Source organism: Myxocyprinus asiaticus, chromosome 8 (assembly GCF_019703515.2).
Source record: "Myxocyprinus asiaticus isolate MX2 ecotype Aquarium Trade chromosome 8, UBuf_Myxa_2, whole genome shotgun sequence".
Classification (NCBI taxonomy): Eukaryota; Metazoa; Chordata; class Actinopteri; order Cypriniformes; family Catostomidae; genus Myxocyprinus; species Myxocyprinus asiaticus.
This window is the reverse complement of record NC_059351.1, coordinates 20,325,228-20,397,316: the sequence shown is the minus strand read 5'-3', so window position 1 is coordinate 20,397,316 and position 72,089 is coordinate 20,325,228.

Sequence of the window (72,089 nt, the reverse complement as noted above, 5' to 3'; positions counted from 1 at the left end):
CACAACTAGCCTAAGTTTTAACTTTTGTATAGCTGGTGCAACTGGCCCCATGAAGCTCGGGCAACAGGACTTTCATTTCAATGTGAAATTAACAGTTTTGCTTTGACAACTGGTAATAAAGAGAACTGAGTAAACTTTAAACTTTATTCCTGACGCTGTCGAAGCCTCGCCAATTTCTAAGTTGAATCGATCTGCCATGTTTTTTGCATCCTTTATCCGAACGAATTAAATTTCTGCTTGTTAATTTAAGCTTAGACAATTCGTCCATGTACATTCTTGGTGCTAACTGTGTGAAAAATATAGATAAACGGCTATGGAAAATAGAAGAGCGCTCAAGCTCGCTACACCGCATATCAACTGTGACGCCCGTGCACGCGAAGTGGAGTATATGATTTGTCCGGGGAGTGAGATTTCGGTACAACACCGGGTTTGAACGACGAGGGTGAGTAAATGATGGCAGAAAGGTCCGTTTTTAAAAATTGTGTAAAAATTGAGAACCACTGCATTAAACAGTAACATGATTCTCCAGAACACGGAAGGGGAGCGAGAAAGGTATCAGAGATTATTTAGCAGAGATGGGCCACATCTATTAGAATGAATGGGAGAGATTGGAACGCCCAACAGCAGCAAACTGTCAACGGATGTATAAAGGGATTCCCGCCTTACAGGTAAAAGAGCCAATCACCTTTTAGATACAGACATCACCTGTCAATCAACTGGACATCGCGCATGCGCATTAGCTATACAAGCCGATAAATTTATATATATATATATATATATATATATATATATATATATATATATATATATATATATATATATATTTTTTTTTTTTTTTTAAGCGTTATCTGAGGTAAAGAAGCACAATTTATAATACTAGTGTTGTCAGATTTTACTGCTGATTTGAAATATGGCCCTTGATCGTCATCTTGACCAACCGTTTAGGAGATTTCGGTCTTTTCCCATTCAAGTAGATAGGAGCTGCACTGTCATGGCTGGAAATAGCCTCCCGAGAGCGTTCCAAAGATGGCCGACAGTGGACTGAGTTGCTAGAAAGACTCTAAGGGTATAGACCATTTCAAGAATGTACACCAAAGCAAAAGAATTAACAACGTGCTGGATGAAGTGGAATATTTTCCTACAATCCACTGAATCAAAACCGGCAAATGCCGATTTGCAGTGAAGGTGTTCATAATGTTCAAAACCTGTGTGTGCAGCTTGTGTACGACTCTGAACTGCAGGTGAAGACAGTTTCCAACCAAACAGTACACAAAAGTACTGTTTACAGTTCACAAAAAGTAACAATTGAAGTACGAAAGTTAGACATTTACCATGGTAGTACCATTGTATTCTTTGAAGTATCAGTAAATTCTATTCTTTCATTGTGTGTATGTGCTTGTCATTATGTCTTATGTCTTGAGTTGTAATGTGTTAAAAGTACAATAAAAAAGAAGAAGAAAAAAAAAGAAGTCTCTGTAAATACTATGGTTCATGAATATGATAATAATTCAGCACTTTGGTGGCCTATATATCAAAGTATCATGGTATTACCATCTGATATCATCACTGTACCATGGTATTGTCACAGTAGGCTCTTTTGAAAGGTAATTTTGTGAATCTTCAACTAGTGTTGTGTCATGTGAATACGTTTTGTCTTTGACATTATGCACGTTGTGTGTATTGTCTCAGTGTTTATTGCATTTGTTCCTTCAGCAATAGAATGATTGGTTACTTCTGCTTGTGTGAAATGATGTGTTGCAGTTGGGCTATGCATATACTGTAGCTCCTCTCTTTATAACCCTCCATTTCCAGAATCATTCACTAGGGGACAGTATTGGATATCATTTAGCCATGAGCGTTTGAATTTTTTTTTGTTTTTTTTTTTTGGAAAAGACAACAAGAAACTAATGTTAAATATTTTGCATATAACCTATTTTCAGGAAGTTTCATTAAAATATGGCTCTGTTATACTGTAAATAAACTAGTAATATACACAGGTAAATGTCATATTTTTGATTCACTGTGAAATTATATGAGGTTCGGACAAATGGATATTTCAAAACTGTAAAGTTCTGTCAAACGGAATGCAAAATATCTCTATATTGTCATTTGCATTGATGGTATATGTTAATCCTAACAGACAATATCGATACTAGTGATGCAAATCACTTATCCTTGAGACATGGGACAAATATGTATTTTTTTTTTAACCTGTTTTATGTGTCTTTTCTATTCAATAAATACAGACATCTGAAACTTGCTTGACTCTTCTTTAATTAACTTGTGAGCCCCTACACACATCTCACATGTGGTTACCCTCGGGTGTGTTCCTCTTTCCAGTCCCTACTACAACAAAATATATAACAATTGTTCCTATTGTCACATCCTTTCTTTTTTTTTCTTTTCTTTTTTTATTTATTTATTTATTTATTTTTTTGAATACAGAACTAATGTTCCAAACAAAACTCTTAATTAATTTCTGGTACAGACAAGAACAATATACCATTTCCTTATAACATCTATATAGTAATTTCACATTTCCATCACAACAGTTTTACATTGTTTTTTTTTTTATTTTATTTTTTTTCATGTGACAGTCTTTTAAGTGTTGAGGTTTCTTTACTAAATGTCCTGCTTTTGTGAAAACAGATGCTGGGATGTCTGACCGTACATTGCTTTGCATTTGATTCTCCATATTGGTGGTGTGTTGTGACTAAGCGTCAGCAGTTTCTGCGTTTTTTGAATTGTCAGGATCAACAGTCCATGTTTGGTTAGAGTCTCTAGGGGTCATTCCATGGTCCCTTCGGAGATGTCTCCTGTTTCTCTTTATAACACCTCCAGAATCCAACTGGACACTGTAGGATCTCAAATTGATGGGCTTCACCACTGTGCCCTTTCTCCAGATCTTATGCAGCTCAAATGGTTGTATTCTCACAGAGTCACCTTGTTTTAGTATGTCTAAGTCTTTGGCTGATCTGTTAAAGTATGTTTGTTGCCGTTGTTGGTTTGCTGTCAATTCTCTCAAGGAATTTTGAATCTTTGGTTGCAGGAGGCTAGTTTTTGTGGGTAGTAGTGTCTTAGTGCGATGGCTAAGCAGCCTCTGTGCTGGGCTGGTAGATATTCCATGTGCTGGTGTGTTTCTGTGATCCAGAATAGCTAAATATGGATCCTGTCTGGATATTTGTGCTTTGAGCATCAGTCTCTTGGCAGTTTTGACTGCTGATTCTGCCTGGCCATTGCTCTGAGGATAGCCAGGTGATGAAGTTTTGTGTAGGAATTCCCAGTGATGACTGAACTTCTGGAACTCCTGTGATGAGAACTGCAGGCCATTGTCCGAGATGACTATGTCTGGAATACCCTGACGGGCGAAGTGAGCTTTTAGCTTTCTGATGACAGTAATTCATTTGGTGTCTGGTAGATAATCTATTTCCCAAAAATTGGAATAGTAGTCTATTGTGATTAGATAATCCTTGTTGTCAAAAGTAAACAAATCCATGCCTACCTTGGCCCAAGGTCTGTTCAGCATGTCATGTGGTCGCAGTGTCTCCTTTTGCTGGTTCCAGTCCACTGAGCGGCAGGTGTCACATTGCTGTACATATGCTTTGATCAGCTCGTTCATTCCTTGCCAGTACACACACTCTCTGGCCCTCCTCAGGCATACTTCCACACCTAAATGAGAGGAGTGTATATGTTGAGTTATTTCCCTCCAGAGTTGCTTAGGGATAACAGCTTGTTCACCCCTGAAAACAATTCCATCCTGGTAACTCAGTTCCCCCTGAAACAGGTAATAATGTCCTATTTCTTATGGTATCTCAGCCTTGTTCTTTGGCCAACCCAGTTGTATGGTTTTAATCAGTGTTTGTAAAGTTTTGTCCTCTTTTGTTGCAGAACGGATTAGCTCGAGTCCATCCTCTGAGATTGGTAAGTGTTGCGCCATGTTGATTGTCTCTAGCTCTGCTTCCACAGATCCAGTGGGCGCGCTCTCAGGCAGATATGTTCTGCTTAGAGTGTCTGCTAGCCACATCTCTGGCCCTGGAACACACACAACATTTACATCATATTTTTGAAGTCTCATCATCATTCTTTGAAGTCTTTTAGGCACACTCAATAGTGGCTTACGCAGGATGTTTTTTATAGGTTTGTGATCACTTTGTGCTGTTACTTTCCGTCCGTATGTATAATGGTGAAACTTTTCCATCCCGAAGAGTAGAGCTAATAACTCTTTCTCTATTTCTGATCGCGTTAGTGCTCTGCTTGTGAATGCTACTGGCTTACCTCCTTGCATGAGTGCAGCACCAAGACCTCCGTCAGAGGCATCACACTGGATGGTAAGTTCTTCATCAGGGTTGTAATACTTCAACACTGGAGCATTTGCAATTGTTTCTTTTATTTTACAGAATGCCTCTTCATGCTGTATGGTCCATCTCCATTCACAGTCTTTGTGTGTCAGCTGTCTCAGGGCCTCACACTGGTCTGAAAGATGTGCACAGAATTTTGAGAGGTAATTTACCATCCCTATCAGTCTCTGAACTCCTTTTACATCCATTGGTTTCGGCATGTGTGTTATTGCTCGAACTTTGTCTGGGTCTATTTTCAACCCATCAGACGTCAGGAGGTGTCTGATGTAAGAGACTTCACTTTGTCTCAATTTGAGCTTGTCAGCATTTAGCTTAATACCTTTCTCTCTGTATTGTGCTAGAAACGCTTTCAGCTTTTCATCATGGTCTCTCTCAGCTGCTTCTTGTGTCTCTCCTTGTCCTGTAGTAAGCACATCATCAGCTATAATGTATATTCCAGGCAGGCCCTCTAATGCAAGTGTGAGCTTCCTCTGAAAGTTCTCAGCAGCTGGACTTATGCCCATGGGCATCCACAGCCAACGATACCTTCCGAACGGGGAAGAGAATGTGGTGAGATAGCTGGACTCTTCCTCCAGCTTGACATGCCAAAACCCTTTTTTAATATCGCACTTTGGCTTTAGATAGGTCAGGGAGAATGTCATCAATAGTGGGTAGTGGGAAATGACTTCGCTTTAAAGCTTTGTTTAAGGGTCTTGGATCTATACATACTCTGAGTCTGCCGCTGGGCTTCTGTATGACCACCATACTACTGATGCAATCTGTGCTCCTCTCTACTGGTGCAATGATTCCTCTCCTCTGAAGATCTTGCAGCTCTTCCTTGAAAGGTTTCATCATGGCCACTGGAACCCTTCTTTTTGGGAGTTGTACAGGTTTTACAGTGTCATCAATCTCAATTCTGTATTCTCCCTCCAGGCAGCCATCACCCGTAAATACATCAGTATATTCAGTCTTTACCTGTTGTAGTGACCACTGGCTGGTTGTAGGTTTTTCCATGGTGACTATGCCGTCTATTGCAAGAATGTTCTCGTAATGCACTTTGATTAGCTTCATAGCCTCACTTGCTTTCTTACCTATTAGAGGGATAGTACAGTTGTTATCTACCACCTGAAACTCCAGCCTGTACAGTTTGTGGTTTCTTGGGTTTCTTACTTTCAGTTTGCACTTTCCTAGCAGTCTCACTTTGCTTTGGTTGTACATTACTAGCACAGTCTTTGTATCCTCCAGTTTTATACCTGGGCTCAGTAGATTAATAGGAATTACATTACAGCTTGCCCCACAGTCAATCTGAAATTTCACAGGGTCCTTTCCCAAAAGTATCCCTGCGTACAACTGTGTTTTCTTTTTGTTGTCCTTCTCTGTTTTGTTTACAGTCTCTGAGTTTGAATGTCCTCATACTCATCACTGTCCTGTTCAGTTACCTTGTGTACTGATTTATAGTTCCTTTGTCTCAGCTGGGCTCTTTATTTAACTGCAAAGTGATTTGCCTTTCCACACTTTTTGCATTTCTTACCAAAAGCTGGGCATTTCTGTTTATTCATTTCATGCTCTTTACCACAGAATTTGCATGTGAATATACTGCCATGTTGATGTCGATCTTGACGCGCTCCTTGCCTGACAGCATGCACCTCTTCTACCACTGCTACCGCAGTGGCTTTGCTGTTTTGCCATGACAGCTCCGCTGCTCTGCATATATGTATGCACGTCTGTAGTGTTAAATCTTACTCACGAAGCAGCCTCCCTCTCAGTCCTGCATTGTTAATTCCACATACTATCCAGTCACGTATGAGTGAGTCTTTGATTTCTCCGAAGTTGCATGTTTTAGCGAGCATTCGTAACTCCGTGACATAATTATCAATCGATTGGTCAGCTGCCTGGCTTTTTGAGAAGAATCTATAATGTTTTACCGTCTCGTTTATACTGGGATTACAGTGTTCATCAAACTTTGCAAAAATGTTCGTTACCGTTCTTTCATCCGCAGCTACATCACTCATCAGAGATTCCAGCAGTTCCCGACTGCTCTCGCCGATGAGGTAGTGAAACAATTAGACTTTTCCTAACATTGTTAGCTCCAGGTAGAGATTAAACTGGTCCCTCCAGGATTTCCAGGACTTGGAAATATTGTCAGCATCCACGCATAACGGTGATGGGGGTTTTAGTCCATCTATCGTGCAGCTCCGTTCAGATGCAGCTCTCCGCTGTCTAATTCTAAACTCTTAATCTAGCAATCTAGATGTTCCTATGCTGCCACCATGTTTTATGTGTCTTTTCTATTCAATAAAGACAGACATCTGAAACTAGCTTGACTCTTCTTTAATTAACTTGTGAGCCCCTACACACATCTCACATGTGGTTACCCTCAGGTGTGTTCCTCCTTCCGGTCCCTACTACATAGTGATGGGTCGTTCATGAACGATTCGTTCATTTTGAACGAATCTTTTATGTGACTCAGAAGAACAAGTAGTCTCAGTGACTGATTTGTTCATTTTGTGTGGGCCGTGCATGTGCGTTGCCCAACCTCCATGCGGTTTTCACGTAACAAACGAATAGGCGCTGTACAGGAAACAGAAATTATTAGTTCACCTCTCAAGTCTTCTGGTCCGAGTCGTTCGTTCTTTTGTCATGTGACAGCTGTATACGCTATGCAGTGACAAAAGAATGAATGAGTCCAACAAGAAGATTCCAGAGGTGAACTAATCTTTCTCTTTCTCATAATTTGTTCTTGGCTGCATTATCAATTTTTCCTTATTGTGACTATAATCAAAGTTTGCGTAAGTAGACGTGTTGGGGGGGATCTGGCTATTGAAAATGTAACATTTTAATTGAATTCTGCTCAAATGAACAAAATGAATTAAATAACTTGAATAAAGATTCATTCATTTTGCTGAACGAGACTCAAAGATTCAAGTCAGTAAAATTATCCGATCTTCCCATCACTACTACTACAACAAAATATACAACAATTGTTCCTATTGTCACATAACCTACCATTCATTTTAAACATAGCAATATTACCATTTTGAAATTAATCAGAAATGTTCCTACCACAAATGTTCCATTTTATGTTATTTTCACTTTATGTGAGCACAAGTATGACATTGCATTATCATTAGCAACCCATAAAATCACCTGTCCTCAGACCATAATACAACTTCATAGATATTATATATTTTTTTAAATATACAGTTGAAGTCATAAGTTTACATACACTTAGGTTGAAGTCATTAAAACTCATTTTTTAACCACTCCACAGATTTCAAATTAGCAAACTATAGTTTTGGCAAGTCATTTAGGACATCTACTTTGTGCATGACACAAGTAATTATTCCAACAATTGTTTACAGACAGATTGTTTCACTTTTAATTGACTATATCACAATTCCAGTAGGTCAGAAGTTTACATACACGACGTTAACTGCACCTTTAGGCAGCTTGGAAAATTCCATAAAATGATGTCAAGCCTTTTGGCAATTAGCCAATTAGCTTCCGATAGGAGGTATACTGAATTGGAGGTGTACCTGTGGATGTATTTTAAGGCATACCTTCAAACTCTGTGCCTCTTTGCTTGACATCATGGAAAAATCAAAAGAAATCAGCCAAGACCTCAGAAAAAAAATTGTGGACCTCCACAAGTCTTGTTCATCCTTGGGAGCAATTTCCAAATGCCTGAAGGTGCCACGTTCATTTGTATAAACAATAGTATGCAAGTTTAAACACCATGGGACCACGCAGCCATCATACTGCTCAGGAAGGAGACACATTCTGTCTCCTAGAGATGAATGTAGTTTTGTGCGAAAAGTGCAAATTAATCCCAGAACAACAGCAAAGGACCTTGTGAAGATGCTGGAGGAAACAGGTAGACAAGTATCTATATCCACAGTAAAATGAGTCCTATATCGACATAACCTGAAAGGCTGCTCAGCAAGGAAGAAGCCACTGCTCCAAAACCGCCATAAAAAAGCCAGGCTACAGTTTGCAAGTGCACATGGGGACAAAGATCTTACTTTTTGGAGAAATGTCCTCTGGTCTAATGAAACAAAAATTGAACTGTTTGGCCATAATGACCATCATTATATTTGGAGGAAAAAGGGTGAGGCTTGCAAGCCGAAGAACACCATCCCAACCGTGAAGCATGGTGGTGGCAATATCATGTTGTGGGGGTGCTTTGCTGCAGGAGGGACTGGTGCACTTCACAAAATAGATGACATCATGAGGAAGGAAAATTATGTGGATATATTGAAACAACATCTCAAGACAACAGCCAGGAAGTTAAAGCTCGGTTGCAAATGGGTCTTCCAAATGGTCAATGACCCCAAGCATACCTCCAAAATTGTGGCAAAATGGCTTAAGGACAACAAAGTCAAGGTACTGGAGTGGCCATCACAAAGCCCTGACCTCAATCCGATAGAAAATTTGTGGGCAGAACTGAAAAAGCGTGTGCGAACAAGGAGGCCTACAAACCTGTCTCAGTTACACCAATTCTGTCTGGAGGAATGGGCCAAAATTCCAGCAACTTATTGTGAGAAGCTTGTGGAAGGCTAACCAAAATGTTTGACCCAAGTTAAACAATTTAAAGGCAATGCTACCAAATATTAACAAAGTGTATGTAAACTTCTGGCCCACTGGGAATGTGATGAAAGAAATAAAAGCTGAAATTTCATATTCTTAAAATAAAGTAGTGATCCTAATTGACCTAAGACAGGGAATGTTTTCTACGATTAAATGTCAGGAATTGTGAAAAAACTGAGTTTAAATGTATTTGTCTAAGGTGTATGTAAACTTCTGACTTCAACTGTATATTAAGATGAATTTATTAACGAACAGAAAATATGTATCTTTAAAATACATATTTTTCCTATATCCTGACAGAGGAAAGATAAAAAACAAACAAACAAACAAAAAAAAACTTTACATTGTTACTTTAAACCACCAAGATGCCACTGTTGGGCCCTTGAGCAAGGCCCTTTACCCTATCTGCTCCAGGGGCGCCATATCATGGCTGACCCTGCGCTCTGGCTCTGACACCAGCTTAGCTGGGATATGCGAAAAAAATTATTTCACTGTATATATGCAAAATGTATAATGTGTGACAAAAATAAAGGCTTCTTCTAAAGACTTCTTATTCCGGCCAGTGCTGGGATGCTGTTTGAAATGAACTAACTCTCACTTGATCTGTTGTATGCAAAGCGCACGATTCCGACTTCTCGTGTGAACTCTCCATAACATCACTGTCACTGATGCATCGACTGCTGGCAGGAAGCATTTTTAATTTTATTTTTTTAAAGTTAATAAAGTTTTAATGATCTATTTGTTTCTTACACCACCTATCGATTCGCTTCAGAAGGCATATTAATTGATCAACTGGAGTCGTGTGGATTACCTTTATCCTGCCTAAATGTGCCTTTTGGACCATCAAACAGCCAGCAGCCTGACGGTAGCCATTTACATACATGATAAGGACCTGCAGAGCTTCAACATTTTCGTAAAAATCTTAGACAGTCATACATAACTGGGTTGGCATCAGGGCAGGTGAACTAATCCTAAGTAGAAACAATAATATAAATTTTACTTGCTATTAGTTGCTAAATCTTATTCATGTGTAGGTTTGCAAAATTCTGGGAATTTTCAAAGTTGGAAACTTTCCATGGGAATTAACGGGAATATATGGGAATTAATGGGGATTAATGGGAATAAACTGGAAATTTGCAAAATTGCAAGTTAGCCTATAACAGGGAACTTAAATGTAATTGGAAAAAAAAAAAACATCTTGCAGCATAATCTTGGTTAAAACAACCAGATTTAATGCAAATTCAGTTGAATTTCTACCCTGCCCATTCCTCAATCACACACACACAGCACACTACTTACTGCAGGCTGCTTACTACAGCAGGACTGTTGAAGCCACACTACTGCATTTGAGCCCAAGGACTACATCCAGTCAAGTAAGTTTAGATGATATTACTAGGGTAAATATATTTGATCTATGGTATTAAAGTTTAACTAGCAAATAACACCCTAACCCTAACCCTAAATCAAAATGTGTTTATACAGTAGCTTGCTAGCCAGTAAATCAGATATGCTAAATGTAAGCTAGCTAACACCATTTCATTGACAATTTAAGAGGCTAGCTATCATGGTGCTAGCTAGCTCAACTGTGATGCTGTTTCTTCTGCTAGGCAGTTTTCTGTTATCATACAAGAACATTGGTTATAGTTTGATTTAGCATGCTGATTGAGGAGTGTTCATCTATTCATCTAGCCTATTTCTATTAATTTGTCCAGCATCAATTTTAAAATATTTTTACCATTCCAGAATATTCCAATTGTTTTGCTAACTATTTAAATATCTGTGCATGGCATGGCATTAATGTTTTTTTACAAGCTTTTTTCTAATCTTATTCTACAGAACAATGCCACGTGCGGCATCTGATGTATGGATACATTTCACCTCAGCCAATGTAGAAGGAAAGGCTGTGTACATTTGCAAATACTGTGCAAAGACCTATGTTAAGAATGCCACAAAGATGCAGCAGCATATAGCCAAGTGCCCAAAGTTTTTTCCAATATTTCGAAAATTCCCCAGCTTAACTTCCCATGAAAATTTTCTGGAAAGTTTCCAGAAATTTACTGGAAATTTTCCGCCACTTTGCAACCCTATTCATGTGACATACCTTTTTAAGTTAATAAAGTTGATTAAACTGAGCCTACATTTATGTAAGTTTTTGTAGTTATATAAAATCACTATAAGTTGAATTTACTTAAAATATATACAGTATGCAGCATTTTTGTATCACACTTTTTAAGTAAATCCAACACATCATTTTTTAATTGTATTTTTTGTCAGTGTTCTTAAAGACTTCCATTAATATTAACAAGCATAATATTAATACATTCTGACCATTATTTGCAGAAGAATTTTAAGAGTTCAGCACCTAAAACCCATGATGAAGAGGAAGGAGCCGTGTGAACAGAGAGGAGAGATGGTGTCGAGAGAGAGGGAGAGGAGGGAAGGTCAGGCCGCAGAAAAGAGCGATTTGTTTACAGTGAAACTCGAGCGCACACCCCCACTTACCGCCGGCGCAACCTACAGCGGAATCAATTACCACTTGTCAGGATGAAACCAAAGCCATGCAACACAATAAGGGCACGACCTAAGAATTTTTAGGTATGTGTGTGTGTGTGATTGTTGTGTTATTGTGTGTGTGTGTGGGTGGATGTGTGGGTAGGTGTGTGAGTGAGATTGTGATTTTGTTTGTGCTTTTATTTATTTGTTGGTTTGACAAATCATGGCCCAGGACCAAATGTCAATAAATTCTTAAAAACTTCTGTTTTCTTCTTTGAAGTACTTTAAAGTACATTTTAATGCCATGGTACATGAACATGGTAATCAGTCAATACCATGGTATATATTAAAGTTCCATAGTACTACCATCTGATACTGTAACTGTACTATGGTATCTTTAAAAAAAAGCAGTTCCAGCTGTAAAATCTGATTGGATAAGCCATGGTCTGCACATTAAATGATGTGAAGAATGTACTTTTATATTACAGTTATTGATTATACATTAATGCGCAAACTGTAAACAGCCATGCCTAAGGAACTACATTACTTGGCGGAAGAATTGTTTATTTTGATTATGATTAATAATAATACATTTAATTTATTGAACATTTGTGTTTATCACATTGCTGTCGCTGCTGTTTTAAAAAACAAAAACTAAAGAAAAGGTCACTATCTCTTGCATTCCAGTGATTTTACTATAGTTAAGCTTTCCATCATATCTGACAACACAACTTTACCATGGTAAAATCACTGTAACATACTGCCTCTTGTGTATTGCTCGAAGATGCATAAGAAGACAGCATTTGTCTTATTCTACAGTATACTTCTTTAAAATAAATTATAAATACTGTATATACACCGATCTTCCACAACATTAAAACCACTTGCCTAATATTGTGTAGGTCCCCCTCGTGCCGCCAAAACAGTGCCAACCCGCATCTCATTATAGCATTCTGAGATGCTATTCTTCTTACCACAATTGTACAGAGCAGTTATCTGAGTTACCGTAGACTTTGTCAGTTCGAACTAGTCTGGCCATTCTTCATTGACCTCGCTCATCAACAAGGCATTTCCATCCACAGAACTGGATGTTTTTTTGTTTTTGGCACCATTCAGAGTAAATTCTAGAAACTGTTGTGCGTGAAAATCCCAGGAGATCAGCAGTTACAGAAACACTCAAACTCAGCCCATCTGGCACCAACAATCATGCCACAGTCCAAATCACTGAAATACAGTCACTTTATTTACTTTTGCCAACTTTGTTGGCCAACTTTTTTTACAGACACAGTATTTACAGACACAGAACAAATTTTTTCTGGTAATTTTTTCAATCCGTTTTCTGTCTGTACATGTTAATGAGCAGTGTGAAGCTGATTTGTGTGTGTTTCAGTATATTTCATTCTGGGTGACTGCGGGCCACCTGCCTGCTGTCACTCTACACCTTGCGGACGCTGTGGCTCACCAGAGGCCAGTGTGGTTCAGAAACCTCAAACCACAGGAGCAGCCGGCCACCCACGCCGACACAGTGTGGGCGAGAGCCAATATATGCTGCATTGGTGCCACCCTGCTGCTGTGCCACAGAGGAGAGGTGACACAGAAGGGTTTAAAGACAAAAGTCATTGAGTTACAGCAGGAGAAGACACTAGTGGTGATGAGAAATATTACACAGTTATTAGTATACAGTTTAATGACTTTTAATTTGTGCATTTCAGAATAATTATTATTTGGCTGTATAATACTATATTAATGTTATTAATATTTAATATATAACATTATTTACAATATATTATATTTACAATAATACATTATATGTATTTAAAAATAAATACACATTGCATTTCTTCATATTAAAATAGTTTACACTTATTTACTCTGTTTAACATTGATTTTATTACTTTAGAAATCTTTAAAGAAAAGAGATGAATTCATTTAAAAAAGTAATTAATTAAATTAGCATTACTGACTATTATTACTGGCCAGTACAGCCTGTTATAGGCTTTTCACCTAAATTTAAATTGTAAAACAATTATGAAACACAAAATTCTTGAAACAGCAAATATATTAAAGGTAATTATTGTTAGGGTGTATAATATTGTTATTATTTTAATATATAATTGTATTTAAAATCTAGTATTGTAAATTATATTTAAAATATTCTATATATTTTAAATTATATATTTAATAATTTTAATTAATAAAAAAATATATTATATTAAATAATATACAGTATTTGTGAATAATAAGCAAGCTAACACTTTTCATTTATATTTTATATTTTAAATTTCCATTGAAACAAAACAAGTCATAAAACAGCAAATATATCAAACCATTGTTTTGGCCAAAAGAAATTTGTAATTTAATAAACATGTGACAACTTGCCACAATAAAATGTGATAACTTGCCCCAACCTGAGATTTATAAAAAATATCCTTGCCCTGAAAACATATTTCAGTGTTTCAGTTTTAATCTGCCTTTATGAAGTAGCTGACTTTTGCCTTATGCCAGTGTAGTTCTATTGTGTTGACTTGTTTATCCAACATCTATTACAAATATATAAATTTGGAACTTTAGTTTTGAAGACAAAATTTACAAAAAGTATCCTAATTTACAACTATGTGTTTGAAACCAAACTACAAAACCACTGTTAGAGAAACCATTAGTGCCATTGATTTTTTTTTACTAAAAATCTTATACTTACTGATATATTCACCCTTATGTCAACTAGAAATGCTTTTCACTCTATAACACAGGATGACAGCTTACAGCTCTAGTGATACCACAGTATAAACCTCAAAGAGACCACAATGTGACAGAAAGCTGTCTTTCAACTGAGACTGAAGCTTGACAGTTCAAAGAGTAGACGAGAGGGGAGAGTAACAGAGGAAGAGGAGTGATGAAGATTGAAAGAACAGGATGAGTTAGAAGAGGACAGTGAAGAGCATTTCCATTGGCTGAGAGTGTGAGGACGTGACCTAAAGGAAATTGAAGAAGACGGAGTGTGTGATTGGTTACTAGTATTAGCAGACACTAATGGGTGTGACATTGATAAGGACCGTAAACTGATCTCATGTATTTTAGTGCTAACTTCTGCACTCCCATCCACCCATCAATCATTACTGCACGGCGAGCAAACTCCCTTGGCACACTAAATATTTAATCAGCTTTAAAACAGATTACAGGCACACACACAAAAAGAGAAAATGATCATGCCCTTTCTCTTTTTTTCTCTTCTAGTCTTTTGGCCTCTTTCTCTCTTTTTAGTTCCTGTTTGTTTTATGCAAACAAAAAGTGCCATGGTAAAGCCATGTATTTTGGACATGTACCATAGTACTTAAAGCTGAAGTGTGTAACTGTTAAAAGTGTGTTAAAATACATTCTCCTATCCCAGCTTAAAATGCAGTGACAACTATAAGTAACAGCCTGGTCTCTTGAAATTTACCTGAACATGACAACATTTTTGCAATTCAAAATTTACATGCTGTATAACACGTTTGGCTGCAGTTTTCCAGTGAATTGTGCAGCTGGGGGGCGCCAAAATCTAGTAAAATGGTGTTGTATTCAGACGAGGGTTTAAGGTTAATTTTAGATGGATGTTTTTAAAGCATACCTCCCTAACGTAAAACATTTGCCTGACCCTAACCAATAGTGTTTTAAAATATTAATGAGATGTTTAAAAAAGACATCTATAACAAATCAATGCCTAAACCTAACCATTAGTGTTTTAAAATTCTGGCGGTAGTTTAGTGCTTTGCCAAACATGGATTGCACCTTTTAGGTGAGCATAACGTCTTTTTCAATCAAATGTATTTATAAAAATTGCTTAGTTGTGTGGAGTGCAGTCAAATCTACAGATATAAAAAATGTATCACCGCAGTTGTTACAGAAATGTTGTCAGCGCATATGCACATCTAAGGCAACAAAAGAGAAATCGATTATAAAAACTGAACGTTCAAAGAATATACGCGTAAAAGTTTGCTTTTATTCACTATTCTTGAAGTGTCAAATGGGCATGACACATCTGTTCAGGGTCTGTAGGGCTTTAAAAAAAAAGTGATAACGTGAAACTGAACCTTCAAATATCCTGATTATATTTGGTTCTATACCGCTGTGAGTCAGCCCTCTCAATCATGAACAAAATCAACTCAGTTTGTTCTTCTTTTGCTAATGATTATCTGCCCAAAAATCTGGCTCCTGCACTGACTATTGTGTGCAAATTCACAATATTTGCAGGACAAATTTTTTTCTACACTGAATACTTTATACAGAAAATGGAAGAATAGACATTAATTTTTTTTTATTTTTTTCAAAAGAAAATTCTATTTAAATGCATTATTAAGCAAACATTACATTTTAATATGATTGATGTTTTCATATGTGGGCTGATATTTTGAGAGGGCTTTAGAAGATCTAAATGTTTCTCAATTCTCAATTTGCAAATAGCCCTAAAATGTTAAAATGATTTTTATTTTTATTTATTTATTTATTTATTTATTTATTTTCTCAAAGTAACATTTATTTGTCAGTTAAGAGTACTGTATAAGTCATGTTTGTTCTTCAGCCAAATCTTATGAAGGAATTTATGGCCAGACCTTAAAAAAATTATAATTCAATATAAACAGTATACCCTGTAACTATTTTAATATGAATAAATGCACAGTATTAAGGGTGTTTTTTTAAAGAAACATGTTACTTCAGATGAAAGTGCTAGCTAAGATGAATATGGAAAAACTTTGGTCCCTGCTAAATTTTCATCTGGATAATCTGGCCCCCGCAAGAAAGTAGCTGAAGAGTCCTGCATTAGGGTAAAAGTGTGTCGATATCATAAAATAGCAGGGTCTGAGTAATAGAGAGAAAAATAAGTATTTATTCAGCCATTAAATTCATGATTTGAGTGAAAGTGAATAAAAGTTGTTCTAGTTGTTGTTGTAATGCCACTAGTGTTCATTTCACCTGGAAACTGCAGGGAATTGTACCTGGAGACACATATAACAAGTTTTGCAAAAATGTCCTGTTTTCACCATGAGACCAGATTATCATGGTACATGACTTTGGTAGTTCAATGCACTTTTTCACAAAAAAAAAAAAAAAAAAAAAAGACTTTCTCCAAAATCGATGACTGTAGTTAAGTCTATAATATTTTATCCACACACAAACACTCCTCACAGCTGACATCGGCTCTCTATCTCAGACCACTGACACATTCCCAAAGTCACCAGACACCTGAGCCGCACTGCTTCCACCGAAGCCATAATTAAAGTATACATTACTGCATACAGCGCGGTGTCATGTGACCAGCGCTGAGATCCGATACCTGCAGCTCTGGTTCTACAGCACCGGGCCCCCATTAGCAGGTATGAATTATACATTCAGTACCATGGTACTTATAGCAGAGAGAGAGATAGAGAGAGAGAGAGAGAGAGAGAGAGAGAGAGAGAGAGAGAGAGAGAGAGAGAGTGAGCGAGCATTAATAAAAGAGAGTGAAGTAAGAGAAAGGTGGTCATTGAGAGACATTAACCTTGAGTAAAAGTGGATGATGCCATAATGTTGCGGTTTACTCTTAAATTATTCTAAAACTATTTCAATTCTCCCATCAAAATTGTGAGGTGTTTGGCTGTTATCCAGGGTCCCCCACTGCATTTGGCCAATGAATATCCATCACTTTGTCTTTTCCCCTTTGTGATTACTGGATAAAGTTATATATATATATTTATATATATATATATATATATATATATATATATATATATATATATATATATATATATATACATATATATATAATTTTTTTCTTTTTTTTCTTTTTTTTTTTAAAGAAAGTGCCCTGTAAAAAATATTGTGCTGGTTTTACTCAAAAAAATTGAGGCAACTATTTGCATCAGCTTTTTGAGTGTTTTGAACTTAAATGTATTGTTTGACATAGACTTTATATGCAATGCCAACTCAAATTGATCAATTTACAGCCCATTATAAGTTATAAAGACAATATTTATCTTGTAGGGAACTACCATTATCAAGTAATATTTACTTATTTTTCAGAGGCTACACAGCTAAGTTAGTTACACTTGATTTTCAAATGCATTTAATTTATATTCCAAGTTTCCTGATATAGCCTATTTATTATAAAGTATAGTCAACAAGTGTTTCAAAAATAAATTCTAAATATTTATTCAGATAACAATGTTACAAATTCATTTCAACAGCAAGACATTTGTAAATGTAACCAAGAAAAATACAAAACCACAAAAACAAACCAACTTATATAGACTAAAACACAAATGGGAGTACAAATAAACAGGTTTGGTATCAAAATTTGTACAAGACAGGAACAGTACCTATTATTTCACCAAGAACTACAGTTACACTTGGTCTTAATGTTAAATACTAAATAAAGTTTAGAAAATGGGACCTGTGAAGTTTACAGTGTTACAGCAACATCACATACAAATTTAAAAACAAAAAATGACAGTAGCAAAGACAAATGCATTTCACAAACTTCATAATTAAGCGGAACGTGAAAACATTATTAGCTACTTATTTAATTAGCGATTTTTACATACATTTTTTTGAACTAATATGCCATACTAAAACACATTAAAACATGACTACAAGGATGCACTTGAAGACTGTGAACACAAATGAATTAAAATATATATAATATATATGCAAGAAAACCTAAAAGGTAAATTTGTCTTTACATCTGAAACATCATAAACCTCTGCTCCCCCTTAATGACTATCCCAACTGTTGAACTGTTGTCGTCAGTAACTTTGCTGCAAAGTCATTGCAGCATGCTGGGTAAAAATATTCCCAAATTGGGTTGAAAATGTAAAAACAGAATTCTTGGTCATCAAAATCACTTTACCATAACCACACAGTGAGAGAGAGAGAGAGAGAGAGAGAGAGAGAGAGAGGCAGGAAGACAACAATAACAATTTAAAAGGTAGAAATGTATTGTCTGTTTGGGTAAACAAGTTTCCAGTCTGTAGAAATTCACTCAGATTTGCTGTTTGGGGTAATTCATATTTAAGACATAGAACACTTTGAAGCAAATGTCCACTGTGCCCCGCAATGTATTTTGTTTAAACGCTTTTCAATAAATGACAACAAATGCTTATAAGCACTGATAGTTTTCTCCAAGCATCGATGTGTATGGGAAAATAGCATCTTTTGCACGGCGCAGGAAATCAGCCACTAATACCAACATGTAAAAACAGAAATTACTGTACAACAGTGCAGTAAAACCTTTAAGTACACATCTTTAGCAGCAGTAAAATCATTATGCATCTGACACAGTACTCATGACTTACAAGTGCTTCTTCTAAAGTATTTAGCATTTTCAGTAACATTTTTCAATAACTTTGTATTTGTAAAAGTGCTACTACATTAAAGTAGCAATGAACAATATTTTGGGTTAATGTAAATGTATGAAATGTATTCATTGTTAGTTCATAATGCATTAATGTTAACACACAGTGGTTAAAATCGCTCAACCAAAAAATGATAATTCTCTCATCATTTATACAGCGTGTGTATGTGAGTAGTGCAGATGGGTCAAGGGCAATAAATGCATTTACTAACGTTAACAAATAGGCCTAGAACCTTATTGTAGTGTTACTGGCTTCCATTAAGGCCCTGGCATACTTACTGAGAAGTTTATTTTTTAATCTTCGTTCCGAGCCAAAAAGAAGTTCGAAACAGCTGATCAATGGCATACTGTTTGTGAACATTCAACGCATTTATGCTAGATCTAAGGGCAGTTTTGATGGTGGGGCATCATGCAACGGAGCATGGGTATGTGTACATGCAAATGTGTACATGTAAGTATTTAATCCTATGATTTTAGAAATGTTTGTGATAACTTACAGGCTGCATGTCAATGAAGGCTTTCCTAGTTCCTGTGACGCATGGGCCGAACATTTTCCTTCCAATCGTGTATCAATGTTGAGAGCACAATAGAAACCAGAAAGGCGATGTCAACTTGTTTGTCTAAAATAAAAAGGAGAACGTACAATTGTTCAATGTAGTCTTCAAAGTCTTGTTAATAAAATTTGACTGCTATGATATTTGGATGTATGATTTCTTAAAGGAACAGTTCACCCCAAAATGAAAATTCTATCATAACTTACTCTTTGTATGAATCCTACTCTGATTAGTCAATATATATAAACTTGTATGATGTTATTTTTCCAATGGAATAAAAAATGGAAAATTTTTGAATGTTCTTCAAATTCATTTTTTTCCATACGATGTCAGGACATAGTGACCAGTCTGTCAACCAGCAAAATGGACATAAAAGCAGTTTCTCCTTTGGTGTGTAATGGCATGAGTGTAAGAAATGACACTGACAATTTTGGGGTAAATTATTTCCTTTATGTATTTTAAATAGTTAAGCCTGAATGACAGCACAGTCTTGCTGTTCTCTTAAATACAGATTATTTCTTTATCCCCAAAACATGCTGTCATAGTTTCCACATTGGAAAGCAGATGAAGAGCCACTTCTCTGTTGGCAAAGTACAGGATCTTGTCCTTAAGCACAGGCACCCAGTTCTCTTCAAGCTTTGAGGTGGAGTCAGGATTCAAAACTGAGAAGTCTTATCAAAGTAAAGAAAAAAAAAAAAAAAAAAAAAAGACAAACACTATCATACATTTGCAAAAACTACCCAAGGTTTTAGTAAGCATAATTAAACAATAGTATTTGAGGTAAAAACTAGAACCACAAAATTAACCATGATTACTACAGTCATATTTACTACAATATTATTTTATTAAAACCATGGTTACTATAAGGATACTGCAGTATTACTGTAGTAAAAGAATTGTTGTTACAATTTTACTTACTACAGTAAAAACATTTTTTTCCGAACAAATACACTGATGGTTCTGCAACAGATATGTTTAAAAATAAGATATATTACATATATTAGGCATATAGATCCATGTTTAAAAATAAATAATAATAATAAAAAAAACAAAAAACATCCCCAGCATCGCTCGGTTACAGTTAGACTGAAAGTCATCAACCCAAGATTAAAATATGAAAATGTGTTCAGAAAACAAACAAAAGCAGAAAAACTGAATCAAAACCATCCAAGTTTTGAAAGTCAGTGCACACCTGTGGTGTAATGGTCGCTGCGTTTCGCATCCGGATTATCAACTCCAATGTGCATTAATTTTCAGTAAATCAACAGTCAATTATTCCTTCATATGTTCAAAAATGACTAAATAAATAAAATAACAACTTACAGTTTACATCTTCCAGTTTCCAATCAGTCGATCTCTCTCACGTATGGCAGTCTTGACAAAAATCAAAAGTCGTACATAACGACGACAATGTACACTGTTTCTTTCACGCCTGCATTTCTAAACCTTTGACACAAACACAGACAAGAACATACTGAGCATATTATTAATCCGAATGACAGAGAACAAACAGCTATATCAGTGAGTCCACAACTAAAGCTACTTGGCTGAATTCATATAAAATTCAAACAAAATTATATTGCTTACATAACTCAAGTGGCAGGTAATCATTGATTAATGGCAGGACTAGCATTAACAAAATGTACTTACAATACATGGCTCATCATAAATTTATGAATCAGCTCATTTAAAAAGCATTTTGCCTCAACATACTTTATGTAACAACATTAAATCATTAAGTAAATGTGAACAGAACATCTCCCGCATTTATTTGATGCAGCACGTTGCAACTCGACTGAACTGCCCATAGTGTATCTGGCGTGCATGCATTTACAACCTGCCTATGTCAAACCCAGAGGAAAACACACACAGGTTGGTGCGGCTATCCTTATGAGGACTTTCCATAGACATAATGATTTTTATACTGTACGAACTATAGGTTCTATCCCCTAGCCCTTACCCTACCCCTAAACCTAACCTTTACAAAAAACTTTCTGCATTTTTACATTTACAACTTTGTTTAGTATGTTTTTTTAAGTGATTTGAATTATGGGGACACTAGAAATGTCCTCATAAACCACATTTATAGCATAATAACCTTGTAATTACCAGTTTGTAACCTAAAACCAATGTCCTTGTAAGCCACCCAAACCCGCACACACACACACACACACTTAGTGCTACAACAATATACTCCATCCAAATTAAGTATTTTACAGTAATAAGTGCAGCTTCATATGTTAAAACTTTAAAATTACTTTAAAATTGCATCCATCACATGGCATAGTCTACTGTAGAGACGTGTTTCCTGCTGTTTAAACCAAATTGCATCATTCAAATTCAACAGTCAAGTCTTTTAAGTAAATGTAACTTACTGTAAATACTATATTGAAAATCCACACACCTATAAAGCCTTGTAGAGATTACTCAAGATAATACATACAATATTTAACCATAAAAAAAATATGTGTTTGCAACTAATGACATTAAGTTGGTTATTTAAAATATCAAAGTAAATTAACAAACATAGATTCATGGCCTGGGTAGCTCAGCGAATAAAGACGTTGACTACCACCCCTGGAGTCGCGAGTTCGAATCCAGGGCGTGCTGAGTGACTCCAGCCAGGTCTCCTAAGCAACCAAATTGGTCCGGTTGCTAGGGATGGTAGAGTCACATGGGGTAACCTCCTCATAGTCACTATAATGTGGTTCTCGCTCTCGGTGGGGCGCATGGTAAGTTGTGTGTGGATGTCACAGAGAATAGCATGAAGCCTCCACACGCGCTACATCTCTGTGGTAACGCGCTCAACAAGCCATGTGATAAGATGCACGGATTGATGGTCTCAGATGTGGAGACAACTGAGATTCGTCCTCTGCCTCCTGGATTGAGGCACTATGCCACCACGAGGACTTAGAGCGTATTGGGAATTTTGCATTCCAAATTGGGGAGAAAAAGGGAGAAAAAACAAAACAAAAAACAAACATAGATTTATTAGTTGAAAATATTCTCTTTTTTTTGTTTTTTGTTTTTGTTACAACTACAACCCCACTGATTACATTTTCCCAGTGTGCACTCACAAAGAGCAATTTCTTGCTGATTAAATAACTTGAAGCTTAGCATAACTAGAAATAAATATTCACAAGGTCTAGACATTTCCGTTACTTTTTATAATGTTGCTTCATAATTAATTACTTTTTTAAGCGTTTTATAAGCGTTTTGACTTCATTCACAAAAAGCAATTAATCTAGTTGATGGAATATTTTGAGTTGAGCTTAACTAGTAAAATGTATATTACCTATATAGAAATTTTGTAAAATAAAGGTTTTAAGCATTTGACCGGTTAGCAAGTGCATTTTTTTTTCCTTTTTGCCGGGTGCTAAATACATCCTCTAAAGCCCTGCTGATAGGGAAGTATGATGAGGAGGAGGGCTGGGCCGGGCCATGAGTACACACGGCAAGCCCTGGATCGGGCTAATCAGCCAGGAGGGGGATAAAGACGAGCCGGAGACACTTGTTCAGGAGAGAGAGAGAGACGCACACGGCTGTGTTGCATGTGTGTCTGTGTTTGTTTATGTTTGTTTTATCATTAAACTTTACATTGACTGTTTAGCTGGTACCTGCCTCCTCCTCGCCCACCTTACCTCATTACATTGGTGCTGAAATCCGGAAGGGAGGAGGGATGCGCTGTTGCAGAGTCCTCGCCGCTGCCATCCGCCATGGGAGCAGCCGCGGCCGTCTGCCTGAGGACAGAGGGGTCACTGTCCGCCAAAGAAGGGGAGGAGCAGTTCCATCTGCCAGGGGCCAGAGGACTCACTGCTGTCCGCCGGGGGAGGAGCGAGCTTGCGTCCGCCAGAGGGCAGAGGAGCTTTTGAGGACCAGGGCTCCAAAAGGCGGGGAAGACCCTTCAGGAAGGGAGGGGAGTGCGTTACCCCAGCCTGAGTCAGGCGATGGAGGATTGTGATGAGAAGGAGGGCAGGGCAGGGCTGTCAGGACACACAGACGGCCCTGGATTGGGCTAATCAGCCGGGAGGGGGATAAAGACGAGCTGGAGGCGCCAGTTCGGGAGAGAGAGACGTACATGGCCATGCTGCATGTGTATCTGTGTTTATGTTTTTTTATCATTAAACTTTACGTTGACTGTTTAGCTGGTTCCCGCCTCCTCCTTGCCCACCTTTCCTCATTACAGGAAGCTTACAAGGTTAGTATAGATTAGCGTAACGCGGCTGTTCCATAGACAGGGCCATAACCACAATATACTTATCAGATATGGCCAGATGGTTTTTTATTGCCAGAACAAAGTATACAACTGTATACAAAAAAATACAAGTTTATACACAAAAAATAAACAGCCAGAGTGTACATTCAAATCTCAAATATTCTATATTCATGAAAAACATTACAAGTCTTCTTTGCTTTTTTATTACCAATGTTCTTTAAACAGGTGCTATATTCTTTGGTTTCCTGGAGGAAGTTAATAACTTGGCTTGGAACTTGACCATATCTTTTTGTGTATGTGAAATTTTCCCAAAATAATAAAAAGTTGTACAAGAAAAATGTAATGATATTTTTAACATGTGAGATAAAAAAAAAAAAAAGAGAAGCAGGAGACTTCAGCATTTGAATACATTTACTGTCTTGGAGAAAAAACTGAGATATTATAGTGATTTTTCTTATCAGAGCTTGTCTTGCCTCATTTCTGTCTTTGTATGTGGGTCCAGGGGTCAGCGGGTTGGTCAGTAGGGGCTTTGTGAGTTAAACTCTGGGGTGGACAGTGACAGTGACAGCCGATACATTTCATCCATGATTACAGGACTTTTCCATCTCTGGGATCTGCCTGCAACTCCCACAATATTGATCCTCTAATAAAAGTCAACATGGAGAGCAGAAAGATGCAGAATGAAATTACTGCAATCTCTGTCTTATTTTCTCTCTGCCTTACTTTCTCTCTGCCTTTCAGCTTGTTCCTTGGCTCCTCCTTCATTTCTCTGGTTTGGCATGAGACCCAGTGTGACAGATGAGACAGGCTGGACGGTAATGATGTAGATGAAGACAGATTCTGAAGGGTGAGAGGTAAGAGCTGTGTAGGAACAGCCAAAGCATTGCCGCACATACAGTTCGTTGCACAAATGTGCTGATATATCATGATGGCGCCGCGGATGGCCGCCTCGGTGTGGAGCATTCCTACTCCTGTCCCAACGAAACCAAATATCACAGGACTTAATGACTACAGACCTGTCGCCCTGATGTCTGTGGTCATGAAATCATTTGAGAGACTGGTGCTGGCCCACCTGAAGAACATCACTGGACCCTTTCTAGATCCCCTTCAATTTGCTTATCGAGCAAACAGGTCTGTGGATGATGCAGTCAACATGGGATTGCATCATATCCTGCAACATCTGGACAGACCAGGGACAAGGATCCTTTTTGTGGACTTCAGTTCGGCTTTCAACACCATCATCCCAGCTATACTCCAGAATTAGTTACACCAACTCTCACCAACTGCTGAGAGGATTATTGGTTGCCCCCTGCCCCCCCTTCAAGAACTATACACTTTCAGAGTGAGGAAAAAGGCTGGAAAAATCACTCTGGACCCCACTCACCCTGCCCACTACCTTTTTGAACTGTTGCCTTCTGGCCGACGCTTCAGAGCCCTGAGCACCAGAACCGTCAGGCACAGGAACAGTTTTTTCCCTCAGCTATCCATCTCATGAACAGTTAAATTGCCCCATTGAGAAATAACTAAGCGCAATACACAGTTTATTCTTTTTTTATATTTATCCAACACATCCAACCTCTTCTACCATTTCATTCCTCTGAAAAAACAACAACAACAAAAAAAAACATTTGCACTGTACATAACAGATTTGTATTTGCACTGTACATAACAGATAACAGATTTGCATTAGATTGCACTATGTATGTGTATGTGTGTATGTACGTATGTGTATAACAATTTTTTATTTTTTATTATTATCTATGTCTTGCTGCTGTTTTTGTATTGTTGTTCACTGGAAGCTCCTGTCACCAAGACAAATTCCTTGTAAGTGAAAGCATACTTGGCAATAAAGCTGATTCTGATTCTGATATTATCATAACGCTCTAGATATCAGTGGACAGGCTGCTGACCTAAAACCCTTTTTATGGAACAACAGGTCAAAACAGCACAGTAAAACAGTATTATGTCAACTGTTTCTCCTAGACAACAAGGAGATTAAATAATGGAGACTTGCTGACATATCCTGACCCCAGTAATCTCACGTGTCTCCTCTAGAGTTTCAGAAGAGATCTCGACGATGTGCTTTACCAAAAGTCTGCAATCTCAATATATGAGCTCAAGCACTTCTCATCAAGTTCTTTCAAGACCAAATGATCTGAGAGGTGCCATCTAGATTCACTTATATAACTATAGCTATTTTTAAGTGTATTTTTATTTCTCCTTAATAATGATTTACTGTACTAAAGACAAAGATCCGAGACAAAGTTGATACTCAAGCCTTTGCTCAGAAGTTATATTCTGGATATTGTAGAAATCAGCAGAACCATATTTAGTTACTTCAGAGATGCAAAATGACACCATGGCTCTGATCATCTTCCTGTATGGGATCGGCATTTATACAATACAGATGCAGTAATAAGATCCAGAGTATCTTATCTTACTTTCAGATATTTTTACCCTTTAATGTGCTGAAATTTATTTATAGACTATTGCATTGTTGCAAAGTTCAATTACTTGAAAAGTATGTAATTATTTGAGAGACATATCAAAGATATTGATTGTTAGTCAGTTAACTACTTTTATTTCCTTACATAAATCAAACACACTCTGCAAGTTTTTTTATTTTGTTTTATTTTTTATTGATAGAGAATGAAATTAAAAGTTTGCATGGCTTTTTAGTATAAGTCCAAGGAGTCTTTTATTCAAAAATGGTTTCATTTAGCTAAACATTTTCTCTGTATCGCTCAATAATTCTCTCTTACAATAAGACTGTTGTTTGCTTGTAGGCCTGCTTTCATTTTCTTACAAGAATGCACTCTGAAATCTGTTTAAAGACAACAATGTCGCTGCAGTGATTTATGGCTTGATTTGAAGCAGGAGGGAGGTCAGTGTGAGTGACCTCAGAGAGTACTAACAAGTCCATTTCCAGAAGTAATACACTTTAGTACGCACTCTAGAATATGATGAAGACATTATGCCACTGAAGTAAATTTATAAAAATAAAAAACTATCCATTTGAAGACAATGCAAAAAATAATTTGCATAAATAATTAGGCAAACAAACAATATGCCACATCATACAGATATAAAACTATCCATTTATATATAAATCAAGAAATAATTAGTCTAAATGATGTCCCACACCCTGATAGCACACATATGTTGCTGAGATATCTATTTGCGGCATGCGTTTTCATGTGGAAGATTATTTTTCTGTGCATCGATGTATCGGCCTAACATCGATATCGGGAAAAAAAAGCACTTATCTGCACTTTTGGACATCAGCTGATTGACAGTCGTTGATTAAAGGTTGATTTTTTTCCTGTCAATTAAGCAGAGAAGCGTGCTAGACAATTAGCCTTCAACTCGTGTTGAGTGTGAAAGAAAATGTCTCTTGTCTTGTGTGGAATTACAGAATTAGGTGACAATGACAGCAAAGTTTTGCAAGCTTTACACTGTTAGAATTTCACAAGGTGGAACTACCTTAAAGCTCGACATAGCTAGGAATTTGACAAGTTTGATAAAGTTCAACACATAGGCTGCTTCAGCTTCTTCATTAACAATTAATTTAATATTAGTTAAGAGTTAGGAACATTAAAAAAAGGAAAAATCTTACCCTAATTTAACATGAGCATAATAAGAGGCTTTTCAGAATTTAGTTAATGTGAATTAATTAATGTGCCTTTTGATCCAGTTTCTTCGAAATATGGAAGACATGTAGGGACCATTCTTGTGGACCATTAAAAGCTGCACTCAGAATATTTTTTTCATTATTATAAACACTGTCCATTCTGAAGTTTTGAGATGAAATGTTGAAGTTCAACAATTTAAGACTGGGGTGGAATGGGGTGGTTGGACTGTAAGGAAAACATGTTTGGAAACAGCCATTATTTTTGCAATTCTGTTTTTTTTTTAATGCTGATTAGAATGCAAAAATTACACTCTGTGCCTTTACAAAGAAAATAAGTAAACATGGGCCTCAGATGCTTTATGAGAATAATCTGTGAAATTTCTTCTCTGTACCACCCTTTGGGGAGGAATATTGATCTGCTTCTTCCTCTCCACAGCATAGCACTGGTGTCTCGTGGAGCGCTGGCTGGCCAGCTAATTGAGCGTCTCCTGAGACCTCTGCTGGTATGAGATCCAAACGGATGGGAATTGTTGCCTCACGGAGGAGATCGGAGGATCCCGGGGGAGAATCGTTGAAAAGCACAGGCCAGGCAGGCCGTGACAGGTAACAACTGCGGTCCCCCCTATCTCGGCCTCTCTTGGGCTGATCCTGTCCAGTAACCAATGGTGTGAAGCAAATGGGATGTTTTAAATTTGAAGTTGGGGGAGTTGAGAGGGCACCACAGTGGAACCTGGTAAACAGATTGTGAAGGTTTTCCAGTTCAGTTTTTTCCCAAGTGTTTTTCCTTCTTTAAACCAGACCCTTTAAACAGTTTTTTTTTCTTGTGACCCTCAAGCTAATATAGACAAGAAGAACATTGTAGCACCTTATTATTTGCTTATATTCTCTTACAAATTAATTGGAAAAGTATTTGCTATGATTTAAGGCAGTGATTCTCATGTAGTTTTGCTTCAGGACCCAGATTTCACATTGGACAAGTTGCAACTCAACATAATTCCAAACCCGTAACTCATATTTAATGTAGTTTTGGTCATATACTGTATATAAATATATATACCGATCAGCCACGATATTAAAATCACCTACCTAATATTGTGTAGGTCCTCCTCGTGCTGCCAAAACAACGCCAACCCACATCTCAGAATAGCATTCTGGGATACTACCCTTCTCACCACAATTGTACAGAATGGTTATCTGAGTTACCATAGACTTTGTAAGTTCAAACCAGTCTGGCCATTCTCTGTTGACTTCTCTCATCAACAAGGCATTTCCATCCGCAGAACTTCCACTCACTGGATGTTTTTTTGTTTTTGGCACCATTCTGAGTAAACTCTAGAGACTGTTGTGCGTGAAAATCCCAGGAGATCAGCAGTTACATAAATACTCAAACCAGCCCATCTGACACCAACAATCATCCATGCAATTATCTAATCAGCCAATCATGTGGCAGCAGTGCAGTGCATAAAATCATTCAGATACGGGTCAGGAGCTTCAGTTAATGTTCACATCAACCATCAGAATGGGGAAAATGTGATCTCAGTGATTTGGACCGTGGCATGATTCTTGGTGCTAGATGGACTGGTTTGAGTATTTCTGTAATTAATGATTATCTCTAGATCCCAAGGGGGATCTACACAATATTAGGCAGGTGGTTTTAATGTTGTGGCTGATCTGTGTATATTTTTACCTATTTTGTTTGTGGTATTTGAGGATGAGGGCATGTCACACAACCTGTTCAATTTGGCATCTGCTTTGTTTGGCTAAGTCCAGCAGCCATACCACCCTGCAGCTCTTGCCTGGTTGCCCACTATAGCTAAGCAGAGTTGAGCCTGGCCAACACCTGAATGGGAGACCTCCTGGGGAAAATCTAAGGTTGCTGCTGGAAGAGGTATTAGGGAGGCCAGCAGGGGGTGCTCACCCTGTGGTCTGTGTGGATCCTAATACCCCAGTATAGTGATGAGGACACTATACTGTAAAAAAGGCACCGTCTTTCAGATGAGACGTTAAACCGAGGTCCTGACTGTCTGTGGTCATTAAAAATCCCAGGACACTTCTTGTAAAGAGTAGGGGTGTAACCCCTGTGTCCTGGCCAAATTTCCCCTATAGGCCCTTCTCAGTCATGGCCTCCTAATAATCCCCATCCAGTAATTGGCTGTATCACTCTACTCTCTCCTCTCCACTAATAGCTGGTGTGTGGTGAGCGTACTGGCGCACTATGTCTGCCATTGCATCCTCCAGGTGGATGCTGCACACTGGTGGTGGTTGAGAAGAGTCCCCCTATACTATGTAAAGTGCTTTGAAAAGTGCTATATAAATGTAAGGAATTATTAATTATTATTATTATTAACCAACATGAGCTACCAAGTGAGGAATTACAAAATGTGATTAGCGACAAAATACACTTTTTTGGAGTTTGATTGGGGGCACAGCATTTGACGTATACAACAAAAGATATTGGAAGCATTTCCCCCTTCCCTTTTAAAAGTATTTAAGCCAATACATTTTTTTATTCTTTTTTTTATTCTTTTTTTGTTTTTGTTTTTTTCAGAACAGATCTGCCATTTCTGGGTTGAAAATCACATGTGTAGGCCAGAAGTTCCCAATTTTTTTATTTTCAGCCAAACACAAAGACAATGAATTATATTGAAAAACCCCTTGAGATTTTATGTAGTGTTTTAATACAAAGCTGTAATGAATTTCACAATATCTTCACGTTCATCATATTTTCACACATGGTTAAAAATCTCATTTAGATCTAATGATCAAATAGATCTAACTTAATATCAAGTAAGTGTTCTGTTTTTTTTTTTTTTTTTATGCATTTATATATATATATATATAAAACATTTTACTGATTTTAATTCATCTTTGGCAATTCTATCACAATCTCACAAACCCCATACATTCAAGAAACCTTTTCATTATGTATAAAAATGCGCAGTTTGAGCATACTGGACTCTCTTTGAATAGGAATATGGAATGGATATACAGCACTTTTTATTTTGCAGCTTTCAACGTAGCATAAAATTAGTCTTCATTTTCAAGGTGCCTTTTGCGTCTTCTGACCTCTAGGAAGAGAGATACTGAACATTAACTTTCAGTAACAGAGATTCCCTGTTGTATTTGTGTTTCACAACAGGATGAATCCTTGTTACTGAAAGCAAATGGTCAGGTTTACTTTGGGATCTCTGAGGACCAGCACAAGCCTCCATTCTGAAGACAACACAAACAGATACACATTTTAATTCCCTTAGTAAAATACTCTTATTACAAACAGAATAAAGCACAAGGGTATCTATGCTTCTCTTAGTTATCGTGCCTTATTAAAGTGTATGTGTTGGTATGCAGCAGTTGTTAGCCATCCCATGTTGCACAGTCGATGGCATCTAACAAAGAGAGGTTAAACAGATGGAGTAAAGTGTCTGCCTTTCCACTCCCTGCTTGTTTGACCTTAACTTCTGTTGTTCTCTTTGCCCCTGTGTTTTTGTGTTTAGGGAAGGAAACTTAAATCAGCAATTAACATAAATAATTAACTAGTCACTGGGATTAATTATTAATGTGCCGGTGGAGTGATTGCAGCCACTTAAGAGAAAGATTGCACCTCTAGAGTCAAGAAAAGCCCAAGACACCGTAACTGACTTTAGTTGATTTTTTCACCTAATAGCTTGAGAGAATACTCTCTTTTACCATTGGTATGACTTTTCTGAGTGGTTAACATCTATTTATCTCTGAAAGATTCTTTAATTCATTTTATTTTGGTTTTATTTTTCTACTTTATTGAAAGGACGCTAGAGAAAATGGACAGAAAATTAGGTATAATCGAACCTGCACCTCCCACAAGAGCACCACAGGGGTCAACATGGAGCACATGCATTAACCACTAGATCACAGCTCCAACCTCCCTTTGTGGATACATCTCATGAAACCTGTTAAGAACATATCCAGTTAATATTTTAATCCAAACGAAAGTAATAAAAAATTATGCTTTGCATTTTTAGGACCAATAAGGTTTTGTGCATTATTTTCATGATAATTAAGCACATTTTCCCACCCAATACCCACTCCAATAAAGAATGGGTGAAAAAAATGTATACAGTATATTAATCGTATTCCAATTGTAAATATTTCTACATCATGTTAGTATTTATTGTGCTGCCTTTAATTTATGTGGATTAAAAAAACATTATAGTAAAAATTATTTTAATTTAATTTACAGTAATGACATTCTGATGACAATCAACACTGAGAATAATGAGAAACAATTGAAATGGAAATTTGGGAAGGAAATTTTCTTAATTGTCCAAAAAATATAACAATTAACAAAATCCTAAAAATAGGCATCAATTTCTTAAATACACTTTCTTTTGGGATGAATTAGGACCTGGACAAGTTTTCATGAGATTCACCTCTTTAGTTAGCTTGCTCTCTTTCTAGCCCGAGTCATTCTCACTCTTGAACTCCTCGACTCTGTAATTCTCTCTTTACACCTTCATCTACTCTGAAACCCTTGTCACTGCTGTGTTTCTGTATCATGTTCCTGAGATCTGGCTCGTTAATTGCTCGGTAATTACAGTGCTTCTGTTGATCTGTTCATTTCACAGTGCTGCTACAGACCTTTTAGGCTGTCTGCTCAGAGCTCTGGTTCTATTGGATTTGGCTCATGTGCCGCAGCAAACACTTTCAGAGCTGCACTAATGTGATGTCAGCCGTTCGAAATGCACTTCATCTGTTGTGATGCACTTTTCTGTCTGGCCAATTGTTGCATCTGCCAAATTCGACCAGGACACCCAAACGAGGTGACAACCAATCTAATCGAACATGTATGCTGTAAGTGTTGACAGTAACAGACTGCATTTTTGATCTCAGTAAAGGCTAGGGTGTACTTCATCTTTCCATGTGCCATGGCGTCTCGCGCATAATTGACTGCTCTAGCCTTTTAAAGTATACTCTTTGGACCACAAGGGCATTTGTACACATTTGGTGCATGTGAACAATTGATGCTTTGCGATACTGTTTTAGTACAGTCAACGTGTGACGATGACGAAGTTTGTGGCATACGCTCTGTGTGCAAGATGTAGCGGTATGCAGAAAACATGTATAATTTGGCCTTAAAAAAAGCTCTGATGGAACATTCAATGGATATAAATACTTGAGATGCATTTTAAAGGTGGTGGAAAATGGTTCTTTGAAAGTGAATTCAATTCTGAAATTTTCATTGGTCAAACAATGCATTAGAGCAAAAGTTGAAGTTTTCATAACTTTCGGTCACATGACGGGGCGTCCCTTTCGTAAACACTTGTGTTTTTTCTGTTATGTCTTTGCTACGCACCATCTCCAGTAAAATCAATGTATTTGCAGTGTTCTCTGATGTAGAAAGTTGTGAAAATTGGTGAATGGAAGCTTAGGTCAGAGTCAGTTGCAGCAAAAGTTGGTCTCGTGATGGAGCAACACTTTTGTAAACTATTACGTCTTTGCGATGCACAGTGCCCAGTAAAATCAGTGGATTTGCAGCATTTCTGGCATAAAAAGAAGATAAAAAATGTAACTTCAACAGGCTCTGACATAACCATCCATTGCAGCACAAGTTAAAAAGTAAAAATTTTGCACCTTCTGTTGCGTAAAAGAGCATTAGGCTACTTTTGCAAACTATTGCGCTGTTCCTCTACGTCCTTGCGACACACCATCCCCACTGAAATCAGTGGATACACTGGATTCTCTGATGTTGCCTAAACTCTAGAGTTTCCTATTGTAGGCTGTACGGGAGATCGTTGCTATGTTCAGCAGCTATCAAATGACCTTAAGTCCATTATAACTAAGATTCTACATAGTAGAAAATAGGGGTGGGTAAAAATATTGTTTTTCCGATTAATCACGATCTTCATTTGAATGAACTCGATATCGATTGTTAAATCCCAAGATTGATCTTTCACTCAATGCACAACCCTCTATTACAATGAGAGGAAATCACTCGCATTTGCAACCAAATTTCGGGCTATGCGACTAAAGTGAATATATTTGGCATCTGGATGGTAAATGTTTACATTTCACTCCAGTAATTGTGTAGTTTAGTCGTGAAATGTTCAGCAGTGAGATCCTTTCACAGCGTGTTGAGAGTAAAAGTTGTTCCATGTAATGTGTGTTCAGGGATGAGATCCACACCACCCGTTTGTCATTGAATGATGTCTCTTTTAATACCCTTTCTGTTCTTTACAGTCAGTTTTTGATCAAAAACAACTACAAAAAAACATTTAATTTTAATCATGCATCGCACAGTGGTAAAGCCATTCGAGTCCTCTCCTGTTAACATGCGCTCATTTAAAGGCGCTGTTTACAGAAATGCTGTTTTTTTGTTAAAGAGACGGTTTTAGCACGTGTTCAACAAATCAATGTAATTACTTCTAAATAGTACAAATTATGCAATTTAACAATAAATATGTAACAAAATAACATATGAAATATAATATTTTATTTATTGATTGAATACGTTTATTTGTTCATTTTTAAAAAGCCAAAATGTGACCAAAATGATGAAAAAGTAATAAAAAATAATTAGTAAAATGTATATTTTCCTAATGTACCTAGTTAAAAGTTCCCTGTATAATTAACAGCATTAGCTGGGAGATAATTTATTTTATATGTAAGCAAAAGGGATATTATAACTGAAATAAACCCATATGAATCGATATTGATTCAAATCGAAATCAGAATCTAATCTAATTTAGAGCTTGTGAATCGGAATCGAATTGAATTGGGAAATCTGTATCAATACATAGCCCTAGTAGAAAAGTTTTAAACTGAAAAGTTTTTTAGTCGCATAGCACGCATTTTCTCTTTGCAAGCTGAAATTTGCTCATTGTGATTTCATTAACTAACTGTGAGTACATTTTTGTTTAGTAGTTTATGTAAATAATTACATTAGCATTTGAAACATATATTTTTTAGACAATTGCCACTATAATAGCTTTATTTGAAACCAATTCCTACCTTACAACTTACGACAGATGACTTTCTTCTATGCTCTTGCTGAGAGCTTTGCTTCAACCCAAGTAACTGAGAATCTGATGGTTTCATCCCTGTCTTCAATTGAAGCGCCAACCTCTGGAATCAACTCTGAACACTGCTTATCTTTACAACCACTAAAACTGTCTGAGGAACCCAGTGATGGGACCAGCCCGCGTTAATCATTAACACCCCAACTTTGCACCCTTTTTTAATCTTGGTTAGTTCCAGATGCTGTACCACCTCTGTTTCTACTTGTTTTTAATGTGCCGTAAAACCTTTAAATTCTCTTATTAGAGACATAGCTTGCACATCTCTTTCTTATTCCCCCTGCAATGTAGAAAAAATGGCCTCTTGTTATGCTTCGAAATTCTCACAGTCAACCAATTGTTTTCAAAAACATTTAAGCTACATATAAAGGCAATTCTGCATGTTTGTGGTATGATAATTTGGTTTTATCAAATTTCATGGCACACCTTTTCAACCTCCAACAAGCATTGGCAATTATTAGCATGCAGCAAGAGGGTATCAGTCTCAAATTGTAAACTGCATGTCATTAGGGCAACTGTTCTAACTCATGCACATACTGCAAAGCCTATCATCATGCACAACCTCTGCCTTGGTTTTCTATGTAATCAACACTTGCAAGAAAGTTCAAAAGTCAGATTGATAATCTGTTATATTTTTAAAGATAAAAGATAGCTGTTTTGCTGTAGGACGAGAATGAGCTGTGCTGATTTCGTGACCTCTAGCAAATGACTCGACAAACTACTTGATTGCAAACCTTACCACAAATACTTTGAGTCTCCTATGATTATAAAGGGACAGCATGTTTAGGAAATGCCATTTATTGTAGGACACACTGTAAAACATTTCCGTAATTTTAATGGTAAAAGACTTTAAAAATGCTACAGTAAAAAAACTTAAATTGGTTAACGGATAGTTACCGTAAAATATACATTAGGGTTAGGGTAATTAGGGTAATTGTAATATATTTAAAAAGACAATACATGTAGTTTTACAGTAAAATGTTGTAAAAATATAAAAAAAATTAGGTCTAAAAAGTATGATTTTTAATAATCCGTAATTAACAGTTAAAATGTATATTATGTTTAACAAGAGAGTACATGTACTTTTTACAGTAAATTATTGTTAAAATTACGGTAAAAAACAATAATTGGGCGTTCCTAGAATTCCCTGCATGACCCATTACATTGCATTATATTTTATGGGAATAGTTATTTTTCTTCTTATTTTTAATATCAATTATGTACTTTGGGGTGTTCTGTTATATTAGATGTAGTTTAGTTAATGTTTATTGCATAATTTTAATTTCACATGTGTTAACCTGATGGTGTTAAGTGTTTGTGTGAGTGACACTGAGCACTGTCTCTACATGTTTGTTGGTCATTGCTGCTGGAAGGGCCACTATTGATGAACATCATGTCATCATGTGCCCTTCTGTAATTACTACAGTGATTAATGATACATTATAAAGTGAAAAGCAGATTTTTACAGTTTCAGAAGTTTAATATATTGAGTTTATCATTTAATAATATAAACGACGGTATTGCACCATAAAATATACCATAAAAACAACTGTTTTCAACTGTAAAATTTACAGGTTGTTCTGTAAAGGTGTTTACATTTTTACTGTATTTGTTTACATAATTATTCTGGCAACCACAGCTGCCAGTTATTATTATTATTATTTTATTATTATTATTATTATTATTATTGTTTTTTTTTTTACAGTGCATTTACTAAATGGTGCATTCTTGCTAAGGCAAGCATCATTATTATTATTTTTCATACTAATAAATAATAGGACATACTAATGATTATGAATTTGAGCTAACCTCTAACCCTAAGTTTTAAAGTGCACGGTTTGCGCTTCTAACATAAAGTGATTGGACTTATGATTTTCACCTGGCAGACAATAAAATTGGTATAGAAATGCGCTAACGCCTTAGCATTGTAGTGGTGACTTATTCACGGACAAGCACCACTCATATTTTCTTTCGAAAATTTAAAAATCAAGATAATTCTCTGTATGGTGTGTGTTTTGAAGCACTCTGCCTTCACTGCACCTTGACGTTAGCTTGATATTGCACATCAGTGTAATTTCCCTCAACTAGGTGTAGCTTGATCTTGCTCTGTTACCTGCCTCAATCAAGCTAACAAGCACTGGCCAATCCAAAACTCTTGGCTGCTATAATAAGGCAATTAAAGCAAGCTGGCAGACAGACACTTCCCACAAAGCCGGGGCTCCCAAGACGGGCCCTGCCAATGCCAATCTCTAATAAGGCCCTGAGCACAGGCCTGGGAGATGCAATTGGATTTGAAGCCAATCAATCATCCCCGCTATTGACCTATGATTGGATTTAGAAGACATGTCAGGGCCGCTTTGATTTTAGCTCGGGCCCAATGAAGCTGGATGTGAAGGTTTATTGTTTCAGACGGACTGAGAGTGGTGTGTGGTGTTTGACACGCTGCCAGAAGAGATGGATGCGTTCAGTGACTGCTGTATCCATCCATCAGAGTTAAAATCCTTCATCTCATATTTCACTGGAGAGCTGGAGAACATCATGCATTGCATTTGGGCTCTGCTGTTGTTTGTGTAGCCTAGAAATTTCTCAAATATTTGAGTTTATCTAAGGAAGCTGGCTATACTTTTACGGTGAAGTTGAAACTATACGGTGTAATTTAATGTATCTACATCCATACTGCCTGCAGTATTTAAAGGGGTCATAATGTATAATAAGGAATCATGTTTTCCTTGATCTTTTCAGTTCTTTAAAGAGTATTATGTCCTATGAAAACAGACTCTAAACCTCCTCTCCAGTCCAAAGAGAGCTTCTGAAGTTTAACTGTACAAACGACTTACTCTGAACTTCTTCAACTCTCTGACATCAACACACGATGTTTACATTCGTTTACATGCCAATTATGCCTTTTGGCTGTTCAGAAACTTTGTCCACCAGGTCACGGTGAGGTAATATGGAGAAAGATAGACCGTTTTATTCCCAAACACCAGAATAACTAATTATGTAAGAAAATAAACAGTAAAATGAGGAAAAGTCTGCAAACTTTGCACTTTTTTCTGGCTGTGTGTAGCACCTGCTGCTCTACAGATCTTTCTGAAGGACTTAGTTTATTTTTAGCAAGATCCCTGATCATTTCAGTCTGATTTTAACAGTCTGAGGGGTACATTTCTGTGTGGATTGTTTTATGAATATTTTATAATGTAATGTAACTTTATAAAGAAAGTAAGGGGCAAAGAGTCTGTTTCTTAAAGTAATATTCTGGGTTAAATACAAGTTAAGCTAAATCAAAAGCATTTGTGGTGTAAAGTTAATTACCAAAAAACAAAAACAAAAAAAAAAAAACAAGTTTGCATCTTGTGGCTATACTTTTGAAACAGAAAGTATTTTAGGGTATATGCATTGGCTTCAATTGTAAGTGCCTCCTTGTAATCCAGATTTTTTTTTTTTTTTTTTTTTTAAGTAGGGACAAGTCAAAATTAATTTTTGTGGTAATCAACATTATGCCACAAATGCTGTTGATTGAGCTTAACTTGTATAAAACCCGGAATATTCCTTTCAAGGCACAGCAACAAACATCACAAATCTTAATTTGCCTGAAGACAACAAACTGCTCAAAGCTTTTTTTAGAAAGGTTTTAGAGTACCTGTCTCCAAAACTTTATAAAAATGTATGTCATGTTGGGCGCCAGACTAGAAATCTTACGTTCCACTGATGTCTTACGTTGTTGAGTTTCAGGTGGTCTAGGGTGACCTACTGTAGATGAGCAAAAAGATGGTGAATGAGACATATGGTAATGCAAAGAGACCTTCAGAATCTGTCCTCATCATCTAAATTACAAGACTGAGATTAATTTTTCATTTGCAGAGCCTTGAAGGATAACAGCATCTTCCCACAAACATTCTGCTGATAAATGAAAAGCCGTGCCACTCTAGAAATAATGACGTGAAATACGGCACACTCTTAACTGCGTAGTGCTGCGGTGATCTCGGAGTAGCTATTACAAATAAAGACTGATCAATATGCCCTTTAAGGGCCTGCGGAAGGACAAGTGAGGAAAGACGGTCAGGTGAGTGAAGACGAAACCAGAATCGACATGGACAGGATTTAGGGTCATCTGTTTTTTGACAATAGAATATTAAAAAAATCAGTGTGGGTAGTGTACCATGCAGAAAGAACTGCTTAAACCTGCCTAAAGTGATTGGCTGGTCTTTTTTGATGGTTTAAGCTGGTTTAGCTGTCTCCCAGCCATACCATGCTGTTGTTTAGCTGGTCAGCCAGTGGTCTTCTAGACTGACCAGTTTACAAGTACTTAAAACCCCTCTCAAACCATCAAAACAGACCAGCCTAATTAACCTGACCAGGCTGGTAGACCAGCTAACCACCTTAGGCTGGTTTTAGGCCTAAGGTGTTTTTGTTAGACAGGTAGCATATTGGTGGAAGATCAGCACAAGTGGAAAGTTGCTGGTTCGAGTTGGTTTTGCAAGGAATGAGTAGCAGTCTAAGCTGGTTTGCTGGTCTTAGCTGGTCTCCCTGCCTTGTCTGGTTTGCTTGTTCTATAGGGGTTTTGGTCACTTTTCATCTGACCAGACTGGGGGACCAGTGAGACAATCTTAAACAAGCTAAGACCAGCAAACCAGCTTAGGATGATTTGAGTTGTGTTTTATTTATTTATTTTTTTAAAAACAGGCCATTGTGACTTTTTGTAAAACTGACTTGTCTCTGTAATTAGTTTTCTGTGACTTTGGATGAAAAGCATCTGCTAAACGACTACTTTCTCTTGAGGAGTTTAACCAAGATTGCTTGGTAAACTAAGAACTGAGTCAATATTGTCATTATTATCCAGTGCAGTGATGTTAAATGTCTCCAAGCTTGATGTTGTGGCTTTGCTGACATGCTAGTGACTCTTATTTGATGGAACACTTATCAAAGCGAGTTTGTTGTTGTGTTCCCATTTTTTCACTGACACTCCTTATAAATCATATTCTCAATAACCATTGGTATAATGTGTGGGAATACTCATTTTTGTAAACATCGAAATAAGAGTCATCTTTTAACTTTAGCATTAGCTAGCTAACAAGCACCAAAATTAGCTTGCTATAAATATCCGCATTTTATTAAAGGGCTTTTTTGCTTTAAATTGATAGAAAGTCAGGTGGCAGAAATGGGGCCTGGTCATGATGCAGGCCAGACTTGAATTTGTCATTTTTCAAAGACAAATTATAATTTTTTGTGTGTGTTGATATTACTTTCATGATATTTAAAGAAATAATTCACCCAAAAATAAAAATTATCTTATAATTTACTCACCTTCATAACATCCCAGATGTGTATGATTGTCTTCAGAAGAACACAAATGAAGATTTCTAGAAGAATATTTCAGCTATGTAGGTCCGTAAAATGCAAGCGAATGGGTGGCAACTTTTTGAAGCTCCATAAAGTACATATAGCCATCATAAAAATAATCCATATTATTCTAGTTGTCTAATTAATGCCTTCTGAAGTGAAATGCTAGGTGTTTGTAAGACATAGATCAGTTCCCTATCTGTCACTCACTCAACGTTGTGTCGATGTAGTGACATTAGGGGTCACTCTTGGGAGCCCCAAACACCTCTGCTTTTTTGAAAAAAGGCCAATGAGAATTGGCGAATGGAATTCGCATGCCACTCCCCTGGACATACGGGTATAAAAGGAGTTGGTATGCAACCACTCATTCAGATTTTCTCTTCGGAGCCGAGCGGTTCTATTCATTGAAGCTGAATTCATCTGCGAAGTTCATTCACCTCATCTGCTGGATTCTACGGCGCATTTCAACGGCTTCTCCCCCTCTGCACCCGTGTAGTGCAGAGAACGCCCCTGGGCACTTCGGCAGAAACAACTAAAAGAGTATATTCTAAAAAGAGTATATTTTCTTTCTAAAAGAGTGGCACACATGGAACGTCTTTTTAAAGATGCCTTTGCGTGTGTGTGTTATTCCTGGTTGCGGTCGTTATCTCTCCGCTTCTGACGGCCACGATCGCTGTCTTACATGTCTGGGCGCTGCCCACACGGAGACATCATTCATGGATGGGTCTTGTCCTCATTGCGAGAACATGACCATGGCAACATTGCGGTCGCAGCTTGCATTCGTAAGAAAGCAAGCCACCCCAGCGGCTCCCCGCCTCGGTCCTTCTACCTACGGGTATGAGGCCATGCCGGTTAGCACTGGGGGCAATTTGGGGACCTCAATGGGACTATCTCCGCCGGGTATCCCCCCCACGGACCTCCCATTCCCCAGCACACTCGCTTGAGATCGCCGGGTCCTCTCAGGGCGAGTTCGACCTCTCGATCGGAGCCCGGGAAGAAGACGAGTTATCGAGCGCAGCATCGGAGAGCGGGCTCGTCCAGTCGGACGCAGAGGCTTTGACTGGGCTTCCTCCTTCGGGAATGGTCTCCCAGTCCCAAGCCGACGCGGAAATGATGGACATACTTTCCTGGGCAGCCGCGAGCGTCGGGCTAGAGTGGAACCCTCCGCTCTCCCCTAAACCCTCGCGGCTTGACGATTGGTTCCTGGGCTCGGGGTGCTGCACACGGCCATGTCCCGCCCCGTTCCTTTCTTCCCAGAGGAGCTGACAAGATCGTGGGAGGCACCTTTTACTGCCCGGTCCCGGTCTTTCAGCTCCCCCGCCCTCGCTACCCTCAATGGTGGAGCGGCCAGAGGGTATTCGGTGATCCCCCAGGTGGAGAAGGAGTTCGCGGTGCACTTGTGTCCGCAGAGCGCCGCCACCTGGCATGGGCGCCCGAAACTCCCGTCCAGGGCCTGTAGGTTTATGTCGTCCCTGACAGCTAAGGCCTACGGTGCTGCTGGACAAGTCGCCTCCGCCCTGCACATCATGGCTCTCCTGCAAGTACACCAAGCCAAGGCGCTAAAAGAACTGAACGAGGGTAGTTCTGACCCAGGATTGATGCAAGAACTGCGCTCGGCGACCGACCTCGCTCTCCGTGCGAAGGTCATGGCGCGGCCTCTAGGGCAGGCGATGTCCACCCTATTGGTCCAGGAGCGCCACCTTTGGCTCAACTTGGTTGAGATGCGAGAGGCTGATAAGGCACGGTTCTTTGACGCCCCCATCTCCCAGGTTGGCTTTTTTGGCGACACCGTCGAGGACTTTGCCCAGCAGTTCTTGGCGGTAAAGCAGCAGATGGAGGCCATACAACACATCCTGCCCCGGCATGGCTCAAGACCCCGCATGCTGACGTGGAGCCCAGCGCAGGAAGCAGATGCCACCCGTCTCACGGCCGGCTGCCAAGAACCCGAGGAAGGCTTCGAAGTGCCCCTGAAATGGGCGACCCAGGGGCAAGGAGACCTGCTTCTCTGGAGCTGGTGAGCAGACCACTCCATTCCCCGGTGGAGGGCCGGGAGGAGAATCTTTTGTTTCATTTTCATTTAATTTCGCCGCATGTCCAAGAGGCTGCAGTACCCAAAGATTCAACAGAAGAGCGGTTTTCTTGTTCCCTGGGTCACATGTCCGGTGCGCAAGGCCGTCGTCACGACCACCGTCCACCGTCCCATCTTTGCTGGTATGGCGCTACAGCAGCGGTCCCCCTCCCCTGTGCACCCAGCTGTGGCACAAACACGGACACACGGGATTGGGTCCGGTGGACTACGGGGACGAGACTCCTCCTCCCCCCTCCTCACCCAATCATATGGTGGGTGGCAGGAGCCAGGTAAGTGCTTCGATGTCCCTGGACTCAGCACGGCCACGGGGCTCGAATCCCCTCGACGTGGCACCTCGAACTCCGCCCTGCCGCGAGGCACCACCCACCTCGGTGAAGGGTGAGAACGCTGCTACCTTGCGTGCGGAGATCGCTACCCTTCTGCGCAAGGGCGCGATAGAGCATGTCCCTCCAGCCGAGATGAAGAAAGGGTTCTACAGCCCTTACTTCATCGTACCGAAGAAAGGCGGTGGGTTGCGACCAATCCTGGACCTGTGAGTACTGAACCGGGCATTGCACAGACTCCCGTTCAAGATGCTGACGCAAAAACGCATTCTAGTGAGCGTCCGGCATCAAGATTGGTTTGCAGCGGTAGACCCGAAGGACGTGTACTTCCACGTCTCGGTCTTACCTCGACACAGACCCTTCCTGCGGTTTGCCTTCGAAGGCCAGGTGTACCAGTACAAGGTCCTCGCATCTTCACGAAAGTCGCAGAGGCAGCCCTTGCCCCACTAAGGGAAGTGGGCATCCGCATCCTCAACTATCTCGATGACTGGCTAATCCTAGCTCACTCTTGAGAGTTGCTGTGTGCACACAGGGACCTCGTGCTCCGGCACCTCAGCCGACTGGGGCTTCAGGTCAACTGGGAAAAGAGCAAGCTCTGAGCATTTAGAGCATTTCTTTCTCAGTTTGGAGTTGGACAGTGTGCCTCACGAACAAGCGCGCCCAGTCGGTGCTGAAGGCATTCAGATGGAGGACAGCAGTTCCACTGAAACATTTTCAGAGGCTCCTGGGGCATGTGGCATCCTCAGTGGCAGCCACACCGCTCGTGTTGATGCATATGAGACCGCTTCAGCACTGGCTTTAGACTCGAGTCCCGAGATGGGCATGGCAACGTGGGACATATTGCGTGACCATCACGCCGATCTAGCCTGGCTAGCCTGTCCCTATAGTTGGGCAGTCGACTTGCTCCTGAAGGACCATTCGACCATTGGGGAGGTTACATGACAGCCTGGTGCGCAGGCTACGAGGCACACAACAGTCTGCCCGTCACACACCACCAGTTCACGTAACACAGTTAAGCTAGTTGTGGCATTTTGTATAGGGAACCCTAGTGTCACTACATTGACACATTGTCGAGTGAGTGACAGATATGGAATGTCCTGGTTACTTTTGTAACCTCCGTTCCCTGATGGAGGTAACAAGACTTTGTGTCCTTCTTGCCACAATGCTGAACTACCCGCTGAAATGGCCGGGACCTGGTCTCGGCTCCTCAGCACAAAACTTGAATGAGTGGTTGCATACCAGCTCCTTTTATACCCGTATGTCCGGTGGAGTGGCATGCAAATTCCACTCGCCAATTCTCATTGGCCTTTTTTCAAAAAAGCAGAGGTGTTTGGGGCTCCCAAGAGTAACATTAGTGTCACTACATCGACACAATGTCTCGTTCCCTCCATCAGGGAACGGAGGTTACGAAAGTAACCAGGACGTTTTTTTTAAACTTTTTTTACTTAAAATGTAAAAAAGCCTTCTCTGCATAGAAATTCATATGTGGATACCTTATTAGCAGCTGTTTCTATGGGCTGCAATACTTTTTCCACACAAAAGTAGTTTATGCAGCGGTCTGAGCAAGGAGCTCGATCTGAGACATCTCCTACAATCACTCACTTGCATTCAAACCAATTCAAACAGCTCTTTTGTTCACCGTTCCAAGACGGTGCTGCAGTTGACGTATCCAAACCAGCCGAATGAGGCATCTATGTATGATTATATATGCTACTCTGTTGTAAACAACACTGCGCATCCTCCACACTGGAGTCATATGGAATACTTTTATGATTGCTATATGTGCTTTTTGGAGCTTCAAAAAGTTGGCACCCATTAACTTGCATTTTATGGACCTACATAGTTGAAATATTCTTCTTAATTAAATACTTAATTTTTGTTTTGAAAAAGAAAGAAAGTCATACACGTCTGGGATGGCATGAGGGTGAGTAAATTATGAGAAAATTAAAAATTTTGGGTGAACTAATCCTGTAAGCCTATTTACAGCAAAACAAAAAATCTCATTCTCATTGCCGTTATGTTAAAAAATAATGAAATACTATTGACAGATGCTCTACAATCCTGTATCAGTCTTTACAAAATTATGTGCATTAGCTTTTTGTTGCTTTCATACTAATTTAAGAAGGAGAGTAAGCAGTCAAAGAATGTTGAAATTCTACATTTTCCTTTCTGTTCAAACTTATACTGATTTTCCCACTACATGTTATCAGACATTTTGTTTTATTCCTTCACCTTTTTTTTATTTTTTTAGTTGGCCCATTGTCTCACAGGATTCAATTGAATTGCATCTCCCCTGCCTGTGTGGCGCATCAGGACTGCAGCTGTGCATTATACCATTACAGCCAAATAGTTTTGACACCCACTGACTAACCGATCCCATAGATAATATCATAAAGAGGTTGCTCGATACAAATCAGGTCAGAGTAATTCATTTAACCCCACCATACATATTTCTTATGTGTAACTTGAAACGCTGGAAAAATGAAATCAATAGAAATGTTTCTTGTTAATGAAGATGTACCGAGCTGCTGTTTCTGTGGCCCGTGTGGCTTTCAGAGCTCTCTGTTTGGTCTTAAATAAATCTCCCACCCAACACTGCGGTCAGCCAGGCGGTCAACACGCACGTGGCCCAGATGGACACCTCTCACCCCCCATCCCCCACCCCCAGCATTTGGGTTTTTGTGTAAATGTATGTGTGACAGAGGATATGAGTATACAAAGCATGACTGTTAATCTAATCCGATAACTTTTGGATTACTTCCAACCTAACTTTTATTTGATGTCACTTGCATTTCTTATGGAAGATTCTATAAATATAGACATGTTCCTGGGCGCATTACACAAACATGGTCATGCAATTTTGACATTTTACAAACGCCATCCACGTGTGGTAAGCGATCAGACCAGTTATATTTGGAAATCAACCAGTGGCGGTTCTGGCTTACTTGGTGCCTAGGCGAGATCCGTCATGTCAACCCCTTATAGAATGTTTAATTTTTCAGATTTGTAGGTCCATACAATGCAAGTAAAAGTTGATTAGAACATAAAGGCAGCATAAAAGTAGTCCATAAGACTCCAGTGGTTAAATCCATGTCTTCAGAAGTGATATAATAGGTGTGGGTGAGAAATATATTTAAGTATTTTTTTTTTACTCTATATCTCCAATTTCACATCTTAAATTCACATGATGCCTGTTTAGTTTCACTTTCAGATCTGAAAGTTTAAGTGTAGATTTAGAGTGAAAAGGGATTATCGATCTATTTCTCACCCACACCTATCATATCACTTCTAAAGACACAGATTTAACCACTGGAGTCTTATAGATTACCTTTATGCTGCCTTTATGTGCTTTTTGGAGCTTCAAGGTTCTGGCCAACATTCATTTGCATTGTATTGACCTACAGAGCTGAAATATTTTTCTAAAAATCTACATTTTGCATTCTGCAAAAGAAAGAAAGCCATGTTTCTGGAATGGCATAAGGGTGAGTAAATGATGAGAGAATTTTCATTTTTGGGTATAACTACACAATGAATATAGAAATGAAGTAACTGTATATATATATATATATATATATATATATATATATATATATATATATATATATATCTGGCAAATTATATTAACATGTACAGTACATTATATATACAGAACTTAAATTGCACAATTAAATTATAGAGTCAATAAATAAAGAAAATGGCAGAATACTTACAGATTGCTGCTTGTGCTATTATATATAATTCCTAATTTCAAATTTAACTTTCCCCTCCTAGTTTTCATTGATGCAAAATCATCAGACTTTGTCAAATCTTTCCAGCAATCACATAGTTGATGCTTATTTTCACAAGACCACTGAGTCGATCCTGTGCCACGGTGTACCTATACATTATGGTTACATCACGGGGAACCTATACATTATATTATGGTTATCTTATGTTTGTTCAGAATGTAAGAATGCATTATGAACATCTATAATCCTAACCATTAAGAGCCTTTTAGGCTGAGCAGCCTGTCAGGAACAACTCGGGGCACCTTCCCTCCATCGCGATCTTGCGAGCTCTGTCACATAGCAACACTTGGTTACATTACACACAGAGTAATATTAAAAAATAATAATAATAATTAAAATGTGTTTGTCAGGAGTTAAGATAGTTAGGAAAACATGTAAACATATCTTCAAATGCTTCTTTAAATTTAACGTTGACTCCTTTGCAGTTGTCAGGATATTAAACTTTGGAAGGCAAATTTACATTGCACAGTGATGTTTTTTCCCTGTCGCCTTAAAAGTGAAATTATCATTGTACATCCAGTGGTCAAATGCGGATTTAAACCACTCCATCTCCACCTTACTAATGAAGAGTTTCAGGTCTGTGTGCAATTTGACAACTCTCCCCCTCTCCTCCGAAAACACTAGGAGAGTTACTGAACATATATCATAGGTTAATTGATTTAGAGTAAAAAATGTAAAAGATTAAAAAAAAGAGAGAAATTGCATATAATTAATAATTTACTGCCATTGCCTAATTAACATTTAATCATATAATCCATAATAAAGTAACTGTAGTCCAATTACGAGTACTTTAAAATGTAATCCATGTACAAGTACTTGATTTTCATAATCAGATTACGTAATTCAGATATGTAATACATTACTGCCCAGCACTGTTTATTGATGGAATACATGGAATTTGTGACCAAAATGTGACCAAAGTAATGGAAAACTAATGATAAAATAAAATGTGTAAAATAAAAAATGTCTTAATGTACCTAGTTAGAAGGTACCCTGTTTAATCAACAGCATAAGCTGAGAGAGAAGTTATTTCATATATAAACAAAATGGACATTGTAACTGAAATACACCCAAATTAATCGGAATCAAATCAAAATCATAAACTAATCAAATTGAGTTTGTGAATCTATATCAGAACTGAATCCGGAAATCTGTATCAATTCCCAGCCCTAGTGATTATTTATTATTATTTATTGAAAATTAGCGTCCTTATTATGTTGCTGCCAATGTATAAAAGCGAAAAGCCACGAGAGATTTTAAGTAACAGTGATTTTACCATGGTAAAGTTGAATTAAGGTATTCCACTTCGTGCTATTATTTGGTAAAATCATTCGACCTCAAGTGGCTTTAGTCAACTTTCACTCTTTCATAAATTGGAAATCCATTGATATGAAGACTTTTTCTCATGTGCCTACTTGTTCACACTAACCCCTTTAAAATCAACCCTCCAACCAATAGCAAGAAAATCTTGTACCACATGCTGTGTTGAACCCCCAACAATCAGAGATCACGTCTCAAGGTGAGAAATACATTTCAGGGTGGTAGATAAGGCGGTGTAGAGGATCATCTGTAGTCAAGGGGCCCGCGGAGACACACACACACACACTCACACACACACACACACACACACACACACACACACACACACACACAGAGAGGGTAGTGATAAAGCGAGAGCGGTCACCCTCCCTCTCTCCCTCTCTCACTGCCTCCCGTTTGTATGGTGGTTTGCATTGATCGGCCATCATACTGATCACATTACAAGCCACCCAGATTAGATTTGCATTTTTAATTTCCCTTCCAAAAAAGCAGCATTGACCGGGAGATGATATGAGAGGGGAATTTTTTAGATGTATAAACGCATAGTTAGATGTTTGGTGAGGGAGGACAGGGGCCGTGGAGGTTGGTGGATGGTGGATTTAAGTGACATGTAGTAAAAGAACTAAAGCTCAAACACAGACTCAAGGTGAGACTGCTGAAGGATAACATTTACATGACCTTAAATCTCTAATGCAGTTATTCTTAAATTAAACAATATATAGATAATAGTTATAGATTCAACAATCTACAACCTTGTTTTCAGACCATTTAAATGTTATTAAAGGGTATTTTTTGTGTGTGATTTCTATTTTTTTATTTTTTTGTTGATAACTGAAATGTAATATGGTCACACGTGACAAGTATTGCACGTGTTCTGAATACAAACATTCTTCCTGATAACAAACATTCTTCCTGATAATACAAACCATATCAAGTGAATCACCTTGACCTATTTATGAACTAATGGACTGAAGGGATAACAAGCCATTAGTTCAGGTTATGTTGAAAATTAGGCTACACTACTGAACATATGTAACACACAGAGGCAAAGAATTTTTGCAAAAATTTACCCTTGTGATGCCAAGCGAGGTTCGGACGTGTGAACGGCGAGCTCTGCGCACTTTGCTGGTTTTAACACTTTTAATGATATAAACTGGTGAGATATGATACACTCTGTTCTATAACTGTTGTAGGAGGACAATATGTCAAAGAATTAAAAAACCTCAGGCTCTGGAGACATTAAAAGACACTTACGTGCTCAAGCTGATACCCCTGAGAAGGCCGCAAGCCCAGGAGTCGATTTGGTCAGGGAAGTGCGGGAAATTCGGCAAGAAATGTTGAACTTGTCGGCAATGCTGATGAAAGTCGTTGATCTTACTGTAATATGTCGATCGATCACTGCCATGGAGACAAAATTCAGTGGTCACAAGAGTGGGGGATGTCAAGAAACAGATCGATAATCTGGAGTCATCGGAGAGGGAACTAGCTGCTAATCCGCTAGCAACCAAGGTGGATTTGGAGCGTGTCTGGGAGAAATTGGAGGACATGGAGAATCGTAACCGGCGGAATAACGTCTGAATCATCGGAATTCCTGAAGCCGAAGAGGGCCAGGATATGGTGAAATTCCTGGATGGGCTTTTTCCGAATCTGCTTGACATAACAGGCCATAAGCTGGAAATTGAGCGAGCTCACAGGGTTCCAGCTCGGCAATCTGCTGAGGGAGACAGGCCCCAGTCAATTCTGGCCAAATTTCTGAGATCATCCGTTTTTTGTGTGTGTGTGTGTGTGCTGGTTCCATCTAGCGGCTAGAGTTTGTTTTGTGGAATAAAACACCTTCGGGACAGTTATGTGGATGAATTTACACATTCTTTGTGTTTATTCCGCCTATTGGCTGGAGTTTATTTTATAGATTATCTGTTGTTGGTAACTCTGTCTCTAAAAATTTTTATAGAAATACCGGACTTGAGCAATCCGATGGCAAAGTTGTTGTGGGGGCTCTTGTAAGCGTGCATGGACTGTTTGAGTTTAGAGGGATGGACGTCAGTTGGCGCTGTTGTGCGCGGGGTTAATGCGCACGTTTTTCTTTTTTCTATTTGTTTGGTTCTGGGGGAAGTTCGGAGTTTGATTGTTGCACTAATGTTGGAATGTGGTCTTTTATAATTTAGTTTTTGACACACAATCTATTTTTTCTCATATGTCAAAATGTCAGATGTTAATATGAGTGGATTTTCTCTCTCCACATGGAATGTGAATGGGTTGGGGCACCCCATAAAAAGAAGGAAGGTTATTTCTCTTCTTAAGCGTAAGAAATATGATATAGTGTTTCTTCAGGAAATGCATCTTTCGCCGCAGGGAGCTGAAAAATTTGGGAAGATATGGGGTGGACATGTTTTCTTTAGTGCTGGCTCAAGTAAGAGCAGGGGAGTCATTGCACTGTTAAGTAAACACCTACAATTCAAATGTCTCAAACAGATTAAAGATAAATTAGGAAGAGTCATTATTGTTTTAGTAGAATTTCAGGGGCAAAGTCTTATTTTGGCTAATATTTATGCACCTAACATTGATGATCATGGCTTTTTTATAGATCTGCAAGGGATGTTGCAAGCTGCTGGCACCCCTCATGATATTATACTGGGAGGAGACTTTAATCTTTTGATGGACTCAGTCCTTGATCATAGTGAAGCAAATGTGTGCAAGCCCCCTAGAGCAACATTGACACTTCACAGGATATGCACAAATCTTGGTCTTACAGATATTTGGAGACTTTTGAATCCATCTGGTAGGGACTATTTTATAATCTATTCTAGATCTAAGTCCTTCATTTCATCTGTTGTTGATTGTTCAATTGGAAACATTTTAGTCTCAGATCATGCCCTGGTGAGTTTAGAGGTGCTGCTACATATGGAGAAAAGGAAATCATATAGTTGGTGCTTTAATGCATCCCTTTTGCAAAATCCCGAATTCCAACAAATGTTAAAGGCTGAAATCAATGTTTATATGGATACCAACTGGTCCTCAGTATCCTCTGTGGGTGTGGCTTGGGAGGCACTTAAGGTGGTTCTTAGGGGCCGGATCATACAGTATGCCTCATTCACCAAAAAATCCAAAGCATGAGAACTCATGGAGTTGGAAGGGAATATTAAAAGTGCAGAGGCAGAGCTGCAGTGCCAAATGTTGTCTGATGGCCTCAGAGAATTGACCCGATTGAAATACAGATATAACACTATGTCATCGTGGAAGGTGGAGTTTTGGCTAATCAGGGCAAGACAGTCATACTTTGAGTCGAGTGATAAGGCAGGAAAACGTCTGGCTAGATATATAAAACAGAGAGTCTTTTTCTACCATTCAGTGAAATCTGCTGGTGGTGAAATATTTACCTCGGCCATTCATATTAATAATGCTTTTAAAGAATTCTATCTTGTTCTCTATAGTTCCACGTCTTCATCTACTGATGAGGATATTAGAAACTTTGTGGAACCATTAGAACTTTCTAAACTTACGGCTGGGCAAAAAAAATTCTCTTGATTCTGAGATAACCTTGGAGGAGCTTGGCGAGATAATTAAGGCCTTGCCTACAGGCAAGGCTCCGGGGCCAGATAGCTTTGCCGCTGAGTTTTTTAGATCTTATGCTACAGAATTGGCTCCACTTTTGCTAGAAGTTTATACGGAATCATTAAAGAATGGAATGCTTCCACCAACCATGACGCAAGCCCGGATCAGTCTGATTCTTAAAACAGACAAAGATCCAAGAGAGTGTAAGAGTTACCGTCCAATTTCCCTGATCCAGCTAGACGTTAAAATATTGTCAAAAATTTTGGCTAACTGATTAAGTAAGGGTATGACATCTCTTATACATATAAATCAGGTGGGGTTTATTCGAGGCCATAGCTCTTCTGATAACATTAGGCATTTCATCAATATCATGTGGTCAGTGGCGAATGATCAGACTCCGGTCGCTGCCATCTCACTTGATGCCGAAAAGGCATTTGATATGGTAGAATGGGATTATCTTTTTAAGATTTTGGAAATGTACGGGTTCGGCAATATTTTTGTTGGTTGGATTAAGTTACTTTATAGACACTCGGTAGCGGCGGTACAAACAAATTGATTAATTTCAGATTATTTTACTTTGGATGGGGCACCCGGCAGGGTCGCCCTCTTTCCCCATTATTGTTTTGTCTTGTCCTGGAAACATTAGCAGCTGCGATAAGAAAGGAGGAGGATTTTCCAGGGGTGGTGGCAGGAGGTGTGGTGCATAAGTTTTTGCTATACGCAGATTATATTTTATTATTTGTCTCCGACCCAACTAGATCTATGCCTTGCCTCCACAGAATTATTCATTCCTTTTCTAAGTTCTCAGGATACAGAGTTAATTGGCCTAAATCTGAATCTGAATTCTTACAGCGTACTGCCTGGTAACGGCTTTTCAGCCAGGTGCCTTCCAGTGGCCCAAACAGGGCATTAAGTATTTGGGTCCAGCAAATTTGACCCTTTAATAAAAAGGTTTTTGAGCTATGTGGACAGGTGGGCTTCATTACACTTATCTATGACTGGGAAGGTTAATGTTATTAAAATTAATTTTATTCTAAAATTCAACTACCTGCTACAGTCTCTCCCTATAGATGTCCCACTTTCTTATTTCAAGCAATATGTCCTTCATTTGGAATGGTACACGTCTCAGATTACATATCATTAAGTTGCATAGGCTGACTGACAAAGGTGGGTTAGGCCTACCCAAGATTTTGTTTTAATATTATGCATTTGGTCCCAGACATTTGGCTCATTGGTCGCTTTCACCTGAGAGAGCACCTCCCTGGTTTTGTATTGAACAGGAATTTCTTGACCCTATTTCACCATTGCAAAGCCTTACTATTAAACTAACCGGAGAAGTTAAGTTACACTCTGTTATCTCGCATTTGCACTCGGTATGGACAAAAGTGTCCAGAGTGTTTAATTTGGACATTTATTTAAATGTTGCCTCGAGCATATGGCTGAACCCAAAATTATGTATTAATAAGTCCCCATTCTGTTGGTCAGAGTGGATTGTAAGGGAGGTTAATTCACTCGGTGACCTATATGAGAGTGGAGTGTTGAGATCTTTTGAAAATTTGGTTCAACATCTTGGGATTCCCAGATCTCAGTTTCGTAGGTATTTACAGCTGTGCTACCTGCTCTGTACTATTTCTTGGAGGAGCATACACCTCCCTAAATCGGCAGATACTCTGGGAATGGTGATTACTCTTTTTGGAAAAGGTCATGAGGCATCAGTGTATTACTCCCTGCTAATTCACAGTCTGGGGACGGAGCTTTAACTTCTATCAAGAGATTATGGGAGAAAGATTTAAACTTGGTATTGGAGGAGGGAGTGTTGGCTAGGATTCTAAAAAACTTCAAGTCTGCATCTAGAGATGCAAGGGTGTGCCTTATGCAATTCAAGATTCAACATCAATTCTATTGGACCCCCTCTAGATTGTATAGTCTTGGTCTTAAAGTCACACCCACCTGCTGGCGATGCCAATCAGAAGATGGAGACACAACCCATGTTTTTTGGTGGTGTGTTAAGATTCAAGAAATTAGGTTGAAGGTTCAGAGTTTTATATGTGACATATTGGGCACTCGGATTTCATTTTGCCCCAGACTCTGTGTTTTGGGTGATGGGGCGGTCATCGATGTGGGGAATAAACACATAAAAAATTGGGTTCTGACCAGTGTGATAATCGCCAGACAAATTATTTTAAGGGGATGGAGGTCGGCTAGAGAGCCCCCATTTCAGGAGTGTGCACAGAGATGGGGAGGGTGGCAGCTTTTGAGGAAGTATCATTTAGAAGACTGGGTAACATATTTGTTTGTTGGGAAATGGGGCAACTATTTGGAGTTTTTGGAGGGCTCTTGGGCAGAGGCAGTGGAGAGAGAGGTATAGGTATAAATGTGTGTGATATATATATATATATATATATATATATATATATATATATATATATATATATATATATATATGTGTGTGTTTTTTGTTTTGTATTTTTGCTTTTTTGTGTGTATGTACTCATGTGTGACCACAGGAATGTTTGTTGAGGGTCAGGGCGGGGTTGGGGATTGGGAGGGGGAGGGGTAATAGTGGGAGTTAAATGTTGATTCTATGTATATATGTTTTGCTTTTCTTTATTTACTGTATGAATCAATAGAAAATGTTAATCACAACAACAACAAAAAAAGTGACCCTTATGTAACTATTTTAGGTTTTAAGATAATTCAAAGTGTGTAAAGGGGAATAGAGCGCAACAGTCTGGTTCCAGAAGAAATAGATCCCATTAATTTTTTTTCATAGGGTAATTGATTTTTAATGATAACTTATAAACCTTTTGTGGCGAGCAGGGTGGGGCCGAGCTGCATCTGGGCAGAGCAAGGCCGTGAAGATAAGTGGTGAATGATATACACCTGTGTGCCACACCGGTCTCGCGTTCCAGTGAGGGGCGGTGGGGGTATTTAAGGAGAGGAGACAGCAGCAGATGGGGAGAGAGAGAGATGCCTGAAGCTGTGTGTTTGTCGACGTGTTAGTGTGAAGTGACTGCAGAAAAACAGTGTGTGATATGTGACATTGTAAAGTGTATAATGTTTGTACAATAAATATCTACCTGTTGTCAAGCTGGTCCAAGCTTCCTCCTTTGCCATCCTTGAATAGTTACACCTTTAAAGACAGGCCTACCGTGAGCTCAGAGGTTTTTAATCGATGGTTTTTGCATCTGATGTAGTCATCAGTCCACATTATTTGAACTTCATTTTTTAAAAATCATGTTTGATAGCAGAATTATCAAAAACTACACCACCTATGATCCTGTGAGGAAAAATCCACCAAACAAGAAAATAGTGGCAAACAGAACATGTCAAAAGAGCTATGCAGCGACCACCCCTTGAAGCACTGTGAATGACGCAACTGAGTCACTCTCCCTACACTCTCAAACTACTTATATATTTGTATTAGGCTTGGGATTGATGCCTTTTTCAAGCATCGATAATCAGGAAATTTTCTTGATGATTATTGATCTATGTCTGCCTTTTTTTCAGGTATAAATAGGGCTTCTCATGGCACAATAGTTTTTGTCTCTTCATACATATTTCTCAACACATCTTTGGTAAAGTGTGAGTGGCAGAGTTAAAGTGGCTTGCACACCGGACACATCTGGCAAACTTCATGGTGCATTCTAAAATACGAAACAATTACTGTATTTTCTGTGAAGGTACGCAGACCCCCACCACCACACAGCATCTGTCAGTGGCGCCCAGCTACGACTAAAGAGACTGCTCAAAATGTAAGCAGCACCACTGAGCGCAACTCGCATAGTTTTTTCATTAAATTTGACCCACATCATAATCAAAGGGCATAGATTATTTACTCTAGCCATCATTGGATGATATAGGCTGTGTCCAAAACCAGGAAAATGCTGCCTCAGGAGGCTGTATAAGGAGGTAGGAAGGGATCAAGGCACGTCCAAATCCAATGTTCATGTCACATCCTGTCTACTGAGATACCTTCATCTTATTGATTTTTGAAGGCAGCATAGATGTATCCTTCGCTGCCTATAAAATTCCACAATACTGTACACGTGGATCCACGGCGGTTGAGCTGAAGAAAAAAAATGGCGGCCCGAAGAGGTGGTTAATAGCCAGTTTGTGAATAAATTTACGTTTCCCCCCCCTTTTTCCAACTTTTCCATTTCTAGCAAGAAAATAGAATTGTAGTTACGAAATATACACTTGGTATTCGGCAAAACTCTCTTGATTTTATTCTAGATTATTAGACCATTGTGGTTCGGTTGGATGCATGAAGTAGACGTGTTACCTTTAGTAGACACCAGATGGTGATAATCAGTTGCTGGTATCCTAGCAACGATGTGATATTATGCTGCCTCAGTACCCTGTCCAAAACCAGTTTCTGGAGGCACCTTCATATGCAAACGCTGTCTGTTGAGTCATTGACTGATAGGGCATTGAGGCAACAAGACAGCTATCTTTGGTTTTGGACACAGCCATATTGTGCATATGTATCTTTTATATAGCCCACACAATGTATTTTCATAAGGTCTTTTTGTGGTTTGACAGCTTTAATGAAACCTACATTATGCAAGGCTACATACAGATAAATGCATAATAAACGTCGCCTTTTCTGATCGTTCAGTTTGCGCAGTTACACCAGTTTCATACACTAACCTGAGAACTCATCAATGTCAATTTGTTCATTCTTGAGGTACAAAAACTTTTGTAACTTTTGTGTGTATGGTGACTAGATTCACAAATCTGGACTGTCACCTGCACTGCATCTACGTGTCCTGCATGTGATACTTGAGCCTTGTCCTAAACATGACGCAGTGCTTCTCTTCTGGAGTGCAACCAGCTTTAATGTTAAGAACAGTAAATGTTATAACACCCCCTTGTGGTCTTCCATAGCTATTACAGCAGACTACATTAAATGGAAGGCCAACTGACAGTGAATTAGAAAGCAAATTAGGCTTCTAATTTATATATAGGCAAACATTAATATATCGACACCTCAAAAATGTATCGAGAAAATAATGTGCCGATCAATAATCAATATATTCATATTTTATGACTTTTCTAATTTGTATATGTAACACATCAATGGAAAGGAGGTGGCGAGGACCGGCTTAACAATATAAATAATATTTTAATAATGAACTTAAACCAAAAGACACAAACACACACAGGTGTCGGACAGCTGTCCGTAACTCTCTCTCTGACACACTGCCATCTCCGGTCGGCCTTATCCCTCTCGGGCTTAATCAGTCTTATTAGGGGCCGGGTGTGTGGAATCACGACCCGGCCCCGCCCTCCGCCCTGCCGCATTATATATCTGAAAATTTTGCAATAAATTTAAAATGCATTGTTTCTATACTCATGATCAACATCTTTTTGGTCAAGACAAGGAGTGTTTGAAAACTGAATATAGTTACAATTTGTGCAATTCTGTTTTGTGCCTCTAGTGGCGCAGAAATTACACAATTCACATTTAAGTAAAACTCTTTTTTTGTGGCCTATCTCAGCATTCTTGACACTTTCTTTAAAATTTTTTTGATTGTTTTATAATTTGCATTGGTTTTATAATTCAGTGCAAATGACTGTATGAGACTCGATAACCAAACAGGGCTGCATTTCCCAAAGGCATCACGAGCTTAAGTTGAACGTAGAGACCATTGGCGCCAGTGGTTTCTACGATCTGCTTAGGCTTACAATGCTTTTGGGAAATGCAGCCCAGTACAGTTAAGAAAGAATTGCTGCAGAAACTGAAATTAACCTCTTGCTCTGTCCCTTAAAGCCCACTATCATTAATGTCCCTAAATTAAATTAAACTCAAGGGGGGATGTTTACAGTATATAATTTCTTTGAAGATACAAGTGTTCAGTCTTAATTTCACTTACCTTGAATTACACTTTTGTTGGGACAAGATCACAATCATAGTTGAATGTACAGTATATCATTGATAGAGGCCATGTATGATAATACACATGAAATGAAATTCATGAAATTTATTTGATGTCATCCTGATATCATGATGAATAGGCACATGTTTTTGGTAAGAAACAAACCAAAATTTACGTCATTTTTCAGTGGAAATCTCGCATTGTTAAACAAGTTTTTCCCTTTTTTTGTTACGCATGCGAAAGGAAGTCATACAGGTTTAAAAACAACATCAGAGTGAGCGAATTATGAGGAAATATAAATTTTTGGGTGTATTATTTCTGTTAAAGTACTTTTAGAGATGTTCCTTTCTAAGGAACAGGGCATAGTCATAGTCACTTCTGATTGGAAAATCACTTCTAAAGCACTCAGAATTCTATATTTATTCTTTCTGCAGAAGTTCTGCACAGCTGAATTACCTCAACTTATTGTATACAAACTCTTCAAACTCCTTCCAAACACCCGTCACTACAGTCAAATTAAAGAGAGAGCGAGTGTAAACAGAGCTCTCCACCACCTCCTGTCCTCTTCCTTATTTCCCGATTCATTATGTCGTGACATCTCCATTAACTCATAAATCCAATACAGTGGAGCTCGACAGAATTCGGATTGTGAGTTGACTGGTGAGGGGAGGAGGGGGCAAGAGGAGACCAGAGAGAAGGAGAGGAATGGGAAATGTTGAGAAGATCAGTCAGTCCCTGTGATGTCACTCCGCTCGCTCGTTTTCACATCCATCTCCCCCCTGTCCCTCCGTCCGGTGGAGACTGACACCGCCCCTTTTTTCTTTGGCAGGCCGGGTGGATTCTGCAGGCGTGGCTGTTTCGAGCCCACAATAATCCAATTTAGTGTGGGATCAATGACAAGCTGTGGTCAGCGATCTGTAGTCGCTCTGCGCCTAGCAGTGCACGCTGACCACAGGATCCCCAAACCACTGACCGCCTAACCGGCATGGCCTGACCACTAATTTGGTCCACTATGCCAAGCTTCCTGCCTGAGATGGGCATGTAAAACTGGCCAGTGAAATGCTTAATAGATACTGTTACTAGGTGTTTCTTCAACTTTGTTCGTGCATCCCAGGGGTTGATTTTTATTAAAACAAACAGATTTAAACTTTTTCCTTTTTGTTATATGAAGGTCTCATTAAAACTGAATTGGAAACGTTTTACCAGGCCTTTATCGTTTATTTTTGGTACTTTACAAATGCCTTATATGTATAGATTTGACTGTTTAAGCTTTGTCCCAGACGTTTTAATATTAAACTATAAAAATCTATTATAAAAAAGACAAATTATAACATAAACTAAACAAAGAGTGAAATAAACACAACCCATTTGAATGTTTATTGTGTGAAAATTAATTCTATCAATTTTTCAAAAATTACGACTGTCTCACAGTTGTGGCATCATTTCCACCACACAAAACTATTTTGCCCTTAATAAAGTTTGTTCAAAAGTTATCCAAACAGAGAAAGTGTCAGTGAAGAGCATGCTTGAGATGAAATATGAGAAAAGTGATGTTTGAAGAAAACAAAGAAAAATCTAAATATCACTTGTGAGCAGAATATTTTTATTGAACGTCATTTCCAATCAAGCTTGAATTTTGCCAAATGATACAAAAAGTGTGAAAATATTTAATGGTGTGTATTTAGGATACATAAAATATTAGATATGATACTAACATTAGCAGTACAAAGGAGTCAGTCATTTCATTTAAAAAAAAAAAAACAATTTAAATGTAATTTCCATCAGCATCATTTCCAGCACAAAATTCTATTGAACACAATACATAATTTGGGATGCACTGGAAATTACACTGTGGTGGGAATTTTCTTGACACAAATGACATAAATCTGCTGTGATGCATAAACATGTTGGATATTGTTAGCAGACAAAAAATGTTTTAATGAGACTTTACTTTCTTGAAGTCCACAGAGTTAAAAATGAAATTGAAGAAACACCCAATTATGACGAATGAAAATTGTGTTATCTTTATTCAACATCATGTTGTTTCAAAAACATACAGTGCAAAAAATAATAATAACAATAATAATAATAATAACAATAATAATAATAAATTATTCTCTTACCAAGTATTTTTGTCTTGTTTTCCAGTAAAAATGTAAAACATTTTTTTAAAACAAGATACACTTACTTGAAGCAGAATTACTTAAGACATTTTGCTTTGTTTTCAGAGAAATCGAACAAAATTTTGTAACGTTTATGCTTACAACAAGAAAAAACTATTTGCCAATAGTTAAGAAAGAAAGGCTTGATTTTACTTGAAGGGGAAACACATACATTTTTCTTACCCCATAGGCAAATAGTTTTGGTAACACTTTACAGTAAGATTCCATTAGTTAACATTAGTCAACAACATTACAGTAGTTAACATGAACTAACAATGAACTAAACTTTTACAGTATTTTTCTCACCCACGCCTATTATATCACATCAGAAGATATGGATTTAACCACTGGAGTCTTATGGATTACTTTTATGTTTCCTTTATGTGATTTTTGGAGCTACAAATGTCTGATCACCATTTACTTGCATAGTATGGATCTACAGAGCTGAGATATTCTTCTAAAAATATTCGTTTGTGTTTAGCAGAAGAAAGAAATTCATACATCTGGGATAGCATAAGGGTGAGTAAATGATGATAAATTTTCCATTTTTGGGTGAACTATTCCTTTAATAAATGCTGTATAAAATATATTGTTCATTGTTTGTTTATCATACTTAATGCATTTACTAATGTTAACAAATGGAACCTTATTGTAAGTTGTTACCATCGATTTTTTTTTTCTTGTTTTAAGCATTAACCCCACCAAATTTTGTTAGATTTCTCTTAAATTAAGGCTTAATATCTTATGTCATTCTGCTTCTCAAGGAATTTATCCTTGTTTTAAGGATGAACAGATATTTCTACCGGAAAATAAGACAAAAATACTCAGTAAGACAAGGATTTTATTTTATTTATTTTTTGCAGTGTATGACTATCCTTCTGCTGTGGAATAAATATAGTCTGTCTGATCTATCCTGTAAAAATATCAAAGGTTTGGACTCCATAGCTAAACGCTGGCAGAGCATGGCATTGCACTAATGGCAAGGTGGGTTTGATTCCCACTGAGCACACTTCCTAAGAAAGTATTGACCTTAAATTCATTGTCATTGGACAAAAGTGCCTGTCAGATAAATAGATGTGATACACTTTAAAATGATCCCAGCATTTGACAACCATATGCTTTACTCTGTGGATTAAACATGATGCTTTTTGGCTGAAATTTGAGCGATCGATAAATCTGCATCATCGCATCTTCTCCGCAGCACTTTCTTTTGCGTTCAGGGTTTCACTCATGGGTGTTGGTCAGCCAGCCTCTCCTCTTGATTGTGTTTGTGTGTTTCTCGTGTGCTTGTGGTGTTCTCGGGTTTCCTTAATGGTTCCCAGGATGCATTGTGGCTGTGGAGGGCTGGGGGGGGGGGGGGGGGTGGAACTTAGGCAATGAGACACATGAGCCGCAGCCCAGCAAAGGATATGGCCATCATTTAAACCTTACACAATTCATATCCTTGCCCATCGCAGAGAATGTATCTGTAAACACCTTTCCGATTCGTGCATTAGCTGTTAACTGCATTAGGAAGTTAGGTATAGATGAAATAGAAGGTGATGGAACTACGCAGGTCCTTATTGTTCCATTAGCGTAACGTTTTTGTGCCATTTTTCCAAAATAACCATTTCCACATTAATCTGAAAGTGGTGTATTTGCAAACAATCTTGATAACCTTTTCTCTTTCCCAGGAGGCACCAATCCATAGATGGAAAAACTGTTCTACTCAGTTTACAGTTTTTTTGTTTTTTATTTACCATAATTGCACAGAATCAGCATTATTCTGGTCAGAGCTTTGCTCAATATCATCGTAGAAACTAATTAAACAAAGTTGGTGCATTTGATGTGGGTGGATGGCTTTTTAATGATGTCAGCTGAAGTGAATATGCAAGCATTCCCACTCCGCTCAGCTCCAATGGCAGATTGTGGATTGATTTTTCTAGGGTGTCATTATATATTAATAAAATCTCACGCACCGAGCTAGGAGAACATTGTAAAAGACATTGGATTAGATTGCAGCGTCTTGGAGACAAACTGCATCCAGCATGTCAAATGGTACATTTAGTACCATTGTTCAAACTTAAGGTTAGGGATTTAAACAAACCCCAAGCTAGAAACCTTGAATGGTAACTCAAATCATGTGGCCTTTTGAGGAGAGAGAGGTGCATTACTATTATAAGCAATCAGATGTACGATTGCCCTTGGCTGATGATAAAATGGGCAAAAGATTCCCATAGACTTACACTGAAAGAGTAATCCGAGCCAGATATAGAGACCAGAATATCATGGTACTAGTCCATAATATTTGACTTTGGACTAGTAAACTGCCACCTAGCAACCATCCAGAACACCCTTGTAACCACATAGCAACGCTCTAAAAACCACTCAGAATGTCTTAGCAACCACATATCAATGCCCTGGCAACCATCCACCACATCCTAGAAACCACATAGCAACAACATGGCAACCATAATAACATGGCAACCATACACAACATCCTAGCAACCACATAGCAACGCTCTTGAAACAACTCAGAATGCCTTCACAACCACATAGCAACACCCTGGCAAACCATCCACCACATCCTAGCAACCACATAGCAACACCCTGGCAACCATCCACAACATCCTAGCATTGTTGCGATGTGTTTATTATAGGGAAACACCACTCACGATCTCTTTTCAAAATGTAAAAAACTATTTTACAAAAGATATTTCATTTTCTTTTTTTTCTTTTTTTATTGAGTGTATATGAGTATTTTGTTTTGGTGAGAGCCAAATATTCTTCATGATTCCATCCTCTTTTTAGTCACTTTAACAAGAAGGCATCTTGCAAGAACATAAATCTATCTTTAAAGTGTTTCTAAAGTTAAATGTAATTTTATTATTAGTGCCATCAAGACATTGCAGTCTATTGCAGTGGCTTTTCTTAGCTCTTGGTAAAATGTTGGTTTAAGATGATGCCTCTTTATCACTTAAAGCTAGGGTGTATAATCCAGAGAGGCTAGCAGATAGCAAGCTAGATTTGAAAGTATAGAGCCCACCCTGGCTTCAAAGGTGTCTCCAAAGCCACACCTCCTCTATCACACATGAACACACACACACACACACACACACACACAGAGCAGAGTTAATTCTGCTATTAGCACGCTCTTGATCCAGACATTTTTTCGTTGTAGAAGTTTCTAACACAGTCTTTCTTTTCTTGTTTCCTTATAGTGGTGGTTCAGGAGGAACATAAGGTAGCTGCGGTTCGCCTTCCATTCTCGCGCTCGCTCTGCACAGCGTCAAGGAACCCGAGCTGATGACGTGTGATTGTCTGCGCGAACAAGTTGCACGGCGGTATGCAAATATAGATTGACAGACAGGAAGGACATCCTATCATTACATTCGGACTGAATGCAATGATTGGTCAATAATTTTTTAGTCCATTCCCTTCCACAGAAAAAAAAATAAAAAAATAATATATATATATATATATATATATATATATATATATATATATATATATATATATATATATATATATATATTTTTTTTTTTTTTTTTTTACATTTAGACTTAAATTATTGATTGCTATCAGGATGTGAAGAGACTTTCAACCAGTATAACAAAAAATGTTTCTGGAAAAGATTGCACACCCTAGCTTTAAGGGCTGTTCAAACCAAATGTGTCCTTGCGCCTTGTGCTTCATGGGAAAAGCAAGGAATAGTGCAGAATGCAGGTGTCTTGAGACACGTTTTTTGTTTTGTTTTTTTCAGTTAAAGCTATTTTTTATTTGGCACAGCATCTAAAAAACATGCCGCTTCTGCTGAGATGCACTGCAATAGTCAAAGAAATCTGTTTGCTGCATGCTTACAGAAAAACTATAATGGAGAATGTTCCATACGTTTGAATTGTTTAAGTTGTGATCAGAGTATATACAATCACCACAAAGCCATAATTTTTTTTTTCATTCATATGAATGGCCTTGTCCCTTTGTGAGGGTCCATTCAGTCCATGGGTGTAATGCTACCCCATTCCTGCAGACCCTTGGTGCCGATCCGGTCCAGACTCCAGCTCAAGGTACCATTGATTTCCCAGCAGTGGTGCCGCAGGCTGGATGGGCCCCAGATAAGAAGACAAACGAATGGAGACACAGTCTCTCTGTCGGCCCAGAGTCTACACGACTATGAGACTATATCTTAATCTGAATGATTGCTGCTTAGAAATAAAAGCGATTTCTGAACACAAGATAAAGGTTTTTACAATACTTGCAGGGCAGAACTGCATTGATATTGCTCAAGCATTCTGTGTTTGTTCTAAACTCCTAACCTTAAAGTATTGAATTCTGCAATTAATTTATCCAGAACTGCTCAATGTACAGACTTCATTTAAACTCTGTTTTATATATATATATATATATATATATATATATATATATATATATATATATATATATATATACAGCAAAACTTTTAGGCACTTGGGAAAGTGAGGATGTCTTCAAAACTAATGCCATAAACAGTTTTCATTTATCAGTTAACATTATACAAAATCCAGTAAACATAAAAAAGCTAAATCAATATTTGGTGTGACCACCTTTGCCTTCAAAACAGCACCAATTCTCCTAGGTACACCTGGATACAGTTACCTATCTGTCACTCACTCGACGTTGTGTCGATGTAGTGACACTAGGGGTCACTCTTGGGAGCCCGAGACACCTCTGGTCTTTGATAAAAGGCCAATGAAAATTGGCGAGTGGTATTTGCATGCCACTCCCCCGGACATACGGGTATAAAAGGAGCTGGTATGCAACCACTCATTCAGATTTTCTCTTCAGAGCCGAACGGTCATGCTCACTGAGCTGAATTCCCACGACTGTTCATTCACCTTTGCTGGATCTGACAGTGCATTTCAGCGGCTTCTCCCCCCTCTGCACTGGTGCAATGCAGAGAATGCCCCTGGGCGCTTCGGCAGAAATAAAAGAGTATATTTCTCTAAAAGAGTATATTTCTCTAAGAGCGGCACACACGGAACGTCTTTTTAAAGACGTGTCTTTCTAAAGATGCTTTTCCGATTGTGTGTTATTCCTGGTTGCGCTCATTATTTCTCACCTTCTGATGGTCACGATCACTGTCTTTCGTGTCTGGGCACTGCTCACGCGGAGACAGTGTTCGTGGATGGTCATGTTCTTATTGCGAGGACATGTCCATGGCAACGTTGCAGTCGCGGCTCGCCTTCGTAAGAAAGCAAGCCACCCCAGAGGCTCCCCGCCTTGGTCCTCTTACCCATGGGTATGAGGCCAGCATGGCTAGCACTGGGGGAGATTTGGGGACCCCAATGGGACCGCCTTCGCTGGGTATCCCCCCGCGGACCTCCCATTCCCCAGCACGCTAGTCTGCCCCGATTGGGCTTCCGGATGAGTCTGCCGACTCGTCTCACGGCGAGTTCGACCTCTTATTTGGAGCCCGCGAAAGTGATGAGCTCTCGAGCGCAGCATCGGAGAGTGGGCTCGTCCAGTCAGAAGCCTCAGCTGGGCTCCTCCCTTCGGGGACGATTGCCCAGTCACAGGCAGCCACGAGCGTCGGCTAGAGTGGAACCCTCTGCTCTTCCCTGAACCCTCACGGCTCGGTGATTGGTTCCTGGGCTCGCAGCGCTGCTCAAAGCCATGCCCCGCCCCCGTTCCTTTCTTCCCGGAAGTGCATGAAGAGCTGACAAGGTCGTGGGAGGCACTTTTTACTGCCTGGTCCCGATCTTTTCAGCTTCCCTGCCCTCACTACCCTCGATGGTGGGGCGGCCAAGGGCTATTCGGCAATCCCCCGGTGGATAAAGGTGCTCGCAGTGCACCTATGCCCGCAGAGCACCACCACCTGGCACGGGTGCCCAAAGCCCCCGTCCAAGGTCTGTAGGTTTACGTCGTCTCTGACAGCCAAGGCCTACGGTGTCGCTGGACAAGCCACCTCCGCCCTGCACGCCATGGATCTCCTGCAAGCCCGCCAAGGCGCTAAAGGAACTGCACGAGGGTAGGATTGATGCAGGAACTGAGCTCAGCGACCGACCTCGCTCTCCGAGCGACGGAGGTCACAGCACGGTCTCTCGGGCGGACGATGTCCACATTAGTTGTCCAGGAGCGCCGCCTTTGGCTCAACCTGGTCGAGATGGGTGAGGCCGACAGGACACAATTCTTTGCTGCCCCCATCTCCCAGGCTGGCTTATTCGGCAATACCGTCAAGGACTTTGTCCAGCAGTTCTCGACGATGGAGCAGTAAACGGATTCTAGCCGGTATATCCTGCCCTGGCATGGCTCAAGATCCCAAACCCCATCTACTCATCGCCAAGGGCGTCCCCCTGCGGTGACTGCACCGGCTCTGCCGCAGCCTGCCCCTTTGGCCTGGCCCCGGCGTGGAGCGCACTGCAGGAAGCAGACGCCATCCGTCTTGTGGCCACCCAGAACCCGTGAAAGGCTTCAAAGCGCCCTTGAGACGGGTGACCCAGGGACAACGAAACCCACTGCTCTGGAGCTGGTAAGCAGATCTCTCAATCTTTTTTTACCTTTTGTATTTAATTGCGCTGCATGCCCAAGTGGCTGCAGTACTCAAGAGCTCAGCAAGAGCGGTTTCCTTGTTCCCTGGGTCACGTATCCGGTGTGCACGGCCGTCATCACGACCACCGTCCACCACTCTATTTGGCAGGTTTGGCGCTCCAGCGGCGGTCTCCCACCCCTGAGTGCCCAGCTGTGGCACAAATCCGCCACCGATGTGACAGTCTCCACGGGTCATGAGGACAGGCCTCTTCCTCCCCCATCCCAGGCTGTTCCGGGGGTGGTCACAAGGAGCCAGGTAAGTGCTTCGATGTCCTTAGACTCAGCAAGGCCACGACGTGGTGTGGCACCTCGAGCTCCGCCCCGCTGCGAGGCCCCACCTGCCGGTATGGCCGATGATGTTGTCCCTTTGGTTGCCCTTGCACGGAACTTGGACGCGTGGCTTGCGGACCGTCCGACTCAACTACGCGATTCACTTCGCCGGGCGTCTGCCCAGTTTAAGCGGTGTCCACTTCACCTTGGTGAAGGATGAAAACGCTGCTACCTTGCACGGAGATCGCTACCCTCCTACGGAAGGGCGCGATAGAACCTGTCCCTCCATCCGAGATGAAGAAGGGATTTTACAGCCCCTACTTCATCGTACCGAAAAAAGGCGGTGGGTTGTGGCCAATCTTGGACCTGTGAGTACTGAACTAGGCTTTACACAGACTCCTGTTCAAGATGCTGATGCAAAAACGCATTCTGGCGAGCGTCCAGCATCAAGATTGGTTCACGGCGGTAGACCTGAAGGATGCATACTTCCACGTCTCGATCCTTCCTCGACACAGACCCTTCCTGTGGTTTGCGTCCGAGAGTCAGGCGTATCAGTACAAAGTCCGCCCTTTCGGCATGTCCCTGTCTCCTCGCGTCTTTACGAAGGTCGCAGAGGCTGCCCTTGCCCCATTAAGGGAGGTGGGCATTCGCATTCTCAACTATCTTGATGACTGGCTAATCCTAGCTCATTCTCGAGACATGTTGTGTGCACACAGGAACCTGGTACTCTCACACCTCAGTCGACTAGGGCTTCGGGTCAACTGGGAAAAGAGCAAGCTCCTCCCAGTTCAGAGCATCTCTTTTCTCGGTTTAGAGTTGGACTCAGTCTCCTTGACGGCGTGCCTTACGAACGAGCGCGCCCAGTCAGTGCTGGCCTGTTTGAAGGCATTCAAACAGAAAACAGCGGTTCCACTGAAACTTTTTCAGAGACTCCTGGGAAATATGGCATCCTCGGCGGTGCCACCCCGCTCAGGTTGATGCATATGAGGCCGCTTCAGCACTGGCTCCAGACTCGAGTCCCGAGATGGGCATGGCGCCACGGGACACATCGCGTGTCCATCACGCTGGTCTGTCACTGTCTTTTCAGCCCTTGGACCGATCTCTCATTTCTACGAGCAGGCGTTCCTCTAGAACTGGTCTCCAGGCATGTCGTGGTCATGACAGATGCCTCCAAAATGGGCTGGGGTGCTGTATGCAATGGGCACACAGCCACCAGCCTCTAGACGGGTTCGCGACTGCATTGGCACATCAACTGCCTCGAGTTGTTGGCAATTCTGCTCGCCCTGCGGAGGTTTCGGCCATTGATCCAGGGCAAGCATGTGTTAGTTCAGACAGACAACACGACAGCGGTAACATATGTCAACCGCCAAGGCGATCTGCGCTCTCATTGTATGTCACAACTCGCCCGCTGTCTCCTCCTCTGGAGTCAGCAGCACTTCAAGTCGATGCAAGCCACTCACATCCCAGGCAACCTCAACACTACAGTGGATGCGCTGTCATGACAGATTACCCTCAGGGGAGAGTGGAGACTCCACCCTCAGGTGGTCCAGCTGACTTGGAGTCGATTCGACAGGCACAGGTGAACCTGTTCGCCTCCCAAGAATCCTCCACACTGCCCGCTCTGGTACGCCCTGATGGAGGCCCCCCTTGGCATAAACATGCTGGCACACAGCTGGCCCCCTGGCATGCGCAAATATGCATTTTCCCACAGTGAGCCTACTTGCACAGACCCTGTGCAAGGTCAGGGAGGACAAGGAGCAGGTCATCCTGGTAGCACCCTACTGGCCCACCCAGATGTGGTTCTCAGACCTCATGCTCCTCATGACAGCCCCCCCTGGCGAATTCCCCTGAGGAAGGATCTTCTTTCTCAGGGACGGGGCACCATCTGGCACCCATGACCAGACCACTGGAATCTCCATGTCTGGCCCATGGACGGGACATGGAAGACCTGATCACTCAGGCTAGGGCCCCCTCTACGAGGCGCCTGTATGCCTTTAAGTAGCATCTGTTCGCTAAGTGGTGTTCATCCCATCGGGAAGACCCCCAGAGATGCACAGTCAGATCAGTGCTTTCCTTCCTGCAGGAGAGGTTGGAAGGGAGGCTGTCCCCTTCCACCTTGAAGGTGTACATTGCCGCCATAGCAGCACACCGCGATGCAGTCGATGGTAAGTCCTGAGGGAAGCATGACCTGATCATCAGGTTCCTAAGAGGCGCCAGAAGGCTGAATCCCTCCAGATCGCGCCTCATTCCCTCATCGGACCTCTCTGTAGTTCTTCAGGGTCTACAGAGAGCCCCCTTTGAGCCTTTGCAGTCAGCCGAGCTTAAGGCACTCTTCTTGAAGACTGCCCTCCTGACTGCGCTTACTTCCATCAAGAGGGTAGGTGACCTGCAAGTGTTCTCTGTCAGCGAAACGTGCCTGGAGTTCGGTCCGGGTTACTCTCACGTGATCCTGAGACCCCGACCGGGCTATGTACCCAAGGTTCCCACCACCCCTTTAGGGACCAGGTGGTGAACCTGCAAGCGCTGCCCCAGGAGGAGGCAGACCTAGCCCTGTCGTCACTGTGTCCGGTGCGCGCTTTACGCATCTATTTGGATCACACGCAGAGCTTTAGAATCACTGAGCAGCTCTTTGTCTGCTTTGGTGCACAGCGGAAAGGAAGTGCTGTCTCCAAGCAGAGGATCGCCCACTGGCTCACTGACGCCATAACTATGGCATATGTCTCCCAGGGCATGCTGCCCCCAGTAGGGCTACAAGCCCATTCTACCAGGGGTGTAGTGGCTCCCTGGGCCCTGGCCAGGGGTGCCTCTCTAACAGACATTTGCAGAGCAGTGGGCTGGGCAACACCCAACACCTGTGCAAGGTTCTACAACCTCCGGGTGGAACCGGTTTCATCCCAGGTAGTGGCACGCAACACAAGCGGATAAGCCCGGGATAGCCGGCCAGGTGTATCATTTGCACATTGTGCCTTCCACCACCTTTTGAGCTGAAGATGTGCACCATTAATTCCCAGTAGTGTTCACAAGTTTGTTCCCTGGTTGACTTCCTCCGAGCCCTGTGGCAGTCGAGTTTTCAGAGAGATTCGCTGCCGGCCCAGTACACGCGCTAACTAAGAGCCCTGTTCTGGGGCAGGTGCTCCGCATGTGGCGGTCCCCTGTAAGACTAACCCCATGCGATTATATATCTAATTCGTTTCCCTGTTGGCAAACTGCGTCTTCCTTGGGCAGAGCCCCTCTGTTTGTAGTAACTCCTCCCCCATTGGGCAGGATCAACCTTGAAGACTCTCCACATGGTTGGAAAGACCATGTGACATATTTTTCCACTTAAATTTCCCCCCCTCTCTTTGGGTGAGGTGTGGTCTCCGCTGTGTCTTCCCCTTGGGAGGGACACCCCCGACTACATCTGGCGGCCCAGTCAGATAATCCCTCTTCTTTTTTAGGGAGTGGAAAAAAAGAAGGGGAAAAGAGGCCAGGACTGGGTTAAGCCTGTCTCTATCTTTTGGGTAGTCGACTTGTCCCCAAAAAGGGCCGTTCGACACTCATAACTATGTTGGGGGAGGTTACGTGTCGACCTGGTGTGCTGGCTATGAGGCACACAGTAGTCTGCACACCACACACCTCCAGTTCACGTAACACAGTTCAGATAGTTGTGGCATTTTGTATAGGGACCCCTAGTGCCACTACATCAACACAACGTCGAGTGAGTGACAGATAGGGAATGTCATGGTTACTTGTGTAACCTCTGTTCTCTGATGGAGGGAATGAGACGTTGTGTCCCTCCTGCCACAACGCTGAACTACCCGCTGAAATGGCTGGACCTTATATCGGCTCCTCAGCATAAAACCTGAATGAGTGGTTGCATACCAGCTCCTTTTATACCCGTATGTCCGGGGGAGTGGCATGCAAATACCACTTGTCAATTTTCATTGGCCTTTTATCAAAGACTAGAGGTGTCTCGGGCTCCCAAGAGTGACCCCTAGTGTCACTACATCGACACAACGTCTCGTTCCCTCCATCAGGGAACGGAGGTTACACAAGTAACCATGACGTTTTTCTTGGTTGTTGGCAGATAGGATGTTCCAAGCTTCATGGATAATTTGCCACAGTTCTTCTATCTATTTCGGCTGTCTCAATTGCTTCTGTCTCTTCTTGTAATCCTAGACTGACTCAATATTCAGTGGGGGGCTGGGTAGCTCAGTGGTAAAATACGCTGGCTACCACCCCTGGAGTTCGCTAGTTCGCTAGTTCAAATCCCAGGTTGTGCTGAGTGACTCCTGCCAGGTCTCGTAAGCAACCAAATTGGCCCGGTTGCTAGGGAGGGTAGAGTCACATGGGGTAACCTCCTCGTGGTCGCTATAATGTGGTTTGTTCTCGGTGGGGCGCATGGTGAATTGAGCGTGGTTGCCACGGTGGATGGCGTGAAGCCTCCACACGCGCTATATCTCCGTGGCAACGTGCTCAACAAATCACGTGATAAGATGCGCGGGTTGACTGTCTCAGACGCGGAGGCAACTGGGATTCGTCCTCTGCCACCCGGACTGAGGCGAATCACTATGCGACCACGAGGACTTAGAGTGCATTAGGAATTGGGCATTCCAAATTGGGAGAAAAAGAGGAAAAAAATCCCCCCCCAAAAAAACAAAAAACAATTCAGTGGGGGGCTCAGTAGGGACCATGCCATCTGTGGCAGGGCTCCCTGTTCTTCTATTCTATTCTGTTCTATTTGCAAAAGAAATGTTTGGGAGTCTAAAATGTATATTTCCTATTGACACACTGATGCTGAAAATATAAATAACCATCTTAAGACAAATGTTTTTGTGAAGCATGTTATGTGCCTAAGACGTTTGCACAGTACTGTGTATATATATATATATATATATATATATATATATATATATATATATATATATATATACATATACATACAGTATATATATATACACACACTGGCAGCCAAAAGTTTGGAATAATGTACAGATTTTGCTGGTTTGGAAGGAAATTGGTACTTCAATTCACCAAAGTGGCATTCAACTGGTCACAAAGTATAGTCAGGACATTACTGATGTAAAAAAAATTACACCATCACTATTTGAAAAAAGTAATTTTTGATAAAATCTAGATAGGCCCCATCTCCAACACCTTATCCTTGAATAATCATGCTAAATTGCTAATTTGGTACTAGAAAATCTCTTGCCATTTTATCAAACACTGCTGAAAGCTATCTGGTTCGTTAAATGAAGCTTAACATTGTCTTTGTGTTTGTTTTTGAGTTGCCACATTATTCAATAGACTGGCATGTCTTAATGTCAATATTAGATCAAAAATGGCAAAAAAGAAACGGCTTCCTCTAGAAACTCATCAGTCAATCATTGTTTTGAGGAATGAAGGCTATACAATGCTTGAAAAACTGTAGATTTCATACAAAGGTGTACACAACAGTCTTCAAAGGCAAAGGACAACTGGCTCTAACAAGGGCAGAAAGAGATTTGGAAGGCTAGATGTACAACTAAACAAGAGGATAAGTACATCAGAGCCTCTAGATTGAGAAATAGACACCTCACATGTCCTCAGCTAACAGCTTCGTTGAATTCTACCCGCTCAACACCAGTTTCATGTACAACAGTAAAGAGAAGACTCAGGGGTACAGGCCTTATGGGAAGAATTGCAAAGAAAAAGCCACTTTTGAAACAGAAAAACAAAAGGAAAAGGTTAGAGTGGGCAAAGAAACACAGACATTGGACAACAGATAATTGGAAAAGAGTGTTATGGATCTTAACCCCAATGAGTTTTTGTGGGATCAACTAGACTGTAAGGTGCGTGAGAAGTGCCCGACAAGACAGCCACATCTATGGCAAGTGCTACAGGAAGCGTGGGGTGAAATGTCACATAAGTATCTGGACAAACTGACAGCTAGAATGCCAAGGATCTGCAAAGTTGTCATTGCTGCACGTGGAGGATTATCAAGATTTGAAAACAACATTTATTTTTGCAGGTCCATTTGGTGACGCTAGCGGCACAGAAATTATACACTTCAGCCTTAAGATTAAAACAAATAATAATAATTTAGGATCTCGCATAGACATGATAAAATGTTTTCAAAATGCAACTGCCTGTGATAACATCATCATAATATTTGCATACAAAATTGTGTTAAGCTCAACCGACAGCATTTGTGGCATAATGTTGATTGCCACAAAAATTTGGGTTACAGTGAGGCACTTCACAATTGAAGTGAATGGGGCCAATCCGTAAACATTAAAATACTGACTGTTTCAAAAGTATAGCCACAAGACGTACACAATATGTGTGTTAACATGATTTTAATGTGATGAAATTGCTTACTAACCTGTTCTGTGTAAAGTTATTTAACAATTTAACAACTTAGTTGCCATGCATGACGATGTAACTCTGTAAACTCTAAAACGACCGTAAAAACTATTATTGAACAACTTTACAGCTCAAATAATACAACATTTTTAACATAAGAATTAATGTACAGTTGAAGTCAGAAGTTTACATACACTTATGTTGAAGTCATTAAAACAGTTTTTTTTTTAACTACTCCACAGATTTCATATTAGCAAACA